The sequence below is a fragment of the Coregonus lavaretus genome (assembly GCF_964263955.1).
Source record: "Coregonus lavaretus genome assembly, contig: HAP1_SCAFFOLD_1362, whole genome shotgun sequence".
NCBI classification, from domain to species: Eukaryota; Metazoa; Chordata; class Actinopteri; order Salmoniformes; family Salmonidae; genus Coregonus; species Coregonus lavaretus.
The window spans coordinates 28883-100971 of NW_028163696.1; the positions used below are offsets into that span (position 1 = coordinate 28883).

At 45.6% G+C, this 72089-nt stretch overlaps 1 protein-coding gene and 1 pseudogene across 2 annotated transcripts; both read right to left on the reverse strand.

Moving 5' to 3' along the window:
• Positions 1 to 7315: 7315 nt before the first annotated feature.
• LOC311117858 (DENN domain-containing protein 2C-like) lies at positions 7316 to 12061 on the reverse strand (annotated as a pseudogene). The gene is made up of 2 exons: positions 12048 to 12061; positions 7316 to 9328 (listed from the first exon to the last, which is right to left on the reverse strand). The product of its transcript is annotated as a DENN domain-containing protein 2C-like (transcript).
• A 3606-nt stretch (positions 12062 to 15667) lies between these two features.
• Positions 15668 to 40773, reverse strand: LOC311117859 (sodium- and chloride-dependent GABA transporter 1-like; the record flags this gene model as incomplete). The annotated part of the gene is made up of 14 exons (XM_084192764.1): positions 15668 to 15763; positions 16855 to 17022; positions 18188 to 18288; positions 20750 to 20852; positions 21070 to 21201; positions 21553 to 21665; positions 22752 to 22876; positions 23248 to 23351; positions 23603 to 23737; positions 25291 to 25423; positions 26177 to 26286; positions 29778 to 29878; positions 38161 to 38295; positions 40542 to 40773. 14 exons carry the CDS (start codon positions 40771 to 40773, stop codon positions 15668 to 15670), a joined length of 1788 nt encoding a protein of 595 aa, XP_084048890.1.
• Positions 40774 to 72089: the final 31316 nt, after the last annotated feature.

Below are 72089 nucleotides of genomic sequence, written 5' to 3' on the forward strand. Positions count from 1 at the left end.
CAAGCTTCCAACAATAAGTTGGGTGAATTTTGGCCCATTCCTCCTGACATAGCTGGTGTAACTGAGTCAGGTTTGTAGGCCTCCTTGCTCATACACGCTTTTTCAGTTCTGCCCACAAATGTTCTATAGGATTGAGGTCAGGGCTTTATGATGGCCACTCCAATACCTTGACCTTGTTGTCCTTAAGCCATTTTGCCACAACTTTGGAAGCATGCTTGGGGTCATTGTCCATTTGGAAGACCCATTTGCGACCATGCTTTAACTTCCTGACTGATGTCTTGAGATGTTTCAATATATCCACATAATTTTCCTTCCTCATGATGCCATCTATTTTGTGAAGTGCACCAGCCCCTCCTGCAGCAAAGCACCCCCACAGCATGATGCTGCCACCCCCGTGCTTCACAGTTGGGATGGTGTTATTCGGCTTGCAAGTGTTCCCCTTTTTCCTCCAAACATAACGATGGTCATTATGGCCGAACAGTTCTATTTTTGTTTCATCAGACCAGAGGACAATTCTCCAAAAAGTACGATCTTTGTCCCCATGTGCAGTTGCAAACCGTAGTCTGGCATTTTTATGGCGGTTTTGGAGCAGTGGCTTCTTCCTTGCTGAGCGGCCTTTCAGGTTATGTCGATATAGGACTTGTTTTACTGTGGATATAGATACTTTTGTACCTGTTTCCTCCAGCATCTTCACAAGGTCCTTTGCTGTTGTTCTGGGATTTATTTGCACTTTTCGCACCAAAGTACGTTCATCTCTAGGAGACAGAACGCGTCGCCTTCCTGAGCGGTATGACGGCTGTGTGGTCCCATGATGTTTATACTTGCGTACTATTGTTTGTACAGATGAACGTGGTACCTTCAGGCGTTTGGAAATTGCTCCCAATAATGAACCAGACTTGTGGAGGTCTTGGCTGATTTCTTTTGATTTTCCAATGATGTCAAGCAAAGAGGCACTGTGTAATGTAAACTTCCAACTTCAACTGTATATCAACATGCTATTAAAGATGGTTTCAGTCTATTCACCATACTGGATGTCTCCTGTCTTCTGTTCTGCAGTATATCAACATGCTATTAATAATAATATGCAATTTAGCAGACGCTTTTATCCAAAGCGATTTACAGTCATGTGCGCACACATTTTTACGTATGGGCAGTCTCGGGGATCGAACCCACTACCCTGGCGTTACAAGCTCCATGCTCTACCAATTGAGCTACAGAGGACCACGACTATTAAAGTTGGTTTCAGTCTATTCACCATACTGAATGTCTCCTGTCTTCTGTTCAGCAGTATATCAACATGCTATTAAAGATGGTTTCAGTCTATTCACCATAGTGGATGTCTCCTGTTCTTTCCCTCTATTGCGCAGTATGTCTGGGTGTACACACAACTTTCTATCACACTGTATCGGAATCTGTTAAGAGAATTTCTATCTCTAATTCAACCTAAGCTTGAATCATTACCAGAGGTTGTAAGGCTCTGGTTATAATCATAAATGATTCAAGGTCCACAACCAGCAAGAATGATCTGTATTTTTATTCATGGAGAGCTCTCGCGCCAAAACCCATACCCTCCTGTTTTATACCTCTTGACACACAAAGGCACTTTGCTCCGCCCACCTTTAGGAGGCTTTCTTAAACAGTTTCCACCTTTCTCCTTCACCCTGGAATGTTTAGTCCCGCCCCCCTCTGTTAGTGGGTTGATAATTCTAACACAGTTTACACATTTATACTGTATTTGGGGTGAAATCCTTTAGTCATTATTCTTAAAATACAAATTAATCTAACAGAATCAGAATCACCTTTATTCGCAAAGTACATTTACACATACCCAGAATGTGCCTTAGTGAGAAGGTGCTGCCAGCAATAGACAATATCCAAACTGAATACAGACACAAGATCACATAGTAGACATCATACAGAATATACAATATCGGAACAGTAAACCTAAAACTCTGGAGTATAGGCTGATTACATTGGGAATATACCATTTACAGAGGGGATATATCTATATAAGCAGAGGGAGGGATGCTGCCGTGGTGAATAAATACTGTGCATTTACCGTGTTGTGCAGAGGTGTGCATAGTTCAAATGCAGTATAGTGCAGATTAGTATTTTGAGGTCAATGATGACAAAGTGCAGTAATCGGCCCAATGCAAAGTCACTTAATCACTCTGAGCCCGATGGCCGGTTGGTGAGGGCCACAGCATGGGGGAAGAAACTGTTCTGGTGGGGGGCAGTTTTGGTCATGATTGACCTAAACCGTCTGCCAGAGGGGAGTCTTTGAAAGATGGGGTGTCCGGGGCGAGCAGGGTTGGCGATGATCTTACCTGCACTCTTCCTTGTCCTGAAGGCGTGCAGGTCCTTGATGGATAGCAAGTGACAGACGATGACCTTCTCCGATGCGCTGCAGTTTGCGCGTGCAGCGGTCAGACACAGACCCAAACCAGACGGGATAGAAGAGGTGAGGATGATGGATGTGTAGAACCGAACCAGAATTGTCAGATATAGTTTGAGTTTCCTCAGCTGCCGCAGTATGTGAGTAGGTATACTACACACAATTTCTATTCAACTGTATGTGAGTGACTATAATACACAAAATGTTCTAGTACTGTAAAATAAACCTCCAGTTCACTAGTTGAGTCTGAGAGATTTTCCTGACAACATGACCTGACCAGGAAAATCTAAGCAAATCAATTTTTATTTACATTTACATTTACATTCTAGTAATTTAGCAGACGCTCTTATCCAGAGCGACTTACAGTAAGTGAGTGCATAAATTTTTTCATACTGGCCCCCCGTGGGAAACCTGCACAGGATCGGTACATCCGAACATCACACCTGCGGGACAGGTACAGGATGGCAACAACAACTGCCCGAGTTACACCAGGAACGCACAATCCCTCCATCAGTGCTCAGACTGTCCGCAATAAGCTGAGAGAGGCTGGACTGAGGGCTTGTAGGCCTGTTGTAAGGCAGGTCCTCACCAGACATCACCGGCAACAACGTCACCTATGGGCACAAACCTACCGTCGCTGGACCAGACAGGACTGGCATAAAGTGCTCTTCACTGATGAGTCACGGTTTTGTCTCACCAGGGGTGATGGTCGGATTCGCGTTTATCGTCGATTGAATGAGCGTTACAGCGAGGCCTGTACTCTGGAGCGGGATCGATTTGGAGGTGGAGGGTCCGTCATGGTCTGGGGCGGTGTGTCACAGCATCATCGGACTGAGCTTGTTGTCATTGCAGGCAATCTCAACGCTGTACGTTACAGGGAAGACATCCTCCTGCCTCATGTGGTACCCTTCCTGCAGGCTCATCCTGACATGACCATCCAGCATGACAATGCCACCAGCCATACTGCTCGTTCTGTGCGTGATTTCCTGCAAGACAGGAATGTCAGTGTTCTGCCATGGCCAGCGAAGAGCCAGGATCTCAATCCCATTGAGCACATCTGGGACCTGTTGGATCGGAGGGTGAGGGCTAGGGCCATTCCCCCCAGAAATGTCCGGGAACTTGCAGGTGCCTTGGTGGAAGAGTGGGGTAACATCTCACAGCAAGAACTGGCAAATCTGGTGCAGTCCATGAGGAGGAGATGCACTGCAGTACTTAATGCAGCTGGTGGCCACACCAGATACTTACTGTTACTTTTGATTTTGACCCCCCCTTTGTTCAGGGACACATTATTCAATTTCTGTTAGTCACATGTCTGTGGAACTTGTTCAGTTTATGTCTCAGTTGTTGAATCTTGTTATTTTCAAATATTTACACATGTTGAAAATAAACGCAGTTGACAGTGAGAGGACGTTTCTTTTTTTGCTGAGTTTATATATATAAACTTTACAATAGTTCAAAAGTACACAACTTCAGTCAATAGGTGTCACGGTCGTTGAAGAACGGGTCAGACCAAGGCGCAGCGTGAAATGCATACATGATTATTGAACTGAATAAACATACAAAACAACAAAAGGCAACGAAACGTGACGTTGGAAGGCTATACACTAACAAGCCCAAACTCACCGAACACAAACAAGATCCCCCAACACAGGCAGGAAAACTGGCTGCCTAAGTATGATCCCCAATCAGAGACAACGAGCGACAGCTGCCTCTGATTGGGAATCACACCCGGCCAAACATAGAAATGCAAACATAGAATGTCACCATAGAAAACACACACGATATACACACCCTGACCAAACTAACTAGAGTTCTATAGGTCAGGGTGTGACAGTACCCCCCCCCCCCCCCCAAAGGTGCGGACTCCGGCCGCACAAACCTGACTTAACAGGGGAGGGTCTGGGTGGGCTTCCAGCCTCGGTGGCGGCTCTGGCTCCGGCTGTGACGTCTCCTCCCTTACTGACTCCGCGTTGCACCCCTGGACCGGTCTGGACCTCAACGCGGAGCTTCCCCTCTCAGTCCTCCCACGATGCACCGATCCCTGTCTGGACCCTGGTGTGGGAGACTCCGAACCTAGAGAGGGGCTGATGTCTGGACCCGGAGTGGAGCCGCTGACCGGAGCTGAACTGGACACCGGTGGAACGGACTGCTCTAGCTCCGGAGTGGAGCCGCTGACCGGAGCTGGACTGGACCCCGGTGGAGCGGACTGCTCTGGCTCCGGAGTGGAGCCGCTGACCGGAGCTGGACTGGGCACCGGTGGAGTGGACTGCTCAGGCGCCGGAGTGGAGCAACCGACCGGAGCTGGATCAGGCACCGGTGGAGCGGACTGCTCCGGCTCCGGAGTGGAGCCATTGACCGGAGCTGGACTGGGCACCGGTAGAGCGGACTGCTCTTGCTCCGGAGTGGAGCGGGCACGGGCCGTGCCGGATTGGAAACACGCACCACTGGTCTGGTGCGAGGAGCAGGAACGGGCCGGGCTGGACTTGGAACACGCACCACTGGCTTGGTGCGAGGAGCAGGAACGGGCCGGGCCGGACTGGGAACACGCACCACTGGCTTGGTGCGGGGAGCAGGTACGGGCCGTACCGGACTGGCGACACGCACCACTGGCTTGGTGCGGGGAGCAGGCACGGGCCGTACTGGACTGGGAACACGCACCACTGGCTTGGTGCGAGGAGCAGGAACGGGCCGGACTGGGAACACGCACCACTGGTCTGGTGCGAGGAGCAGGAACGGGCCGGGCCGGACTGGGAACACGCACCACTGGTCTGGTGCGAGGAGCAGGAAAGGGCCGGGCCGGACTGGGGACACGCACCACTGGCTTGGTGCGAGGAGCAGTCACGGATCTGGGAACTGACGCTGGAGGTCTACGACTGTACCAGTCCTTTACTCTCCACACCCAATCCTCCTCCAGTGAGGACTCCTCCGGGAGCGCCCACGAGTTAGGGAACAGAAACTCATCGTCGTCGTCTTCCTCCAACTCCTCAGTATAAAACTCTTGTTCCCATGGTCGTAGGGACTCAACCTGGAAACCAACCGGGTGCAGTGGTCGGGGCTCTTCTCTCTCGCTCCCCGACCACCCCTTTAGCCCCCCAAGTGTTTTTTCTTGGGGCTGCCTCTCGGGCTTCCTCCTCGGCCGGCGCCTTCTGTGTTGCCGTTGCTCCTCTCTAACCCGGGCCTCCACTGTCACCTCCCAAGGACGGCGATCCATCCCAGCCTGAATCTCCTCCCATGTCCAAGATCCCTTTCTGTCCAGGATCTCCTCCCATGTCCAGGATGTCTGCTCCTGGGCCCGCTGCTTGGTCCATTTTTGGGGGGATCTTCTGTCACGGTCGTTGAAGAACGGGTCAGACCAAGGCGCAGCGTGAAATGCATACATGTTTATTGAACTGAATAAACATACAAAACAACAAAAGGCAACGAAACGTGATGTCGGAAGGCTATACACTAACAAGCCCAAACTCACCGAACACAAACAAGATCCCCCAACACAGGCAGGAAAACTGGCTGCCTAAGTATGATCCCCAATCAGAGACAACGAGCGACAGCTGCCTCTGATTGGGAATCACACCCGGCCAAACATAGAAATGCAAACATAGAATGTCACCATAGAAAACACACACATGACTGTCACACCCTGACCTATAGAACTCTAGTTAGTTTGGTCAGGGTGTGTATATCATGTGTGTGTTTTCTATGGTGACATTCTATGTTTACATTTCTATGTTTGGCCGGGTGTGATTCCCAATCAGAGGCAGCTGTCGCTCGTTGTCTCTGATTGGGGATCATACTTAGGCAGCCAGTTTTCCTGCCTGTGTTGGGGGATCTTGTTTGTGTTCTGTGTAGGCTTGTATGTGTATAGCCGGAGGACGTCACGTCACGTTGTTTATTGTTTTGTTGTATGTTTATTGAGTAATAAACATGTACGCTTTTCACGCTGCACCTTGGTCTGACCCGTCTCTCAACGTTCGTGACAATTGGATTGAGGTGTGACTAGTTTCTGGTCTGGGGAACATCAAATGTTTTTATGAAACTTTGTGAAGAGCTTTGACCTGTCATATCAAATTACTAGGGTATTCAAACAGGCTCATACAATCTCACATTAAGTTCACAATGCAAAACACTGCATAATAGTAGTTAAAAATTGTAAACAAAATATTTTGTTACAGAATGAGCTATACCGAATTGAGCTATTCAAAATCAGTTAGAAATGTGACTATAATGCATTATCTTAATGATCCAAACATTATTTGGAACATTTGTCAAGGACAACAAAATGTCAGGGACAACATACATTAACCTCAGTTTAAAAACATGTAATGTCATATTAAAAGTAACAATCATGCACACAATACAATTATTCTTACATTGTTTTGTAACAGAGTGCTGAAGGGTAACAAGAGTAGCCTACCTTATTTTTCTCCAACTAGACATTCTAGACACAAGTTCAAAACTAAACTTAGAAATAACTTTATCCATAATACTGAGAGCAAACACTCAAAACAGTTGGCTAAAACCAAACATTTTTAAAAAATGAACAGCAATAACAGAAAACGCCATGGGTTAGTTTATGATGGCATTTGCTTAAGTTAAAAGCAGGTCTGAAATGTTTCCTCCTGCCTTTCTTCTGCTATGTCAAGTCTTCATCGAAGCTTGTTTGCACATAAATGCACATTTCCAGTTTTCCTCCAATTACAATTGCACTTCACTCCAGCATGGAGTGCTTTTAGTGCAATACGAAGAGAATGGTCGTGTCTCAACCCAAGCCCTATATCTAAGACTGTGGACCTATGTGCCAAACACCATTATGTTCTGGTCGATTCAAGTACATATCTATAGCTGTGACATCATATGCACACGTGTCTTGGCCAATCCGGCATAAGATCCTGATCTTCTCCTACAGAAGCATTTTCAACATTGTCACTTCTTCAGTAGGAATTTCATCCCGAGTCCTTTGAGTCCCTTGAGGAACCCACTAGATTCAGGGTTTGAGGCCAGATATTCTGCAGCTCTAAATTCAAAAAGCCCTTTGCCCCCTCCCTTGCGCAGCTCCTTGTCGTGGATGAAGCCGGCGAACATCTGTGTGTCCATGAAGAGTTGCAGGAACAGGCGGGCCCCGCGGGAGGGGTGGGACTTGCGGAAGCTCTCCCTCTGCAGCTCCCGAGCCCGGCTGGCACTGCTCTCGCCAATGTGGAGGGAGTAGTGGCCCACCAGCTCTACAAAGAAATGCACAAAGGCCTCCGACACCAGGGAGCTCAGCCCACACTGCTGGCCTCCTGTGCAGTCTCCTTCATCTTGCCGCAGTATCTGCTCTCTCTCCTCCAGGATCTGCAGCAGTGCAGCCTGAAGCTTACTTGGCAAGATACAGTCCTCATCACCAAGCTGTTTGACAAACTTGTCTGTGCATAAATCCACAATAAGCACCTCCTCTATGGGCAGCTCCAGAAGCTCGGGCAGGCAGGGCGCCAGTGCCCCCATGAGGAAGGGAGTGGGAGAGCAGCTAATGTCCAGCATGCTAGCGGGCAGCACGGGCACAAATGTATGCTGCCAGGTGAACGGGTAGAGCAGCGCCAGCGCGGCATGGCCACAACGAGACAGCACGCTGAGTTTGTCAGCAATGAAGATGACCCTCCTCTCCAGTAGCAGAGAGGCAAACACCTGTAGGAGTCTCCCAACGCTCAGGCACTGCAGCAGGCTCTCAAAGTCCACGTGCGCCAGCCTTGAGTCTACCGGCCGATACAGCGTCAGCACCTCATTTCCTGAGCCTGCGAGGAAGCTCTTGAGTGTGATGGTGCATCCAGGGGCGGGAAAAGGAGCCTCCATGACGCTATGCATGAAGGGGGACACTAGGGCTGGACAGATCTCCCTGCACCTCTCTACCTCCTCCAAGATCTTAGCAAACAGGTTGTAGCAGCCCATCCTGCTTACAATACAGTTAACTTCTTTTCCCCTTTCCGCTTGGCAGGATCTTACGACAGTAACAAAACCACCGGCTGCCATCCTCTCCCGTCAAGACAAAAGAGAAGGTTTCACTGTGAAGGTCTCCAGAAGGCCACCAGTCCTGAGAGTCTGGGAAGCAGAACTTGGGAATGGCCTTCAGCCGGTCTTCTGCTTCACGGGAGTGACAAGAAGACTTCTCAAACTTGTTGGGAAACTGTTGCATGATCTCAGGGGAGTAGTTGTTTCCTGAGAAACTCTTTCAGAGTGACACCACCACAAAGAACTGGAAGAGCTGCTGTTGCTGGAGCTGGATCAGGTCCTTCTCCATGGAGCGGTAGCCTGGCCTCCGCTTTAGCGTGGACTGGACATAGACTGAGCGCCTGGACCCTCCTTTAGTGTTGTCCTGTGGGTCACTCTCAGTTCCACTGGTCTCCTCTCGAGCTGAACCTCCCTGGCTCTTCACTCTCTTCTTCCCTCGCTTGGTGTCAAAGATCAAATGAATCCTGTTGACATACTGAGGCAGTCTGTGTGTTTTATGGGTGGTTGTGGGATGCTTGGGTAAGGCAGGTCTAGGGGGGGGGCTTCTGTAGGGGAGGGTGGTGTCGCTGCCAGCGAGGGTTCTGTCTCTGTGTCATGGTCCAGGGTTGGGGACGCCCGATGGGGAGACACATAGTAGGAGACGGCTTGACATCCTCATATGGGTTGTCTCTGGTCAGTGGTTCAGAGATAATGTCCTCATAAATGTTGTCGTCAGAGAAGGCGTGGTATAGGCCAGAGCGCTTGGCCTCACTTCCCAGTGTGTCCTGCTGCTCTGTCAACCGCACCACATCCTCAAACTCAAATGACTTCCTGCTATTTTTGTGTCTGGAAAACCCATTGCCACGGCTGACAGGACACAGGGGTGGTGGAGATCTAGGTGGGTGGGTTATGCCGTTGCTCTTGGTGTTGGACCCAGTGTGCTGGGGTGCTGTCTGCTCCTTGATACTGAAACGTCTGTTGTGGTTTCAGTGGCAGGTGAGTCACTGGACCAACAGCACTCTGAAGCTCTGCTGAGGTATTTCTTCCCTTCTCCCAGAACAACTAATCTCCCTCCAGCCTCCGCCAGAAGCTTCTTGAGGTGTAGAAATTCCCTGGGGGCAGGCTCTCTCCATGGTCATCCACTGACAGAGGTAGGGGTTTGGTCAACTTAACTTCCAACACACCACCCAACTTCAGTTCGCCATTGGTGGTGATGATCCTTTCTACTTGGAAGATGTTTGTAGTGTCTGTTGTAAGAGTTTGCGAAGGCGCTGTAAATGGCTTGGACTCTGATATTGCAGTTGAAGTCTTACTGAAACAGGAGTGATTCTGAGGGGGATCCGACTTTCTGCTGATGCCTGTGTGTATGCCCCGTGCTTGTAGGTTTTCCCTGAAATCTAAACCCAGGCTTTTGGCTTTAGAGAGGTTAGCTTTGCCGTGAGGTTCGCCTCTCCTACTGTCACTACATACTCCGTTACCCTGGACATCCTCTGAAAGAGATCGGGATGCAACTGGTGCAAGTGCTTTGACCCTATCAGCCTTCCCACCGCTGTCTGGTTGACAGAGGCCTTCCCACTGAGAGATCTTCTGCTTGATGTTGAGGCCTGGTTTGTGGGTTAGAGGCCTCCCTTGGTCATTGGTTAGAGGCCTCCCTGGGTCCTGGGTTAGAGGCCTCCCTGGGTCGTGGGTTAGAGGCCTCCCTGGGTCCTGGGTTAGAGGCCTCCCTGGGTCGTGGGTTAGAGGCCTCCCTGGGTCGTGGGTTAGAGGCCTCCCTGGGTCCTGGGTTAGAGGCCTCCCTGGGTCCTGGGTTAGAGGCCTCCCTGGGTCCTGGGTTAGAGGCCTCCCTGAGGAGGGTGCCTGTCAGGCCACAGTAGCCTGGCCCCGTCGTTATTTGTCACATGTTCCAAACACAACAGGTGTAGACCTAACAGTGAAATGGTTACTTACAAGCCCTTAACCAACAATGCAGTTTGAAGAAAGAATACCCAAAAAAATCACACACAAAAATAAAAAATAAAATAATACGAAATAAAAGTAACAAATAATGAAAGAGCAGCAGTAAAAAAAACAATAGCGAGGCGATATACAGGGGGGTACCGGTACCGAGTCAATGTGTTAGTCGATTTAATAATAGTAATAACAGTAGGGAGGCTATATACAGGGGGTACCGGTACCGAGTCAATGTGCGGGGGCACCGGTTAGTCCAGGTAATTGAGGTAATATGTACATGTAGTTAGAGTTATTAAAGTGACTATGCATAGATAATAAACAGAGAGTAGCAGCAGCGTAAAAGGGGGGGGGGGGGGGGATAGCCATTTGATTAGATGTTCAGGAGTCTTATGGCTTGGGGGTAGAAGCTGTTTAGAAGCCTCTTGGACCTAGACTTGGCGCTCCGGTACCGCTTGCCATGCGGTAGCAGAGAGAACAGTCTATGACTAAGGTGGCTGGAGTCTTTGACAATTTTTAGGGCCTAACACCGCCTGGTATAGAGGTCCAGGATGGAAGGAAGCTTGGCCCCAGTGATGTACTGGGCCGTACGCACTACCCTCTGTAGTGCCTTGCGGACGGAGGCCGAGCAGTTGCCATACCAGGCAGTGATGCAACCAGTCAGGATGCTCCCGATGGTGCAGCTGTAGAACCTTTTGAGGATCTGAGGACCCATGCCAAATCTTTGAGGGGGAAAGGCTTTGTCGTGCCCTCTTCACGACTCTCCTGGTGTGTTTGGACCATGATAGTTTGTTGGTGATGTGGACACAATGGGGGCGTGCTCAGTCCTCTTTTTTTTCCTGTAGTCCACAATCATATCCTCTGTCTTGATAACGTTGAGGGAGAGGTTGTTATCCTGGCACCACACGGCCAGGTCTCTGACCTCCTCCCTATAGGCTGTCTCATCGTTATCGGTGATCAGGCCTACCACTGTTGTGTCGTCGGCAAACTTAATGATGGTGTTGGAGTCGTGCCTGGCCATGCAGTCATGGGTGAACAGGGAGTACAGGAGTGGACTGAGCACGCACACCTGAGGGGCCCCCGTGTTGAGGATCAGTGTGGCAGATGTGTTGTTACCTACCTTTACCACCTGGGGGCGGCCCGTCAGGAAGTCCAGGATCCAGTTGCAGAGGGAGGTGTTTAGTCCCAGGGTCCTTAGCTTAGTGATGAGCTTTGATGGCACTATGGTGTTGAACGCTGAGCTGTAGTCAATTAATATAATTCTCACATAGGTGTTCCTTTTGTCCAGGTGTGAAAGGGCAGTGTGGAGCGCAATAGAGATTGCATCATCTGTGGATCTGTTGGGGCGGTATGCTAATTATGGTGGGTCTAGGGTTTCTGGGATAATTGTGTTGATGTGAGCCATGACTAGCCTTTCAAAGCACTTCATGGCTACAGACGTGAGTGCTACGGGTCAGTAGCCATTTAGGCAGGTTACCTTAGTGTTCTTGGGCAAAGGGACTATGATAGTCTGCTTGAAACATGTTGGTATTACAGACTCAGACAGGGAGAGGTTGAAAATGTCAGTGAAGACACTTGCCAGTTGGTCAGCGCATGCTCGGAGTACACGTCCTGGTAATCCGTCTGGCCCTGCGGCCTTGTGAATGTTGACCTATTTAAAGGTCTTACTCACATCGTCTACAGAGAGCGTGATCACACAGTCGTCCAGAACAGCTGATGCTCTCATGCATGTTTCAGTGTTACTTACCTCAAAGCGAACATATAAGTAATTTAGCTAGTCTGGTAGGCTCGTGTCACTGGGCAGCTCGCGGCTGTTCTTCCCTTTGTAGTCTGTAATGGTTTGCAAGCCCTGCCACATCCGACGAGCGTCAGAGCCGGTGTAGTACGATTAGATCATGTGACAGATCATGTGACACTAAGATTGCACACAGGTGGACTTTATTTAACTAATTATGTGACTTCTGAAGGTAATTGGTTGCACCAGATCTTATGTAGGGGCTTCATAGCATAACACACCACTTTTCCGTTATTCATTTTTTTGACTTTTTTGAAACAAGTTCTTTTTTTAATTTCACTTCACCAATTTGGACTATTTTGTGTATGTCCATTACATGAAATCCAAATAAAAATCCATTTAAATTACAGGTTGTAATGCAACAAAATAGGAAAAATGCCAAGGGGATGAATAATTTTGCAAGGCACTATAGCCTATAACTAGTGCCAATACCCACTGGGCACACACTAGTTGAATCAACATTGTTTCCACATCATTTTAATGACATTACTTTGAACCAACGTGGAATGAATGTTGAATTGACGTCTGTGCCCGGTGGGTCGTTTATTCTGGTCAGGTTAGTAGAGGAGTAACTCCTGGCCCTACTCATAGATACTAACGAGTGGCTTCTCCCACTGTGTCCGTTGTTTTTTGTGTCCCAAACTGTGTCCCATGTTTTAGCAGTACTGGGAAGGAAATATCAGAGCTCTCTGCAGAATTTCGGCTGTTGTGGCTGCCTCACTAATATGCTAGTTATGTAAAAACACTAAATGGCTCTCACAATGCAACAGATAAACAGAGGAGAGATAAACAACTCTCCTCTGAGTGCATGTCTGTTCCATTTGTAGAGATTATTCAAGTTCAAGTGTATTGAACTTTTTGTGTTTTGAGAGACGGTAAACAGCTGGCATATCTGTGAAAAGGGAGGCTAGCATAAAAGAGTTGACACTAAGTTAAATATATTTTTGTGGTTTTGTTTGCTTTTATTGAACTGAAAGAAACAGAGCAATACCCAACCAAATCCCTTCTCATAGTACAGTCGTGGTCAAAGTTTTGAGAATGACACAAGTATTGGTCTTCACAAAGTTTGCTGCTTCAGTGTTTTTAGATATTTTTGTCAGATGTTACTATGACATACTGAAGTATAATTACAAGCATTCCATAAGTGTCAATGGCTTTTTTTGACAATTACATTAAGTTTATGCAAAGAGTCAATATTTGCAGTATTGACCCTTCTTTTTCAAGACCTCTGCAATCCACCCTGGCATGCTGTCAATTAACTTCTGGGCCACATCCTGACTGATGGCAGCCCATTCTTGCATAATCAATGCTTGGAGTTTGTCAGAATTTGTGGGTTTTTGTTTGTCCACCCGCCTCTTGAGGATTGACCACAAGTTCTCATTTGGATTAAGGTCTGGGGAGCTTCCTGGCCATGGACCCAAAATGTTGATGTTTTGTTCCCCGAGCCACTTAGTTATCACTTTTGCCTTATGGCAAGGTGCTCCATCATGCTGGAAAAGGCATTGTTCGTCACCAAACTGTTCTTGGATGGTTGGGAGAAGTTGCTCTCGGAGGATGTGTTGGTACCATTCTTTATTCATGGCTGTGTTCTTAGGCAAAATTGTGAGTGAGCCCACTCCCTTGGCTGAGAAGCAACCCCACACATGAATGGTCTCAGGATGCTTTACTGTTGGCATGACACAGGACTGATGGTAGCGCTCACCTTGTCTTCTCCGGACAAGCTTTTTTCCGGATGCCCCAAACAATCGGAAAGGGGATTCATCAGAGAAAATGACTTTACCCCAGTACTCAGCAGTCCAATCCCTGTACCTTTTGCAGAATATCAGTCTGTCCCTGATGTTTTTCCTGGAGAGAAGTGGCTTCCTCGCTGCCCTTCTTGACACCAGGCCATCCTCCAAAAGTCTTCGCCTCACTGTGCGTGCAGATGCACTCACACCTGCCTGCTGCCATTCCTGAGCAAGCTCTGCACTGGTGGTGCCCCGATCCCGCAGCTGAATCAACTTTAGGAGACGGTCCTGGCGCTTGCTGGACTTTCTTGGGCGCCCTGAAGCCTTCTTCACAACAATTGAACCTCTCTCCTTGAAGTTCTTGATGATCCGATAAATGGTTGATTTAGGTGCAATCTTACTAGCAGCAATATCCTTGCCTGTGAAGCCCTTTTTGTGCAAAGCAATGATGACGGCACGTGTTTCCTTGCAGGTAACCATGGTTAACAGAGGAAGAACAATGATTTCAAGCACCACCCTCCTTTTAAAGCTTCCAGTCTGTTATTATAACTCAATCAGCATGATAGAGTGATCTCCAGCCTTGTCCTCGTCAACACTCTCACCTGTGTTAACGAGATAATCACTGACATGATGTCAGCTGGTCCTTTTGTGGCAGGGCTGAAATGCAGTGGAGATGTTTTTTGGGGATTACGTTCATTTTCATGGCAAAGAGGGACTTTGCAATTAATTGCAATTCATCTGATCACTCTTCATAACATTCTGGAGTAAATGCAAATTGCCATCATCAAAACTGAGGCAGCAGACTTTATAAAAATTAGTATTTGTGTCATTCTCAAAACTTTTGACCACGACTGTACAATTTTAGCGATGAGAAAAATAGTTTTTTTAACTCATGTCTTGTACCTTTATATAGGGCTACTTCATACAGTACATTATTGAACACGTTTTGTTTCATTTCATTCACTATTACACCATTTGGACTCACAGAATAATATTTACAGTTCAACACTATTGAAAACAAACATACAATATCTTAACATAAGGGCCAGTTATAAACATTTAAGAAATGTTACTATATTGTACAAACCGTTATTTATAGTACAAACTGTTATTATAACTGTTACATCAAACGCTAAACTGGTGAATGCTCCCTCTAATGAATATGTACCGTATACTGCATCATAGAAGAAACAGCCATAAAACATTAAAATAAAAAATATATTTTTCAATGTATTCAGATACTTTATAAAATGCTTTGTATTTGTTCGTAAGCCGAAGTGGGCCACAATGACTTTGCATAGATCATTGTTTGAAGAAGTAGGTGTCACCTTATGAATTGTATACAGCAGCATACAATAGAAGAAGAAAATATTGTATTGTTCAATAATATTGTCCATTATATTATGTGACCATTCAGTTCCAGAGGATACATATGGAATGGATGCATTTTGGCCAGGGCATCTCCCATGATGCCTTTCTCTGTTTGAATATTGGGGTGTATTCATTAGAGCAAGACCGTAGCAAATAGTTGCAAAACGTTTCACAACAGAAATCGTTTACTCCTAACAGAAACAATAGTTTCTATTGGACAAATTCAGGTAGGTCACTCCCCGTTTCAGTCTGTTTGCTTCTGTTGGGTTCCGTTTGGTTAGTTTGGTTCCTAGTGAATACACCCCTGTGTTGACTAGGTGTCCGGCGCATTCAGTAATTCTGGGTGGAAGTTGTCTGTAGGCACAAATCTAGGATCGGTTTACCCTCCCAAAAATCCTCATCTTAACCATTAGCAGGGAAGCACTAAACTGACCTTAGATCAGTGCCCAGGAGTCAACTGTATTCTATTCCCAGTTAGACGGCGGCTTCGCCCACACTTCCTGTGTGTGAATTCTGGTGTGTGACGGCAGCATGTTCCCATGGTGCGCTGGTGGTCATCTTGTGCCAACGCTGTTCAGGACAGACAGGGAACCAGCAATGAGGGATACTTTCAACTACAGTTTAAAGGTGATTTCTCATAATACTTTCAACCAGACCTGGGTTCAAATAGCCTTTGAAATCTTTAAAATATGTTGAGGGTTTCTTTCAGCCCACCTGGAATTCCAGTTGGGTAGTGTTTGCCCATCTTTTGGGACTATTCTATTGGTTTATTGTGCCAGGCAAGCTCAATCATGCACAAATGCCATTTGAACCCAGGTCTCCTTTTGACTACAGCATAAAGGTGATCTTTTCCATTATAATGGGGCTGTTATTTGATATTTGACGTTTCATAGCTAGAGCAATTTATTTATTCTTCTCATGTGTGAAAGAGGTGGAGTGAGGGGGAAAATGGAGAGAGAGGAAGAGGTGTATACAGAGATGAAGGTCGTGTTTGAGAGCATCAATTCTACTCAGTAGCTGATCACCAACTAAGCAGACTGTCTGATCTACAAATCATATTTAAAAGTTATTAAGGATCCAAGGTGATTTGTAGATCAGTCAGTCTACTTAGTCGGTGATCAGAGACTGAGAGTGAGTGAGTGAGCGGACAGAGAGAGAGAGAGAGAGAGAGTGAGGGGACAGAGAGAGAGAGAGACTGAGTAAGAGGACATAGAGAGTGAGGGGCAGAGAGAGAGAGAGTGTGAGGGGACACAGAGATGGGGGGGGGGCAGAGAGAGAGGGGGGGCAGAGATGGGGGGCATAGAGAGGGGGGGCAGAGAGAGAGGGGGGCAGAGAGAGAGAGAGAGAGAGGGGGGGGACAGAGAGAGAGAGTCATAGAGGGATATAAAAATAATAATAATAATAATAATAATTGGATCAGAGTGAGAAAGAGACAGAAGGAGAGAACAACTGAGAGAGGTAGAGATGTCTAGCCAGTCCCCAATCTCTCTCTCTACCCCTTCCCCTTAGCCCCAACCCTCGATATTTGCAGATCTGTATAGTGGAAGCAATATGGTGCAAGCATCTACCTATCCAGACATTACAGACATGCTAATATCGAGGGGTTAGGGCCAAAGGGGAATGATATGGAGCAATGTGGGATCTGCTGGTTGACTGTGTACCTGTTTGATGCCGCCCTTGGAGGTGCAGAACATGTAGATGACATAGCCCGGCACCAGAACCATGGATGACAGAGACATGACCCAGCCAATCCCCTGCCCCCATGCCGGGTACACGTACTTCCCCAAGGTCAGGGGGGTCATCTCAATGGCACTGAAGGTAAACACTCCCTGCACACACAGAAACATTTACCTCACATTAAAATAGGTGATGCTCCAGGCCGACTGCATCGCAGCCAGATCTCCCAACACCGGCCGGCGAGATAGGACAAGCCGATCTGGCCGGCTGGCCAGGATAAGTTTGGCCGGCTGGCCAGATAGGCCAAGTCAGTCAAATAGGACAAGTCAACCAGATAGGACAAGTCCGACGGCTGGCCAGATAAGACAAGCCGGCCAGATAGGACAAGAGGTTATCCTATCTGGCCAGTCAGATAGGACAAATTGGCCAGGTAAGACAAATCAGCCCGGATAAGTTTGGCCGGCCAGTCAGATAGGACAAGTCAGCCAGACAGGACAAGTCAGTCCGGACAGGTAGGACATGTTCGGCCAGCCGGCCAGATAGCATAAGTTCGGCCAGCCGGCCAGATAAGAGAAGTTCGGCCCTGTTAGTGAGCATTTCTCCTTTGCCAAGATAATCCATTAACCTGACAGGTGTGGCATATCAAGAAGCTGATTAAACAGCATGATCATTACACAGGTGCACCATGTGCTGGGGACAATAAAAGGCCACTCTAAATTGTGCAGTTTTGTCACACAACACAATGCCACAGATGTCTCAAGTTTTAAGGGAGCCTGCTATTGGCATGCTGGCTAAAGGAATGTCCATCAGAGCTGTTGCCAGATAATTGAATGGTAATTTCTCTACCAATGTCGTTTCAGAGAATTTGGCAATATGTCCAACCGGCCTCACAACCGCAGACCACGTGTATGGCGTCGTGAGCAGTTTGCTGATGTCAACGTTGTGAACAGAGTGCCCCATGGTGGCGGTGTGGTGATGGTATGGGCAGGCATAAGCTACGGGCAACGAACACAATTGCATTTTGTCTATGGCAATTTGAATGCACAGAGATACTGATATCCTGAGGCCCATTGTAGGGCAATTCATCAGCCGCCATCACCTCATGTTTCAGCATGATAATGCACAGCCCCATGTCGCAAGGATCTATTCACAATTCCTGGAAGCTGGAAAAAAATAAATACATAATGCACAATATAGGAAATCGGATGCCATTTGGGACGCAACCAGTGTTTCTGAGATGCAGGGTTTGGTATGATTTCCCTGGGGATTTAAACACATTGACAACCAATGAGAAGCCTGAATGGAAATGGCAGTTACCAGGCAGATTGCCGGAGTGAAGAACTTCCAGCAGAGTTTCCACCAGCCACAGGGCCGATAGCCGATCATCTCTTCAATGTCCCCATAGAACTTATCAGCTCCTAAGAGAGAGAGAGAGAGAGAGAAAGAGAGAGGAGAGAGTGCATTGAACAAACTACACAAGGTGACGATTTATAGATTATGTCAAGACATCCCAAAAGTTATCTGTAGGCTATATCCCAAGTGGGACTGTTGATGTGATTTCGAGTTAGCTCGGTAGTTAACCTTTGTTGTCTCGGTAGTTAACCTTTGTTGTCTCCGTGTGAGACTTGGATGAGCAATAACTTTTTAAAACTAAATTACGACAAAACTGAGATCATGCTCATGGGCTCTAACTCCCTCATCAAGAAACTGGGTCAATCCACAGGGTTAGTGGAAAATAATTAAGGAAAATATATTTGATAAAGATATGTATATCATGCATTATCATGCTGAAAAATATATTTTCCTTTATTATTTTCCACTAACCCTGTGGATTGACCCAGTTTCAACATATTCAAACTTCAACTGAGTCCTCACACACACCAGACCTTGGGGACCACATCACCCCCACCCTCATCAAACTCCACTGGCTCCTAGTTCAATACAGGATCATCTTTAAATTGCTCATGCTCACCTATAAAGGCACTCAATGGACTGGCGCCCACATACCTTACTGACCTCCTGCACCCTTACACTCCCACCCGGCTCCTCTGACACTGGCCTCATCACCATCTCTCACGCCAGACTCCGCTCCGGTCCATGGGAGACCCGGCTTTTAGCAGTGCAGCTCCCCAACTCTGGAACTCCCTCCCTTTCCATGTCAGAACCTCACAATCCATACACATATTCTAGTCCCACTAAAGACACACCTCTTCACACAGGCTTACCTGGATTCTCTGTTGTCTTAGCTTTTATCCTCTGTCTAGTTCACTTCCCTGGTCAGTCTGTCATCATGTTTAGTGTTCTCCATGGTCAGTCTGTCATCATGTTTAGTGTTCTCCCTGGTCAGTCTGTCATCATGTTTAGTGTTCTCCATGGTCAGTCTGTTCTTATGTTTAGTGTTCTCTCTGGTCAGTCTGTCATCATGTTTAGTGTTCTCCCTGGTCAGTCTGTCATCGTGTTTAGTGTTCTCCATGGTCAGTCTGTTCTTATGTTTAGTGTTCTCCCTGGTCAGTCTGTCATCTGGCAAGTGTCTTCACTGACATTTTTAACATGTCCCTGACTGAGTCTGTAATACCTACATGTTTCAAGCAGACCACCATAGTCCCTGTGCCCAAGAACACTAAGGTAACCTGCCTAAATGACTACTGACCCGTAGCACTCACGTCTGTAGCCATGAAGTGCTTTGAAAGGCTGGCTCACATCAACACCATTATCCCAGAAACCCTAGACCCACTCCAATTTGCATATCTCCCCAACAGATCCACAGATGATGCAATCTCTATTGCACTCTACACTGCCCTTTCCCACCTGGACAAGAGGAACACCTACGTGAGAATGCTATTCATTGACTACAGCTCAGCGTTCAACACCATAGTGCCATCAAAGCTTATCACTAAGCTAAGGACCCTGGGACTAAACACCTCCCTCTGCAACTGGATCCTGGACTTCCTGACGGGCCGCCCCCAGGTGGTAAAGGTAGGTAACAACACATCTGCCACACTGATCCTCAACACGGGGGCCCCTCAGGTGTGCGTGCTCAGTCCCCTCCTGTACTCCCTGTTCACCCATGACTGCATGGCCAGGCACGACTCCAACACCATCATTAAGTTTGCCGACGACACAACAGTGGTAGGCCTGATCACCGACAACGATGAGACAGCCTATAGGGAGGAGGTCAGAAACCTGGCCGTGTGGTGCCAGGATAACAACCTCTCCCTCAACGTGATCAAGACAGAGGAGATGATTGTGGACTACAGGAAAAAAAAGAGGACTGAGCACGCCCCCATTCTCATCGACGGGGCTGTAGTGGAACAGGTTGAAAGCTTCAAGTTCCTTAGTGTCCACATCACCAACAAACTATCATGGTCCAAACACACCAAGAGAGTCGTGAAGAGGGCACGACAAAGCCTTTCCACCTCAAAGATTTGGCATGGGTCCTCAGATCCTCAAAAGGATCTACAGCTGCACCATCGAGAGCATCCTGACTGGTTGCATCACCGCCTGGTATGGCAACTACTCGGGCTCCGACCGTAAGGCACTACAGAGGGTAGTGTGTACGGCCCAGTACATCACTGGGGCCAAGCTTTCTGCCATCCAGGACCTCTATACCAGGCGGTGTCTGTCATCATGTTTAGTGTACTTTTATATACTTACTTATTTTAATATGTGATTGTATTACTTTCTATCCTGCTGATCTTCTTGTAAAGATACTTTGGGGGTCGTGAAAAGCACTTAAAATAAAATGTATTATTATTATTAACTGTAGCAGTACAAATGGATAGTGTTTAAACGGGATGTATGCTTGTAGAAAATAAGAAAAGTGCCTACAACGATAGATCCTATATTCTCCTAATAGTATAGAAGCTGACTGTGTCCTACCATAGAACCAGGAAATGGAGACGGTTTCAAAGAAGACAAGGAAGAGGAGGCACATCCCGCTGGCAGAGTAGTAATCAAACAGCTTGAAGACGTACAGACCACCCTGGGGAAGCATCGCAGCCATAGAGGCTTGTTAAAAGGCTAAACACACACACACACACACACACAGGCACGCCCTCATACACACACAAATATACACACAAAGACGCATAAACACATTCACTCACACAAACGCTAACCCTAAACATACAGTACATCCACACACACAATCCACACACACATTCACACACACACACACACACACACACACACTGTGTTACCTGTGTGATGTTGGAGAAGCCGATGAGGAAGGAGATGAGACAGACGCCAAGGATGAAGACCTTCTTCCTCTTCCTCAGCACCATGGGGAACTCATCCATCAGAGCTGTGATGAAGCCCTCCACAGTACAGAACTACAGGCAGAGCACACAGGTTAACACACACACACACACACACACACACGTTGGTTCACTCAGGTCTTGCACCAGAGACCTCTAACAGGCTCGCTAGCTTCTGCAGGGTCACCTGGACACTCACTTTTTGTGCATTCCGTTGAAAATTGAAATATCAGTGGGAATTCTATGCAACATCTACTCGGTAGCAACAAGCCACTTGTCACATGTCCACCTGCCGTTCTGTTTTCTCTTTGTTCTACTGTAAGGAATTGTAATGTTGGCTTGTCTGTTGTCTGTCTGGTTCCCACTAACACCTCTCTTCCCTTGGTAGTTATCTGGGAGTCACTTGACTCTAGGTGGGATCCTCACCTGGCTGTCCAGCCCCAGCATCATCAGCATGGAGAAGAACAGGATGGCCCACAGGGAGGACATGGGCAGCTGAGTCACAGCCTGGGGGTAGGCCAAGAACGCCAAGCCTGGGCCTAGAGTTAGACACCACCCCAAACACAGTGAGCTAAGTCTGGGCCTAGAGTTACACACCACCCCAAACACAGTGAGCTAAGTCTGGGCCTAGAGTTAGACACCACCCCAAACACAGTGAGCTAAGTCTGGGCCTAGAGTTACACACCACCCCAAACACAGTGAGCTAAGTCTGGGCCTAGAGTTACACACCACCCCAAACACAGTGAGCTAAGTCTGGGCCTAGAGTTAGACACCACCCCAAACACAGTGAGCTAAGTCTGGGCCTAGAGTTACACATAACAGTACATCAGTGAGCCTCAGCCCACAGTGCATACTCACACTCAAATGGACACAGTAATGCACACCATAATAATTATTGTACCATATGAAATCTCTTCTGTTGAATAAAACGCTTATGTTTTGATGTTCCTGACAAAGTGATATAACTTCAGTCCTGTATTGTATCTTACATGTATCTAAGAAACCAATACTATACTTGGCTTCCTTTTTCAATTGATTAGTTGATTAGGAGCACTATGATCACTTTTCTCTTATGTCAGAAGAAGTGCTGCTGATTTTCATTCTTCCCCTCTGATCAGGGACTTATTCAGACACTCAGGCAAAAGGTGAGTGGAGTCTGTGGCCAATCAGTGGCATTAATCAATTAATTACTTTTACTGTATCAAGAAGAAGATACCCAGTGCTAGATTGACACTAAAGGAAACGTGTCAAACTCATTCCACAGAGGGCCGAGTGTCTGCAGGTTTTCGCTCCTCCCTTGTACTTGATTGATGAATTAAGGTCACTAATTTGTAAAGACCTCCCCTCACCTGGTTGTCTAGGTCTTAATTGAAAGGAAAAACCAAAAACCCGCAGACACTCGGCCCTCTGTGGAATAAGTTTGACACCCCTGCTGTAGAGTCTGAACATCCTTTATATTTTATTTTGACATTGTCCTTTCCAGCACTGTTCCAGCAACTATGTTGGATGAGTAATTAGACCAGGGCAGTACAGCTCGGGTTGACTCTATAGTGTTAATCAGGAACAGCTGACTCTGATGCCAATAGCAGTGAATGCTGCAGTAGGGTGAGTTAACTGTACTGTACCTGAGGCAGCTAGCTCCTGGACAGGCTTCTTGGTGATGTACGACATGAAGCCCACAATGGAGAAGATGACGAAGCCCGCAAACATGCTGGTGAAGGAGTTTATACAGCACACGATGAGGGAGTCCCTGACAGGAGAGAAAAACACAACCCATGTTTGGTATTGGTAAGGAGACAGGACACCATAATGGAACACCACGGAAGACAATAACAAGAAAAGGACAGAACAAATGAAAGCGAGAGGAACGATGGAGTGTAACCCAGAAGTATAGAATCAAAGCAAATAGAATGGTTCCATCATCTAGGTTTTTAACATGTAACAGAAGTCGTTTGATGAGCCTTACCTGAAGATGTGCGTTAGCTCCCTGAGAAAATGCACAGGCTTTAGCTCAGAGGGCTAACAGTCTTGATGCACACATGACAAGAGACCCAGGTTTGAAACCAGTGGGTCACTAACAGGGGCATAAGGCATAAAGGAGAGGCTGTGGGGGTTTCTTACCTGTACACATCGTTGTTGAAGGAGTTGTAACTTCCCAAGGCAATGAGCGAACCCAGACCCAGTCCATAGGAGAAGAAGATCTGAGTGGCAGCGTCCAGCCACACCTGGGAGAGTAGTCAGACAAAAACACACACACACACTCACAAAGACATACCGAAATACACACACACACACAAAGACATACCGAAACACACACACACTCACAAAGACATACCGAAATACACACACACACACATTTTTCAAGGACAGTTTTCACATTTCAAGACATTAAACATTTCTTATTTTTCCTGTTGACATTTGAGTGTGTGCCTAGACACATGGTCTGTGAGTGTGTGACTCTTAGGGGCTACCGTACCTCAGACTTGAGGAGTTTGTTGAAGTCGGGGGTGATGTAGAAGAGGATGCCCTCCTTGGCCCCAGGGAGAGTGACCCCACGGAAAAACAGGATAAACAGCATGAAGTAAGGGTACGTGGCAGAGAAATAGACCACCTGAAGAACAGATAGGGTACAAAGAAATAGACCACCTGAAGAACAGATAGGGTACAGAGAAATAGACCACTTGAAGAACAGATAGGGTACAAAGAAATAGACCACCTGAAGAACAGATAGGGGACAAAGAAATAGACCACCTGAATAACAGATAGGGTACAGAGAAATAGACCACCTGAATAACAGATAGGGTACAGAGAAATAGACCACTTGAAGAACAGATAGGGTACAGAGAAATAGACCACCTGAATAACAGACAGGGTACAGAGAAATAGACCACCTGAATAACATAAAGGGTACAGAGAAATAGACCACCTGAATAACAGATAGGGTACAGAGAAATAGACCACCTGAATAACAGATAGGGTACAGAGAAATAGACCACCTGAATAACAGATAGGGTACAGAAAAATAGACCACCTGAAGAACAGACATGGTGCATTGGTGAGGAGTGAAAAGGTGGGTAGTTGACTAACTTAAAAAAACTAATTGAGGGTGAACTTCCAGCCTCAATGGTACATGAGCAGACTGAAACATTCACCATTAGGGACTGAAACATTTTAATTCCTGCTCACCTGCCTCACCTTCCTCTCCTGTGCTTTGCGCTTTGTCAAATAATGATTGTGTTTAATTGGTCAATTCCATCAAGGCCAGGGCCTTGGGGGAATAAATTTTCTGCTTTGTGCGGTTGACATTAAATTCCAATTACCCTCGGAGAAGAATATGTAGATGTGTTCTTTGCTCATACATTTATATTCTTAAAAAGTGAGCATTAATTTAACACCCCCCTAACTCAACAAAGTTGTTATTGCATTTGTTTGTTGCCAGGTTACAGTCATGGAAGGTAGCTGTGGCCTGCTGCATATATCAGGGTTGAACTATAGTATATGATGATGCTGAAATGGATTTAGCCATTCTATCAATTGTATTGTGGTTGATGTGTCTTCCAAATGAGGAGAATTTTTCATTAAATACCATGAGTGCCAGAGACAGAGAGAGAGATGGAAACAGAGTCACCCAGACATAAGGAGACAGAAAGAGAGACCGAGACTGTCACGGATGCCGCCGAGGCTGCTCCTCCTCCTTGCTCGGGCAGGCTTCGGCGTTCGTCGTCCCCGGAGTACTAGCTACTACCGCTTGATGTTTTCGATGTTTGTTTTGTCATGTCTAGTGGGTACACCTGTTGCGTATTCTGTATTGATTATGTCACGTATAAGTTCCCCTGTTTTATGTTTTGTCTTTGTATGTTATTGTCCGCGTGTCTTGGATGCCTTGTGTCGGTGTTATACTCATTGTGTCATTTTACGCATGTGGTGTTTTTCCCTCCAGTGTTGGAGACGTTTATTTTCGTGCGTATTTCGTGTTCTAGTAAAGTCGTCTTTACTTATCCTCTGTGTCCTGCGCCTGACTCCACCACCGCATACACATCAGCCTCTGACAGAGACAAAAGCATCAAGATGGAAAAAGAGACGGAAAGAGAGAGAGAAAGAGACATGAAAGAAAAGAGAGAAGGAAAAAATAACGAGAGTAGAAATAAGAGCAAGAGGTCTGACCTTCCCTGTCCACTCCACTCCTTTCCAGATAGAGAAGTAGACCAGGATCCAGGACAGGGCCAGAGTTCCAGCCAGGGGCCAGCGCACCTCACCAGGCTCCTCCAGACCACTGGACAGCTGGTGCATGTTCCGCCTGGACGGGACACACACACCGGTCAGTGCAGTCACACACACACTGGTCAGTGCAGTCACACACACACTGGTCAGTGCAGTCACACACACACCGGTCAGTGCAGTCACACACACACTGTTCAGTGCAGTCACACACACACCGGTCAGTGCAGTCACACACACACTGTTCAGTGCAGTCAAACACACACTGGTCAGTGCAGTCACACACACACTGGTCAGTGCAGTCACACACACACACCTGGGTCACACAGACACATGCATACATACTTTTGGACAGGTTATACACACATGAACACACACACACGCATACAGACAGACAGGCCACTCACACACAAACAAACAGTTATGCACACTCTCTGGTCACCCACACACACATTGTCAATACACACACACAAATGTAGTATACACACACACATTTTACATATTTTATCCCATGCTTTTCACACGACTCAGTGATAAATGATAGAAGTTTAACACTTGAAATGCCAGGCCTCGAGGGACCCCACTTCCAGCCAATGATGTGTCTTTTGGACGTCAACATTCTAACAGTCTAATAAATACATTTCATGTATGCTATCGGAAAAACAATCCTTTGGTTGTATTTATGAAAGTCTTTAGTATATTAATGTTTTTTTTCAAAGAACATAATAGCATTTTCATTAATTTATGATAATGTAGGCTAGATGTAAAAATGAAAAACCATTAGAAACACCACAATTAAAGTGTTAAAATAAAAATAAATGTTTTGACGTACTCCCAGAACTCAGTGACAGCACTGGTGAGGTTGGTGGTGTCTGTCAAACTGTAGTTGGAGAAACATTTCTCTGTGTTCCAGGGGTTATCACAACCCTCCCACGGCAAATCCTAGAGACAGATAGAGAGAGACAGAGATGGATGGAGAGAGAGAGAAGGAGATGGAGAGACAGAGGGTGAGAAAGAAAGGAGAGAGAGAGAGAAAGACCGACAGACAGACAGACAGACAGACAGACAGACGGATAGATAGACAGAGAGAGAAAGAGAGAGAGAGAGAGAGGGGGGGGGGGGGGGGGCGAGGGAGGGAGGGGGGGGAGGGAGGGAGGGAGGGGGGGAGGGAGGGGGGGAGGGAGGGACGGAAGGATTAGAACAACCAGGCATTAGCATTGTCCATTGCCTAAAGGAGAACATTGGAGAGCAGAGAGCTATTTAACTCATACAGTAGCGTAGTAATCAATGATGTATGGTAGTAACCTCATCCCCAGGCTCAGAGCTGGCTGTTAGAGGAGACTATTATGGTAGTAATCTAAAGCCCGGTTAGTTTTATGATGGAGTGAGCAACTTGTTTCCCCTATGTCCTGTCCTCTACTGCCTGTTAGATATTATTTGTATGTGCTGTTTGTTTGTCATAGGAACCATTCCACACAAGAAGCTCCCTCACAAGAAAATAGAGTCATTTGAATTTAATTGAAGTCAATGAGTGCAGAGTTTTCATTGTCATATAGAAACTAAAGGTCTTTCCACCTTGTATCTAATTGCTGCACTATTGCTGCAAACAATCCTTTGGTTATATTTATGAAGGTCTTAGGTAACATTAGTATATTAATGATTTTTTTTCAAAGAACATAATAGCGTTTTCATAAATTGTTGTTACTTTAGGCTACAAACCACTAAAAACACCATTCTCCCGTGGACAGACCATGTATCTGACCAAATTACGCAAGTTTGTAGTTCTGGGTTAACCGAGATTAAAGAACCCGTAATGGAGTCTCAGGTACTCTCTGTGCTTGGAACCATTTTATTTTCTTGTCTGCTCTCTCAGGTCATCATCATATATGTATTTCTACACCACTTCTGAGTGGAAAGCTCTTAGTGTCTCAGATTGTCTGCTTCATTTCAGTGATGTCTCTTTCTCTCTCTCTCTCTCTCTCTCTCTTCTCTCTCTCTCTCTCTCTCTCTCTCTCTCTCTCTCTCTCTCTCTCTCTCTCTCTCTCTCTCTCCTACTCTCTCTCTCTCTCTCTCTCTCTCTCTCTCTCTACCTCCACCTCCCTCTCTCTCTCTACCCCCTCTCCCTCTCTCTCTCGCTCTCTCTCTCTCGCTCTCTCTCTCTCTCTCTCTCTCTCTCTCTCTCTCTCTCTCTCTCTCTCTCTACCTCCACCTCCCTCTCTCTCTCTACCCCCTCTCCCTCTCTCTCTCGCTCTCTCTCTCTCGCTCTCTCTCTGTCTCTCTCTCTCTCTCCCCTCACACTCCTGACCCATCTCTTTGTGCTCCTGTCTGGTGTGAGGAGACTGGTGATGGAGAGCGTCTGTACAGATATAATAACTCTGTCTCAGGTCTTTGTGTAGAAACAAAATGAACAGCCACAGTGAACCACAGGAATCAGAACACTATTAAGTGAACTACTCAGAAACTCTATTGACTAAGTCTGACTAAGGCCTGCGTATTTCTTAGAGCATTTGTTAGTTATAGCCTATAACGTATTCAACCCACACTTATTTCTGGTCAGGTCACATAGTTATAATAATATAATAATATAATATGCCATTTAGCAGACGCTTTTATCCAAAGCGACTTACAGTCATGTGTGCATACATTTTTACGTATGGGTGGTCCCGGGGATCGAACCCACTATCTTGGCGTTACAAGCGCCATGCTCTACCAATTGAGCTACAGAGGACCACAGTAAGTTAAGCTATGAAGTCACAGCAAAGAATATACTCCTGCTTATTCCATAGCCTGGTTCCAGATTTGTTTGTGCTTTCTGCTGAGTCAGCAACAGAGCACAAATAGATCTGGAACCAGGCTATGACCATAGGAGTCAATGACCGTGGAAGTTGGCAAGACAGCACAAAGATTTGGGACAGATATTTTACTGCATTGTTGAGGAGAGTTAGCAAGCAAGAATTTCACTGTACCGTGTGCACGTGACCAATAAATGTTGATTTGATTTGACTGGGCTACTGCTTTCTAGTGTGGTGATGTCACCTACCGCTCTGAAGGAGTTGAAGAGGTAGCAGAGGGCCCAGGCGATGATGATAATGTAGTGTGATTAGTGTGGTGATGTCACATACCGCTCTGAAGGAGTTGAAGAGATAGCAGAGGGCCCATGCGATGATGATAATGTAGTGTGATTAGTGTGGTGATGTCACCTACCGCTCTGAAGGAGTTGAAGAGATAGCAGAGGGCCCATGCGATGATGATAATGTAGTGTGATTAGTGTGGTGATGTCACCTACCGCTCTGAAGGAGTTGAAGAGATAGCAGAGGGCCCATGCGATGATGATAATGTAGTGTGATTAGTGTGGTGATGTCACCTACTGCTCTGAAGGAGTTGAAGGGATAGCAGAGGGCCCATGCGATGATGATAATGTAGTGTGATTAGTGTGGTGATGTCACCTACCGCTCTGAAGGAGTTGAAGTGATAGCAGAGGGCCCAGGCGATGATGATAATGTAGTGTGATTAGTGTGGTGATGTCACCTACCGCTCTGAAGGAGTTGAAGAGATAGCAGAGGGCCCATGCGATGATGATAATGTAGTGTGATTAGTGTGGTGATGTCACCTACCGCTCTGAAGGAGTTGAAGAGATAGCAGAGGGCCCATGCGATGATGATAATGTAGTGTGATTAGTGTGGTGATGTCACCTACTGCTCTGAAGGAGTTGAAGAGATAGTAGAGGGCCCAGGCGATGATGATAATGTAGTGTGATTAGTGTGGTGATGTCACCTACCGCTCTGAAGGAGTTGAAGAGATAGTAGAGGGCCCAGGCGATGATGATAATGTAGTGTGATTAGTGTGGTGATGTCACCTACCGCTCTGAAGGAGTTGAAGAGATAGCAGAGGGCCCATGCGATGATGATAATGTAGTGTGATTAGTGTGGTGATGTCACCTACCGCTCTGAAGGAGTTGAAGAGATAGCAGAGGGCCCATGCGATGATGATAATGTAGTGTGATTAGTGTGGTGATGTCACCTACTGCTCTGAAGGAGTTGAAGAGATAGCAGAGGGCCCATGCGATGATGATAATGTTGTGTGATTAGTGTGGTGATGTCAGCTACCGCTCTGAAGGAGTTGAAGAGATAGTAGAGGGCCCAGGCGATGATGATAATGTAGTGTGATTAGTGTGGTGATGTCACCTACCGCTCTGAAGGAGTTGAAGAGATAGCAGAGGGCCCATGCGATGATGATAATGTAGTGTGATTAGTGTGGTGATGTCACCTACCGCTCTGAAGGAGTTGAAGAGATAGCAGAGGGCCCATGCGATGATGATAATGTAGTGTGATTAGTGTGGTGATGTCACCTACTGCTCTGAAGGAGTTGAAGAGATAGCAGAGGCCCATGCGATGATGATAATGCAGTGTGATTAGTGTGGTGATGTCACCTACCGCTCTGAAGGAGTTGAAGAGATAGTAGAGGGCCCAGGCGATGATGATAATGTAGTAGATGTTGAGCCAGAAGGAGAGCACCACTGAGGCCAGACCAACCCCTATAGGGGGAGAGAGAGAAAGAGGTCAGTATTAACAAACAAATAGTTAACTAACTATGAACTGCTATAGTTAACTATTATTTGTCTTTGGGATATGTGTATATCTATTCTGTTATAATTTTTTATGAACTACAATGAGCTTGACTCCTTAATGATTTTGAATGTGTTGCATTTGTATGTACAGTTGAAGTCGGACGTTTACATACACTTAGGTTGGAGTCATTAAAACTTGTTTTTCGACCACTCCACAAATTTCTTGCTAACAAACTATAGTTTTGGCAAGTCGGTTAGGACATCTACTTTGTGCATGACACAAGTAATTTTTCCAACAATTGTTTACAGACAGATTAATTCACTGTATCACAATTCCAGTGGGTCAGAAGTTTACATACGCTAAGTTGACTGTGCCTTTAAACAGCTTGGAAAATTCCAGAAAATTATGTCATGGTTTTAGAAGCTTCTGATAGGCTAATTGACATCATTTGAGTCAATTGGAGGTGTACCTGTGGATGTATTTCAAGGCCTACCTTCAAACTCAGTGCCTCTTTGCTTGACATCATGGGGAAATCAAAAGAAATCAGCCAAGACCTCAGAAAACATTTTTTAGACCTCCACAAGTCTGGCTCATCCTTGGGAGCAATTTCCAAACGCCTGAAGGTACCACGTTCATCTGTACAAACAATAGTACGAAAGTATAACCACCATTGGACCACACAGCCATCATACCGCTCAGGAAGGAGACGCGTTCTGTCTCCTAGAGATGAACATACTTTGGTGCGAAAAGTGCAAATCAATCCCAGAACAACAGCAAAGGACCTTGTGAAGATGCTGGAGGAAACAGGTACAAAAGTATCTATATCCACAGTAAAACAAGTCCTATATCGACAAAACCTGAAAGGCCGCTCAGCAAGGAAGAAGCCACTGCTCCAAAACTGCCATAAAAAAGCCAGACTACGGTTTGCAACTGCACATGGGGACAAAGATCGTACTTTTTGGAGAAATGTCCTCTGGTCTGATGAAACAAAAATAGAACTGTTTGGCCATAATGACCATTGTTATGTTTGGAGGAAAAAGGGGGCACTTGCAAGCCGAAGAACACCATCCCAACCGTGAAGCACGGGGTGGCAGCATCATGATGTGGGGGTGCTTTGCTGCAGGAGGGACTGGTGCACTTCACAAAATAGATGGCATCATAAGAAAGGAAAATGATATGGATATATTGAAGCAACATCTCAAGACATCAGTCAGGAAGTTAAAGCTTGGTCGCAAATGAGTCTTCCAAATGGACAATGACCCCAAGCATGCTTCCAAAGTTGTGGCAAAATGGCTTAAGGACAACAAAGTCAAGGTATTGGAGTGGCCATCACAAAGCCCTGGCTACCCGAAACGTTTGACCCAAGTTAAACAATTTAAAGGCAATGCTACCAAATACTAATTGAGTGTATGTAAACTTCTGACCCACTGGGAATGTGATGAAAGAAATAAAAGCTGAAATAAATCATTCTCTCTACTATTATTCTGACATTTCACATTCTTAAAATAAAGTGGTGATCCTAACTGCCCTAAAACAGGGAATTTTTACTAGGATTAAATGTCAGGAATTGTGAAAAACTGAGTTTAAATGTATTTGGCTAAGGTGTATGTAAACTTCCGACTTCAACTTTATATGCATTCTTTAATTGTCTAATTAATGTAATCAAACCATCAACCACAATCAATCACTTACCTAGACTATCCGTCAATATGTGGGTGGATTTTCAACATACAGTGGGGAGAACAAGTATTTGATACACTGCCGATTTTGCAGGTTTTCCTACTTACAAAGCATGTAGAGGTCTGTAATTTTTATCATAGGTATACTTCAACTGTGAGAGACGGAATCCAAAACAAAAATCCAGAAAATCACATTGTATGATTTTTAAGTAATTAATTTGCATTTTATTGCATGACATAAGTATTTGATCACCTACCAACCAGTAAGAATTCCGGCTCTCACAGGCCTGTTAGTTTTTCTTTAAGAAGCCCTCCTGTTCTCCACTCATTACCTGTATTAACTGCACCTGTTTGAACTCATTACCTGTATAAAAGACACCTGTCCACACACTCAATCAAACAGACTCCAACCTCTCCACAATGGCCAAGACCAGAGAGCTGTGTAAGGACATCAGGGATAAAATTGTAGACCTGCACAAGGCTGGGATGGGCTACAGGACAATAGGCAAGCAGCTTGGTGAGAAGGCAACAACTGTTGGCGCAATTATTAGAAAATGGAAGAAGTTCAAGATGACGGTCAATCACCCTCGGTCTGGGGCTCCATGCAAGATCTCACCTCGTGGGGCATCAATGATCATGAGGAAGGTGAGGGATCAGCCCAGAACTACACGGCAGGACCTGGTCAATGACCTGAAGAGAGCTGGGACCACAGTTTGAAAGAAAACTATTAGTAACACACTACGCCATCATGGATTAAAATCCTGCAGCGCACGCAAGGTCCCCCTGCTCAAGCCAGCGCATGTCCAGGCCCGTCTGAAGTTTGCCAATGACCATCTGTATGATCCAGAGGATGAATGGGAGAAGGTCATGTGGTCTGATGAGACAAAAATATAGCTTTTTGGTCTGAACTCCACTCGCCGTGTTTGGAGGAAGAAGAAGGATGAGTACAACCCCAAGAACACCATCCCAACCGTGAAGCATGGAGGTGGAAACATCATTCTTTGGGGATGCTTTTCTGCAAAGGGGACAGGACGACTGCACCGTATTGAGGGGAGGATGGATGGGGCCATGTATCGCGAGATCTTGGCCAACAACCTCCTTCCCTCAGTAAGAGCATTGAAGATGGGTCATGGCTGGGTCTTCCAGCATGACAACGACCCGAAACACACAGCCAGGGCAACTAAGGAGTGGCTCCGTAAGAAGCATCTCAAGGTCCTGGAGTGGCCTAGCCAGTCTCCAGACCTGAACCCAATAGAAAATCTTTGGAGGAGCTGAAATCAATCAATTTTTTCAATCAATTTTATTTTATATAGCCCTTCTTACATCAGCTAATATCTCGAAGTGCTGTACAGAAACCCAGCCTAAAACCCCAAACAGCTAGTAATGCAGGTGTAGAAGCACGGTGGCTAGGAAAAACTCCCTAGAAAGGCCAAAACCTAGGAAGAAACCTAGAGAGGAACCAGGCTATGAGGGGTGGCCAGTCCTCTTCTGGCTGTGCCGGGTGGAGATTATAACAGAACCATGCCAAGATGTTCAAAAATGTTCATAAGTGACAAGCATGGTCAAATAATAATCAGGAATAAATCTCAGTTGGCTTTTCATAGCCGATCATTAAGAGTTGAAAACAGCAGGTCTGGGACAGGTAGGGGTTCCATAACCGCAGGCAGAACAGTTGAAACTGGAATAGCAGCAAGGCCAGGCGGACTGGGGACAGCAAGGAGTCACCACGGCCGGTAGTCCCGACGTATGGTCCTAGGGCTCAGGTCTCTCAGTTGGCTTTTCATAGCCGATCATTAAGAGTTGAAAACAGCAGGTCTGGGACAGGTAGGGGTTTCGTAACCGCAGGCAGAACAGTTGAAACTGGAATAGCAGCAAGGCCAGGCGGACTGGGGACAGCAAGGTGTCAGCATGCCCGGTAGTCCTGACGTATGGTCCTAGGGCTCAGGTTCTCAGAGAGAAAGAGAGAACGAGAGAATTAGAGAGAGCATACTTAAATTCACACAGGACACTGGATAAGACAGGAGAAGTACTCCAGGTATAACCAACTAACCCCAGCCCCCCGACACATAAACTACTGCAGCATAAATACTGGAGGCTGAGACAGGAGCGGTCCGGAGACACTGTGGCCCCATCCGAAGAAACCCCCGGACAGGGCCAAACAGGAAGGATATAACCCCACCCACTCTGCCAAAGCACAGCCCCCGCACCACCAGAGGGAAATCCTCAACCACCAACTTACAATCCTGAGACAAGGCCGAGTATAGCCCACAGAAGTCTCCACCACAGCACAAACCAAGGGGGGGCGCCAACCCAGACAGGAAGATCACGTCAGTAACTCAACCCACTCAAGTGACGCACCCCTCCTAGGGACGGCATGAAAGAGCACCAGCAAGCCAGTGACTCAGCCCCTGTAACAGGGTTAGAGGCAGAGAACCCCAGTGGAGAGAGGGGAACCGGCCTGGCAGAGACAGCAAGGGCTGTTCGTTGCTCCAGAGCCTTTCCGTTCACCTTCACACTCCTGGGCCAGACTACACTCAATCATATGACCTACTGAAGAGATAAGTCTTCAGTAAAGACTTAAAGGTTGAGACCGAGTCTGCGTCTCTCACATGGGTAGGCAGACTGTTCCATAAAAATGGAGATCTATAGGAGAAAGCCCTGCCTCCCGCTGTTTGCTTAGAAATTCTAGGGACAATTAGGAGGCCTGCGTCTTGTGACCGTAGCGTACGTATTGGTATGTACGGCAGGACCAACTCGGAAAGATAGGTAGGAGCAAGCCCATGTAGCGCTTTATAGGTTAACAGTAAAACCTTGAAATCAGCCCTTGCCTTAACAGGAAGCCAGTGTAGGGAAGCTAGCACTGGAGTAATATGATCAAATTTCTTGGTTCTAGTCAGGATTCTAGCAGCCGTATTTAGCACTAACTGAAGTTTATTTAGTGCTTTATCCGGGTAGCCGGAAAGTAGAGCATTGCAGTAGTCTAACCTAGAAGTAACAAATGCATGGATTAATTTTTCTGCATCATTTTTGGACAGAACATTTCTGATTTTTGCAATGTTACGTAGATGGAAAAAAGCTGTCCTTGAAACAGTCTTGATATGTTCGTCAAAAGAGAGATCAGGGTCAAGAGTAACGCCGAGGTCCTTCACAGTTTTATTTGAGACGACTTTACAACCATCAAGATGAATTGTCAGATTTAACAGAAGATCTCTTTGTTTCTTGGGACCTAGAACAAGCATCTCTGTTTTGTCCGAGTTTAAAAGTAGAAAGTTTTCAGCCATCCATTTCCTTATGTCTGAAACACAGGCTTCTAGCGAGGGCAATTTTGGGGCTTCACCATGTTTCATTGAAATGTACAGCTGTGTGTCATCCGCATAGCAGTGAAAGTTAACATTATGTTTTCGAATAACATCCCCAAGAGGTAAAATATATAGTGAAAACAATAGTGGTCCTAAAACGGAACCTTGAGGAACACCGAAATGTAGAGTTGATTTGTCGGAGGACAGACCATTCACAGAGACAAACTGATATCTTTCCGACAGGTAAGATCTAAACCAGGCCAGAACTTGTCCGTGTAGACCAATTTGGGTTTCCAGTCTCTCCAAAAGAATGTGGTGATCGATGGTGTCAAAGGCAGCACTAAGGTCTAGTAGCACGAGGACAGATGCAGAGCCTCGGTCTGACGCCATTAAAAGGTCATTTACCACCTTCACAAGTGCAGTCTCAGTGCTATGATGGGGTCTAAAACCAGACTGAAGCATTTCGTATACATTGTTTGTCTTCAGAAAGGCAGTGAGTTGCTGCGCAACAGCTTTTTCTAAAATTTTTGAGAGGAATGGAAGATTCGATATAGGCCGATAGTTTTTTATATTTTCCGGTTCAAGGTTTGGCTTTTTCAAGAGAGGCTTTATCACTGCCACTTTTAGTGAGTTTGGTACACATCCGGTGGATAGAGAGCTGTTTATTATGTTCAACATAGGAGGGCCAAGCACAGGAAGCAGCTCCTTCAGCAGTTTAGTAGGAATAGGATCCAGTATGCAGCTTGAAGGTTTAGAGGCCATGATTATTTTCATCATTGTGTCAAGAGATATAGTACTAAAACACTTAAGTGTCTCTCCCGATCCCAGGCCCTCGCAGAGCTGTGCAGATCCAGGACAGCTAAGCCCTGGAGGAATACGCAGATTCAAAGAGGAGTCCGTAATTTGCTTTCTAATGGTCATGATCTTTTCCTCAAAGAAGTTCATGAATTTATTACTGCTGAAGTGAAAGCCATCCTCTCTTGGGGAATGCTGCTTTTTAGTTAGCTTTGCAACAGTATCAAAAAGAAATTTTGGATTGTTCTTATTTTCCTCGATTAAGTTGGAAAAGTAGGATGATCGAGCAGCAGTGAGGGCTCTTCGGTACTGCACGGTACTGTCTTTCCAAGCTAGTCGGAAGACTTCCAGTTTGGTGTGGCGCCATTTCCGTTCCAATTTCCTGGAAGCTTGCTTCAAAGCTCGGGTATTTTCTGTATACCAGGGAGCTAGTTTCTTATGACAAATGTTTTTCGTTTTTAGGGGTGCAACTGCATCTAGGGTATTGCGCAAGGTTAAATTGAGTTCCTCAGTTAAGTGGTTAACTGATTTTTGTCCTCTGACGTCCTTGGGTAGGCAGAAGGAGTCTGGAAGGGCATCAAGGAATTTTTGTGTTGTCTGAGAATTTATAGCACGACTTTTGATGCTCCTTGGTTGGGGTCTGAGCAGATTATTTGTTGCGATTGCAAACGTAATAAAATGGTGGTCCGATAGTCCAGGATTTTGTGGAAAAACATTAAGATCTACAACATTTATTCCATGGGACAAAACTAGGTCCAGAGTATGACTGTGGCAGTGAGTAGGTCCAGAGACATGTTGGACAAAACCCACTGAGTCGATGATGGCTCCGAAAGACTTTTGGAGTGGGTCTGTGGACTTCTCCATGTGAATATTAAAATCACCAAAAATTAGAATATGATCTGCTATGACTACAAGGTCTGATAGGAATTCAGGAAACTCAGAGAGGAACGCTGTATATGGCCCAGGAGGCCTGTAAACAGTAGCTATAAAAAGTGATTGAGTAGGCTGCATAGATTTCATGACTAGAAGCTCAAAAGACGAAAACGCCATTTTTTTTTTTGTAAATTGAAATTTGCTATCGTAAATGTTAGCAACACCTCCGCCTTTGCGGGATGCACGGGGAATATGGTCACTAGTGTAACCAGGAGGTGAGGCCTCATTTAACACAGCAAATTCATCAGGCTTAAGCCATGTTTCAGTCAGGCCAATCACATCAAGATTATGATCAGTGATTAGTTCATTGACTATGACTGCCTTTGAAGTGAGGGATCTAACATTAAGTAACCCTATTTTGAGATGTGAGGTATCACGATCTCTTTCAATAATGGCAGGAATGGAGGAGGTCTTTATCCTAATAAGATTGCTAAGGTGAACACCGCCATGTTTAGTTTTGCCCAACCTAGGTCGAGGCACAGACACAGTCTCAATGGGTATGGCTGAGCTGACTACACTGACTGTGCTATTGGCAGACTCCACTAAGCTGGCAGGTTGGCTAACAGCCTGCTGCCTGGCCTGCACCCTATTTCACTGTGGGGCTAGAGGAGTTAGAGCCCTATCTATGTTGGTAGATAAGATGAGAGCACCCCTCCAGCTAGGATGGAGTCCGTCCCTCATCAGCAGGTCAGGCTTGGTCCTGTTTGTGGGTGAGTCCCAGAAAGAGGGCCAATTATCTACAAATTCTATCTTTTGGGAGGGGCAGAAAACAGTTTTCAACCAGCGATTGAGTGCTGAGACTCTGCTGTAGAGCTCGTCACTCCCCCTAACTGGGAGGGGGCCAGAGACAATTACTCGATGCCGACACATCTTTCTAGCTGATTTACACGCTGAAGCTATGTTGCACTTGGTGACCTCTGACTGTTTCATCCTAACATCGTTGGTGCCGACGTGGATAACAATATCTCTATACTCTCTACACTCGCCAGTTTTAGCTTTAGCCAGCACCATCTTTAGATTAGCCTTAACGTCGGTAGCCCTGCCCCCTGGTAAACAGTGTATGATCGCTGGGTGATTCGTTTTAAGTCTAATACTGCGGGTAATGGAGTCGCCAATGACTAGGGTTTTCAATTTGTCAGAGCTAATGGTGAAAGTCCGTATTGCCCAGCGATAGCCCCGAAACCTGAAGGATCTGGAGAAGGTCTGTATGGAGGAGTGGGCCAAAATCCCTGCTGCAGTGTGTGCAAACCTGGTCAAGACCTACAGGAAACATATGATCTCTGTAATTGCAAACAAAGGTTTCTGTACCAAATATTAAGTTCTCCTTTTCTGATGTATCAAATACTTATGTCATGCAATAAAATGCAAATTAATTACTTAAAAATCATACAATGTGATTTTCTGGATTTTTTTTTTAGATTCCATCTCTCACAGTTGAAGTGTACCTATGATAAAAATTGCAGACCTCTACATGCTTTGTAAGTAGGAAAACCTGCAAAATCGGCAGTGTATCAAATACTTGTTCTGCCCACTGTATCTCACCTTTCATCATAGGCATTAGTTTGGTCCACACCCCCAACCCCCCAACCGAGGTGAATTGGCCCAGTGAAGTCTCCAACAGGAACAGAGGTATGCCAGCAAACACCAGGGTGAGGAAGTACGGGATCAGGAAAGCCCCTGTCACATGACCAGGGCACAGTGTGACACAACAGAAAGTGTGTTTCACATTTACACCAAATATATCCTCTTTCATTTGTGTTTACACTTTTACTTACAGACTGCATCCCCATTCTCCATCATTCTCTCAAAGTGTGCAATCACTATCATGGATTTTAAAAGCATTAAAGGATTGGTGGAAGCACTGTCTGGAGCCACAGGAGGCTGCTGAGGGGAGGACGGCTCATAATAATGGCCAGGAAGGATGATGCATTTGAATCCGTTCTCCTCCAGCTATTACCACGAGCCCGTCCTCCCCAATTAAGGTGCCACCAACCTCCTGTTCTGGAGACAGTTTTTACCACAGGAGGTTGGTGGCACCTTAATTGGGGAGGACGGGCTCGTGGTAATGGCTGGAGCGGAATTAATGGAATGGTATCAAATACATCAAACACATGGTTTCCATGTGTTTGATGCCATTCCATTTGCTCCGTTCCGGCCTTTTTTATTAGCCGTCCTCCCCTTAGCAGCCTCCTGTGGTTTTTACCATGGGGCGTGTGCAAGTGCACACTTTGAGAGAAGGTTGGAGGATTGAGACTCAGATGTGGTTAAGACATTAAATGGCCAGTATTCAATCAGTTTTAGATAGTGTATTTATGGATAGGTGATTTCAGAAGTGTGTGATTTGTACAGCAGCTTCATCACATGTGATTAACAAACTAGCAGTCCCATCCCACTGAGGACAGAAGTCAATTCAGCGTCTATTCCACGTTGGCTCAACGTTATTTCATTGAAATGATGTGGAAACAACGCTGATTCAATCAGTGTCTGCCCAGTGGGATGACATGACCCGTTCAGTTTTGATGGTAAACTTGGCTGACAAATCATCCAGTGCACACAACCAAACTCACAATTTCTATATCAAGTGTCAACTCCCTGCACAGGGACACGCTGCTGTGCAAAACAAGCATACTCCTGCAAGGGCTATATGGATATCCATATTGAATTGAATTCAAAACACTTAATTGATCTCCAAAGGAGAAGTTGGATGTAGGACACAGACAGTAACATATGCATATGCTTACATATAGACCTGAGCCCTGATGGATGGTGGAACTAGTCAAATATATGACGTCTACAGAAACCAATAGAATGAACTATGCATGAAAACAAGGGGACTGTGCAATACAACACATTATCAACATATTACATCAGTGTTTCTCAAACTCGGTCCTCTGGACCCCAAGAAAGGTGGTATTCGTTACACTTTAAGGATATTTTACCTTGAAAAACACTGTCACATTTTTTAGTTTCTGTGAACACTAACACTGTTGATGTTATGTATCTAGTCCTCATGAAAAATATATTTGTAATTATTTGCTCACTTACACAGAAAGTGACCTCAATAGTCCATAAATATGATGCAGCTTACTAGCACAGTGTACATTGTGATGAAATATAGATGTTTGCTAATGTCAATTTCATTATTAACAATATGCTAATCAATAATAAATCAAGGTTGGTCATTAAATAATCATCATGGTACATTCCATGCAGTTGTTTTAATTACATGTTTAGATTTTCTCTCACTCAGGTTGCATAAAACAAAATAAGATGGATAGCCAAGTGTATTAATTGAAAGCTTCCTTTTTTGCAATGTCTGTTCATTTTCTATGTCATATTACACATCCTACAAGTTCCATGTACAGTAATGTAAAAACTGTCTATGGAACATTATATCTAATTCAGTAAGGCCTGTGACCTTAACAGCAGAGCAGAGCTTGGGACCAGGCCTACAAAACCAGGTCAGTGCCATACAGCACTGCTATCTCCTTATGTTGGAAAATGTGAAGCTAGGCAGCCATCTTGGTGCAGTTTTGGCATTCAACTGAACTGGTTAGTTCATCAAGTCCACATGAATTAATGAGCCCTTATTATAATATCAGGGGTTCTCAACCACTGGGACTCTAGAAAAATCCAGGGCCCCATAATTCACATTAAAGCAAATGTGGACTCTGGACACCCACAATATTAAATAGCATGTTTCTTAAAAACAATTTTTGGGCACAATGTGTTAGTTCATCAAACAGTGCTCAATATGTTGTGCTTTATACTGATGATATTTTGAAATTTGTAGTTTCAAGGGGTGCCAGACATTTCAAGGGGTGCTTCTTCAGGCACCCTTGAAATCTCACTATTTCAAAGCCTGTAACAATGATTTTTCCCAGACGCCAAAATGGCCTACCTCCCCTCACTGTTTATTTTACCTCCTCCATTCTTGCCGCACAGGTAAGGGAACCGCCAGACATTCCCCAGGCCGATGGCATAGCCCACGCATGACAACAGGAAGTCAAACTTGCCCTTCCAAGAGCCCCTGTCAGGGAGTACTTCCTCCTTCTCCTCGCCATCTGTGGGCGTCTCCATGACCTCGAATGGGACTGCCTGTTTGACCTCTGTCGGGGAGTTGAGGTCCACGGTGCTCTTACCAGTCTTCCCCATAGGGTGGGACCACGGTTCACTGGACCACGGTTCACTCAAGTCGAACCGCCGGTCCTCATAATCTGATAGGGTCCACTACGTACGGTCCACCACGTATGGTCAAATGATGTATGGTCAAATTGAGCCTCAGTTAGTACGTTTGGTCCTTTTGGTCCTTTTGGTCCTTTGCCAGTGTACTTCGCAGGGAGATGGAGACACTGGACATGAAGTGGAGCTGTGAAGCAACAGAGTTTAATCTCATTGACTGGCGAATTTATGGTAGATGTATGACACAGAAACAGATAAGTAGTTAGCTAGCCTATAGATAGATAGATAGATAGATAGATAGATAGATAGATAGATAGATAGATAGATAGATAGATAGATAGATAGATAGATAGATAGATAGATAGATAGATAGATAACTGTGAGTTGTAGTGCATTCATGCTAACTCTGAACCCTCAATGACGACATACACTAATGTGTATTCGTATGGGGGCATAATCAATTCAAAGATATTGAGTTTGGCCATTAGTGCCCCCTCGTATGTCTATGTGTAATGCACTATGTATGTAAGGTTTGTGACATACTGTAAGTCTGTCTACAAAGATGCAGAAATACGTAAAAAATATATATTTTCTTAATGGATTCAATTGCTTACTACATCACATATGTGCAGATATGCGCACCACATGATTGCTCTCTCTCGCTCACTCTGCTGTGTGTACATCTTGCTATCTGTCACTCAAATGGCGAAGGGTTGAAGCTCATTGGCTAGAACTCGAATTGCTAGGAGGCTGGCACACGTGGGGAATATGTAGGGAAAATGCCGCGGCACAGCTTCCAGAAAAACAGTCATTTTCAAACTAGGGATTTTGTAAAACAGTAATTCTTCTCATAGATTATGCATGTATGAACTCCACATTGACACATCCAGCCCAAAGCGGGAGGTTTAAAAAATACTTAGTAGTCGCCAAAGTTCCGGAGCATGTCTTTAAACTTCAGTAGGCTATAAGATATGTTTGTCTGGCTCAAATGTTCTACGGTACTTCTTGGAAATCCACTTTGGTTTGGTAAATGTGCATATTTTCATGGCAATATCCTTTGAAAATGGCCTAAAGTGTTTTTAAAAGAAATGTCCTTGATTTTTCATCTTATTTATACTTTACTTTCTTTCTCTATTCAAATGTAAAACTGTATGCTTTTTAGCGCATGGGCAATTTAGGCCTATCTGATCCTAGATTATCCTAGATTTTCCTAATGGATTCAATAAAGTCATCATCATGAGCAACCTCTCACAATGCCTCTATACAGATGGACTGATGATTGTAGTGGACATATGAGAGCTTCACTTAAACTTCAATAGGCTGATAGTTATGTTTGTCTGGCTCAAATGTAAATGTATTCAATTGCAAACTTTTGTCCTACGGTACTTCTTGGAAATGTTCTTTGGTTTGGTAAATGTGCATGTTTATTTTCATGGCAATATCCTTGGAAAATGGCCTAAAGTATTTGTTTGTTATATTTTTCTTTGCTTTATCATCTTTATGCCCTTCTTCATACTTTACTTTCTCTATTCAAATGTAAAACTCTTTGCTTTTCAGCGCATGGCCAATTTAGGCCTATCTGGGAGTTTTTAGCTCATGGGCAATTTGTCCTGTTGACAAAATGTTTTTTTCCAATTACCATTTCAAAGATACATCTTTTGTGTCACCTTGCTACTAATAATTTAGAACAGAAGTACGGCTGCTATTGGCACAATGGCACAATTATTCATCTGCGATTAAGCTAGTCTTTTGTATGAGTTGGATACACCAAACAAAATCACAGAAGAGAAAATAATGGTTCTCCACATTGTAAAAGAAACAGGGTAAAGAGAGGAGAAATTATGAAAATGCCATTTGTTTGGACCGTATGATCTCATTGGTTTGAAAAGCAAAACAAGATAGTCTTGTCATTTGTCATTTCAGTGCCACATTACCAAAGTGACCTTCGGATACTGCCTGAAAACTCTATATGAGCATAAATTGTATTTTTCTTATAGCCAGAGACAACTTTGGGGTATCAAAAGTGAAGTTTTGATATAGTTTCTTGTACAGTATCCATTGTTTTATCTTATTCTACACTCTTAGAAAAAAAGGTGCTCTCTATAACCTAAAAGGGTTCTTCGGCTGTCCCCATAGGATAACCCTTTGAAGACTCCTTTTTGGTTCCAGGTAAAACCCTTTTTGGTTCCGAATAGAAATGTTTTGGGTTCCATGTAGAACCCTTTCCACAGAGGGTTCTACATGGAACCCAAAATGGTTCTACCTGGAACCAAAAAGGGTTTTACCTGGAACCAAAAAGGGTTCTCCTATGGGGACAGCCAAAGAAAACCCTTTAGGAACCATTTTTTCTAAGAGTGTATAGTACTCATCCTGGTATACAGTATATACTTTACTTTATATACTTTACTAGGCATTCTGTATCTGACAGCATTCAACCTTTATCTTAACTAGTCATTTTAGTATTGCTGAAACAGCAGCTACTCTTCCTGGGGTTAACTTAGAGCTCTGTGAGGAGGGGGAAGATGATATAGGAAGATCTGCGGCATACCTGTGTCTGAAGTCGTAATGTCCCTTGTCATGTGATCAGGGTCCCTTCCTTATACCTTTACACCTGTAGCACGAGGCAAAAGTAGTAAAACCATCCAATGGAGAAAGGATCCAGCTATCCCCTCTATGAAAAGCTTTCATCCGCTGCCCCACCCAAGGGAACTGTCACAATGTCAATGCTGCTGGAAAAAAAAGTTTTAAAAATGTCTACCCCCTCTTTCTTTCTTCTCACCTTTAACTTTTTTCTCTGCAGCTGTTGGTGTCCCTTCCTTTGGCTGCTATTGAGTGGCAGATAATAAAGTTCGACCTGTTGTCTGATCGTATTATTATTCTGCCCGGTGAGGCCCCAGGGCCATGAGGGAGAAGTCAATCGCCTGATTCCGGTAGGGTGTCGTGCATTGTGTGTTGCAGTGTGGGTGGGGATGGAGTGTGTGTGTGTGTGTCTCAATGTGTATGTGTTTGGGGGGGTGCGCAGTGTTTGTGTGTGTGTGTCACAGTGCGAATGAGTGTGTGGTGGTCTCACAGTGTCTATCGCAGAGTGTGGGTATATGTGTGTTTCCCAGAGTGTGCGGATACGTATCTTTGAATATGTGTGTGTTTGTGTTTGAGGGTCAGTCAGCTTTTGCCAGTGCCGTTACCATGGGATTTCCCAATAGAGGAGGGCCTAATCCGAGCAGTGAAAGGCATTTGGAAGTTTGGAAAATGAAACAACCACTGCTCACTGCTTACTGGCTCTAGGCCTGGAATATGAAGAGCACAGAACATAATGTGAAATCATACGACTCTGAGGGTGATCCCTATAATATCTCCTTTCTCCTGAACTGTACACTTGTTCACTACTTCCCACATATCTTCCCACAAAGCATTGCATTGGTGGAGGCATGGGCCCGAGGGTTTTTCCACCCCAATTTCCATTCAAATCAGTGAAGGGAAGTGAGCAAGTGCACACTTTGGGAGGAAGGAGAGATAATTAGGACATAACCTGAGTGGCAGAATATTTTACTGCAACCTTATATTTACATTCTAATCTCTGACCGTAATTCTACGTTGACAATCACACCACAGTTATTTCTGCAAATATCACAGAATAAAACACTTTCAAATCTAACCCAAACCACAAATATATTCAAATGATACTGTGTGACCAACTCTGAAGAAAGCTGCATCTAGAGAATAAGTACCTTTAGAAAAAAAGCAGTCATCCACTTTTGTTCCTTTGCAGACTATGGCTGGCTGCAGTATAGTGTGTATGACTGTGTGTGGAGTTGTCTGCCATCTCAATGCTGGATCTGGGCCTGCGTCTCCAGGCAAATCCAGCTTCTGCTGAGATCCGCACTGCTGCCAAATGTCACCCTCCCACTGGGCACACGTCATTCCATTGAAATTGCAACGTGGAATAGACGTTGAATTGACGTCTGTGCCCAGTGGGCTATTTCCTAAATAGTGCACTACTTTTGGCCAGGGTAGGGTGCCATTTGGGATGTACACGTAGACCCACTCTGCTGCCAAATGGGTGATTCTAGCCACACTCTAAAAAGAAAAAGGTTCCTGGAGTATCCTTTAGGGGTTCTTCAAATTGAAACTGTGGGGGAACCTCTATAAGTTCTTTGAAGAACCCTTTAAAATGGTTCTTCAAAGAACCCCTTTTAATGGATCCTCGAATAACCTTTTGAATAACCTTTTTGGGCACAATTTTGAACTCCCCCCTCCCCTATTATTAATAATAATATGCATAACAATAACAACAATAACACAATATTTCAGTTGTCAGTGTTTATTATGATTTTAGTGGCAAAGCAGAATAAAAAAATAAAAAAATGAGGTAAACTCCAATGGGTATATCCTCTGGCGTGTTGATGTTAATGTGTTGATGTTCTCCGTATCCATAGCCAGAATGATTTTGCAGTGCATGGTGATCGAACAGGTTTCCTGTTATATTCATCAGAGATGTAAGGAGGGTGAAGTGTGTGAATCCCAAAAATTGTATTTATACAGATGATTTAAAAAAACATGCACATGGCAGTATTCATACCTTGGTTTTTGTGGTAAATGTGAATGAAAAAAAACTGTTCACTTTTGATAATGTTTTTTATACAAATACCTTGTCCATAATGTAGAGGCCTCTAGGATTTTCATTGAAGAGGTAAGGGAGGCTGCTGTGACTGAGACCTATAAGGTTTTAGAGAAACCAAAATTAACTGTAGATAATACATGTGATCTGCACAACATACCAATACCAATTGTACATACCTTTGTGTGCCTCCTGGTCAGTATACCTGCAGACACAGACACACACAAAAGTGATCAGTTCAGTGATCAGTTCAGTTCTGCACCCAATGTAGCTATACCCTTTAACACATTCTTACCTCTTTGTGAATTGATATCCATTGAATTGTGTCCATTTTCTGTTTTAGAAATAATTTTAAAAGGGAGAAAGTGTCAAACAATACTGCCATTTGTACAAATATGAAAATATAGATGGTATCATCATAAAACAATATCAATTTAGATCATACAAGGGAGAAACCTTACCTTAGATTGAGGAGATCTTACAATTTTTCAGTTAAGTGCCTGCACCTGCTGTCATCTCAAATTCTAATCCAAATGTTTCAGTTGGGCAGTTAGGTTCCTGCAAGAACCCCCACCAACTAAGGAGGTTCCTCGTTGAACCCCACCTCCTTTGGGGTTCTTGGAAGAACCATTTGGGGGCATTTTTCAGAGCCAAGAACCCTAAGGTTCTTCAAGGAACTTTTATGATTTTAGAAGAACCCTTGTTCGACCCAACATTTTTTTTAGAGCGCAGCGCTGGAGGCCCAGATCCTACTTCCTCTATCACTCTCACTCACTGGGGGAATCCAAAGATTTTGATTATAGAGAAAAACAGAGAGAGGGAAAGAGAGCGAGAGAAGTGGAAGAGGGAAAGACGGACAGACAGACAGAGACAAGAGAATAAAGGATAAGAGAGAGAGAGAGACAGAGAGAGAGAGAGAGAGAGAGAGAGAGAGAGAGAGAGAGAGAGACTGTCCTTCCTTGCCCACTTCACACTCTTCCAGGAGGAAATGGAGAGAGAGGGTGGAGGAGAGAGACTGACTAAGCAGCACTCTCTCTGCAGTGTGAGCTGAGTGTGTAGTCCAGACACACAGTGTGTTGTTCAGCAAGGCTTGTCCAGAACTCTCTCCCTCCATCTGAAAGTGTTCATATAGACTGGTAGCAGTTTTTTACAGTTATATGTAGGGCCAGGATTTCTTCCTGACCAAGTAACATGGTGAACCTCATGGAAAACTCAATGGTGATATAGTGGGATATGGTGCAGCTTTGCAAGACTGTTGACGATACTGATGGTTTGATTACCAAGTTGCCATTAGATCATAAGAATTAGAAATAGTAAAACAATTTCTTCATCTATCATCTATCCATCCCAAGGAATTAAATTACTTTCACATAAGGGCCTCAGAGACGCCACTATCTCTCCTGAACCATCTTCACTCCAATATCTTGTCCTCCATATCCAATTATACAAGACAATTAGAGCTAATTGAACATTAATACACGCCAAAACAAAGCGTTTGCATTGACGACCAGCTCTGCAACCCTTGTTGATCCACAGGCTTTTATTAAAAAAGGAGAGATTCAAATCATAATGGAAGCCTAATAATGCCCACAGTGAGTCTGCATCCCAAATGGCACCCTATTCCCTATATAGTGCACTGCTGTTGACCAGGGCCCTTCAAAAGTAGTGGACTATATAGGGAATATGGTGCTATTTGATATGCAGCTCCTGTCGATAGCGGATCTGGAGTTGGGACTCTCTGGGTGATAGCTGGCAGAATTAGTGTTGTCAGAGCTGGTTTTCATCAATCTGCTTCTGGTGGCCCATGTGATCAATGGAGGCTAATTATCCTGCTAGAGTTAGCAAGGCCAGCGAGTCGCTCTGAGAATAATGAATGAGAGAAAGAGATGGGGGAGGGGGGGGGGACAGAAAGAGAGAGCGAGGGGGAGAGTTAGTTGAAGAAACACTTAACACCCTAACATCCAATTAAACAGCATGGTGCTTGGTGATTGGTTGTATGTGTCTTTGAATGGTCCGTGCTCTCCGGAATCCTTGGGACGTCCCTACCCCAAGTTGACATTTAAAATGGTTAAGGTAAGGTTTAAGATTAGGGTTAGGTAAGGGTTTTGGCTATGGTTAGGGTTAGGGTAAGGGTAGGGGTTAAGGTTAAGGACATCCCAAGGATCCCTAATAGCACTGGCTGTCTTTGAATGAGAGAGAAAGACAGAGGAAAGAGAGGGAGAGAGTTAAACAAAATCATTACTTCAATGCTAAAGTAAACTTTGCCCGAACTCCAGACAACCGCATGACGCTTGGTGTTTGGTTGTACAAGTCTTCTTGTTCTCCTGACTGACATCTGTCATCTGAGTACAAAGCGGTGTTTACTGAGAGTTTATCCTAGTACCGTACTTTGTTTTGCTCGTCAATATTTCAGAGGTTCTCTTCTTATCAAGGAGTGATTGTGAAAGCCTGCGTCATACATATGGTTGGGTCTTTGAGGACAGGACAGTAAACAAATACAAACTGTAAACGATCGTAAACAAAAACTAGTCAGATGTGAACAATGATGTCTGTGAACAAAACAAATTTTGGCCCTGAAGTGAAATCCCCAACAAAAAACACGTCTAAAGACTTTTTGTAAAAAGCAATTGTAAACACAGTGAAGCTTTTGGAACAGCTTATTTTCCCATTGCCTCTGACTTCGGCTTCAGAGCAGAAACATTTAACGGTTAAGGAGTTGATTCACAACATTATCTAGGTACAAGACATAGGAGATATTGTCTCTCCCAATAGATTTATAGACCTCATATATTGATATGTAGATCTCTCGATTTTGTGTTATAGCTAGATTCTTATTGTGTTGTTGTTGTTATAGATTATATATGTATTGTTATCATCCGTATTTTACTATCTTCCCATTAGTGTCCAACTGACTTAGTCAAGGTGCTGTGACCTTGCACTGAACGGGGCCAGTCAGAAATAGGCCTGGGTTGTGTTAGTCACCAAATTGAAGAAAACTGAGTGAAACAGGGAGTGGCTACCTTGACTTGTCCAAAGAAATGCTCATTTTTGTTTTTCGTTGCAAAAAGTTTTGAAGCGTTTAGCCTAATGAACAGGATGTATGTGTCAGCTTATTAAACAGCACAACCAAACTCAAGGAACTAACTAGTAATAATGACTTGGATATGACGTGCAAAGTAAATGCAGTTATGCAACCGAGTGCAATACAGTGCAATACAGAGCAATACAATGCAATACAGTGCAATACAGAGCAATACACTGCAATACAGAGCAATACAGAGCAATACAGAGCAATACAGTGCAATACAGAGCAATGCAGAGCAATACAGTGCTATACAGTGCAATTCAGAGCAATACAGTGCAATACAGTGCAATACAGAGCAATACAGTGCAATAACTGGGGTCCTTTTTTCCTCTTGTAATTTCAGCCGTAATAGCGTTTATATTTTTACATAACGACCTCGCAACGAGACAATCACTATGGCAACGCGTTAACAGGCTTATTTCTCAAACACAAATAACTCTCCACATTAACATTTCAACAATAAAACTCTTATAAATACAGCTCTCCAGTTCTGTCTGTGACTTTGGAAAACAGAAAGTGTGTGAAAAGCGATGTCTTTGCAGCATCCTTGTGCCCTTGCGTTAATTCAGGTCACGTACTGCCCTGGCCAAGAATCAATGCCGTCCACACACACACACGGGCTGATTGGCATGCATAGATAAAAGGATAATATTGAGGAGGTTTCATCCAGTAATGCAGGGGACACTGGGCCTAGCAGAAGGGACACCTCAAGTACAGAGGGGAGAGAGGGAGAGGAAGGTGGAGAGAGGGAGCGGGAGAGGGAGGTAGAAAGAAAGGTAGTTCTAATTTTAAAATAACCTTTTAATAGAGAGAGAGAGAGAGAGAGAGAGAGAGAGAGAGAGAGAGAGAGAGAGAGAGAGAAAGTGAGAGAGAGAGAGAGAGAGAGAGAGAGAGAGAAAGTGAGAGAGAAAGTGAGAGAGAGAGAGAGAGAGAGAGAGAGAGAGAGAGAAAGTGAGAGAGAGAGAGAGAGAGAGAGAGAGAGAGAGAGAGAAAGTGAGGCCGTGAGCAGGCAAACAGGCCCAACACCCACTCTTACACTAGCCCAAGCCATTGGCATGTACCAGCTGCTCAGCAGGCTCTGCTCAGAATTACTGGCCTGATGCCAAACCACACAACCAACAACATTAGACACTTTATGGAACACAAAGCCTTCACTATTTCATCCTGGAATATCCAAGGCCTGAGGTCATCTGCCTTTGGCCTAAAGAGCAGAAATCGGAAATACAGACATAGTCATCCTACAAGAAACGTGGTATAGAGGAGACGGACCCACTGGTTGCCCTACAGGGTACAGAGAGCTGGTAGTCCCATCCACCAAACTACCAGGTGTGAAACAGGGAAGGGACTCAGGGGGTATGCTAATTTGGTAACAAAACAGGAACATTTTACATTTGGTTAGAAATTCAAAAGGAAATGATCTCAACAGAGAAAAATGTCCTCCTGTGTGCTACCTATATCCCCCCACTAGAATCCCCATACTTTAATGAAGGCAGCTTCTCCATCCTGGAGGGGGAAATCAATCATTTCCAGACCCAGGGATATGTACTTGACCTCTCAGCTTCCCTATTGTAACACCCTGGCTCTGGGACTCTATATGTTGAGCCAGGGTGTGTTCTTTCTATGTGGTGTATTTCTATGTTGGGAGTTCTAGTTTGTTTATTTCTATGTTGGCCTGAGTGACTCCCAATCAGAGGCAACGAGTGTCAGCTGGGGCTGGTTGTCTCTGATTGGGAGCCATATTTAAACTGTCTGTTTTTCCCTTTGTGTTTGTGGGTTCTTGTTCCGTGTTGGTCTATGTTACCTAGGACGTTACGAGTCGTTTGTTGTTTTTGTTTACTGTCCGTGTTTATCGCTAATGATAAATAAACATGTTCGTTCATCACGCTGCGCCTTGGTCCTCCTCTCTTAACGACGATCGTGACACCTATCAAATCTAAAAATCTCTAACAGAAAACCGAAGAAAAGTAACAACAGTGATAAATGGTTTGATGAAGAATGCAAAAACCTAAGAAAGAAATTGAGAAACCTATCCAACCAAAAACATAGAGACCCAGAAAACCTGAGCCTACGCCTTCACTATGGTGAATCACTAAAACAATACAGAAATACACTACGGAAAAAGAAGGAACAGCATGTCAGAAATCAGCTCAATGTAATTGAAGAATCCATAGACTCTAACCACTTCTGGGAAAATTGGAAAACACTAAACAAACAACAACACGAAGAACTATCTATCCAAAGCGGAGATGTATGGGTAAACCACTTCTCCAATCTTTTTGGCCCTATAACAGAGAACAAACAGCAAAAAAATATACATGATCAAATGCAAATCTTAGAATCAACTATTAAAGACTACCAGAACCCACTGGATTATCCAATTACATTGAATGAACTACAGGACAAAATACAAACCCTCCAACCCAAAAAGGCCTGTGGTGTTGATGGTATCCTCAATGAAATTATAAAATATACAGACCACAAATTCCAATTAGCTATACTTAAACTCTTTAACATCATCCTTAGCTCTGGCATCTTCCCCAATATTTGGAACCAAGGACTGATCACCCCAATCCACAAAAGTGGAGACAGATTTGACCCCAATAACTACCGTGGGATATGCGTCAACAGAAACCTTGGGAAAATCCTCTGCATTATCATTAACAGCAGACTAGTTCATTTCCTCAGTGAAAACAATGTACTGAGCAAATGTCAAATTGGCTTTTTACCAAATTACCGTACGACAGCCCACGTATTCACCCTGCACACCCTAATTGACAAACAAATAAACCAAAACAACGGCAAAGTCATCTCATGCTTTGTTGATTTCAAAAAAGCTTTTGACTCAATTTGGCATGAGGGTCTGCTATACAAATTGATGGAAAGTGGGGTTGGGGGGAAAACATACGACATTATAAAATCCATGTACACAAACAACAAGTGTGCGGTTAAAATTGGCAAAAAATACACACATTTCTTTCCACAGGGCCGTGGGGTGAGACAGGGATGCAGTTTAAGCCCCACCCTCTTCAACATATACATCAACGAATTGGCGAGGGCACTAGAACAGTCTACAGCACCCGGCCTCACCCTACTAGAATCTGAAGTCAAATGTCTACTGTTTGCTGATGATCTGGTGCTTCTGTCACCAACCAAGGAGGGCCTACAGCAGCACCTAGATCTTCTGCACAGATTCTGTCAGATCTGGGCCCTGACAGTAAATCTCAGTAAGACACAAATAATGGTGTTCCAAAAAAGTTCCAGTTGCCAGGACCACAAATACAAATTCCATCTAGACACCGTTGCCCTAGAGCACACAAGTAACATCACAAGTAACTTCCACAAAGCTGTGAACGATCTGAGAGACAAGGCAAGAAGGGCCTTCTATGCCATCAAAAGGAACATAAAATTTGATATACCAATTAGGATCTGGCAAAAAATACTTGAATCAGTTGTAGAACCCATTGCCCTGTATGGTTGTGAGGTCTGGGGTCCACTCACCAACCAAGAATTCACAAAATGGGACAAACACCAAATTGAGACTCTGCATACAGAATTCTGCAAAAATATCCTCTGTGTACAATGAAAAACACCAAATAATGCATGCAGAGCAGAATTAGGCCAATACCCGCTAATTATCAAAATCCAGAAAAGAGCAGTTAAATTCTATAACCACTTAAAAGGAAGCAATTCCCAAACCTTCCATAACAAAGCCATCACCTACAGTGAGGGAAAAAAGTATTTGATCCCCTGCTGATTTTGTAAGTTTGCCCACTGACAAAGAAATCATCAGTCTATAATTTTAATGGTAGGTTTATTTGAACAGTGAGAAACAGAATAACAACAAAAAATCCAGAAAAACGCATGTCAAAAATGTTATAAATTGATTTGCATTTTAATGAGGGAAATAAGTATTTGACCCCCTCTCAATCAGAAAGATTTCTGGCTCCCAGGTGTCTTTTATACAGGTAATGAGCTGAGATTAGGAGCACACTCTTAAAGGGAGTGCTCCTAATCTCAGCTTGTTACCTGTATAAAAGACACCTGTCCACAGAAGCAATCAATCAGATTCCAAACTCTCCACCATGGCCAAGACCAAAGAGCTCTCCAAGGATGTCAGGGACAAGATTGTAGACCTACACAAGGCTGGAATTGGCTACAAGACCATCGCCAAGCAGCTTGGTGAGAAGGTGACAGCAGTTGGTGCGATTATTCGCAAATGGAAGAAACACAAAAATAACTGTCAATCTCCCTCGGCCTGGGGCTCCATGCAAGATCTCACCACGTGGAGTTGCAATGATCACGAGAACGGTGAGGAATCAGCCCAGAACTACACGGGAGGATCTTGTCAATGATCTCAAGGCAGCTGAGACCATAGTCACCAAGAAAACAATTGGTAACACACTACGCCGTGAAGGACTGAAATCCTGCAGCGCCCGCAAGGTCCCCCTGCTCAAAAAAGCACATATACAGGCCCGTCTGAATTTTTCCAATTAACATCTGAATGATTCAGAGGAGAACTGGGTGAAAGTGTTGTGGTCAGATGAAACCAAAATGGAGCTCTTTGGCATCAACTCAACTCGCCGTGTTTGGAGGAGGAGGAATGCTGCCTATGACCCCAAGAACACCATCCCCACCGTCAAACATGGAGGTGGAAACATTACGCTTTGGGGGTGTTTTTCTGCTAAGGGGACAGGACAACTTCACCGCATCAAAGGGACGATGGACGGGGCCATGTACCTTCAAATCTTGGGTGAGAACCTTGGGCATGACCCAAAACACACGGCCAAGGCAACAAAGGAGTGGCTCAAGAAGAAGCACATTAAGGTACTGGAGTGGCCTAGCCAGTCTCCAGACCTTAATCCCATAGAAAATCTATGGAGGGAGCTGAAGGTTCAAGTTGCCAAACGTCAGCCTCGAAACCTTAATGACTTGGAGAAGATCTGCAAAGAGGAGTGGAACAATATCCCTCCTGAGATGTGTGCAAACCTGGTGGCCAACTACAAGAAACGTCTGATCTCTGTGATTGCCAACAAGGGTTTTGCCACCAAGTACTAAGTCATGTTTTGCAGAGGGGTCAAATACTTATTTCCCTCATTAAAATGCAAATCAATTTATAACATTTTTTTAAAAAACCTACCATTAAAATTATAGACTGATCATGTCTTTGTCAGTGGGTAAACGTACAAAATCAGCAGGGGATCAAATACTTTTTTCCCTCACTGTACAGAGAGATGAACTTGGAGAAGAGTCCCCTAAGCAAGCTGGTCCTGGGGCTCTGTTCACAAACACAAACAGACCCCACAGAGCCCCAGGACAACAACAACAACACAATTAGACCCAACCAAATCATGAGAAAACTAAAAGAGAATTACTTGACACATTGGAAAGAACAAACAAAAAAACAGAGCAAACTAGAACGCTATTTGGCCCTAAACAGAGAGTACACAGTGGCAGAATACCTGACCACCATGACTGACCCAAACTTAAGGAAAGCTTTGACTATGTAAGACTCTGTGAGCATAGCCTTGCTATTGAGAAAGGCCGCCGTAGGCAGACATGGCTCTCAAGAGAAGACAGGCTATGTGCACACTACCCACAAAATGAGGTGGAAACTGAGCTGCACTTCCTAACCTCCTGCCAAATGTATGGCCATATTAGAGACACATATTTCCCTCAGATTACAGCGATCCACAAAGAATTCGAAAACAAACCCAATTTTGATAAACTCCCTTATCTACTGGGTGAAAAACCACAGTGTGTCACGATCGTCGAAATGAGTGGACCAAGGCGCAGCGTGATATGCGTACATCTTTTTAATAGTGTACTGGCAACACGATACAAAATACAAAACAACCAAACGAAACGTGAAGTCCTCGGTTAACATATACAAACCAACACGGAACAAGATCCCACAAAACACAAGTGCACAACAGGCTGCCTAAGTATGGTTCCCAATCAGAGACAACAAGCAACAGCTGGTTCTCGTTGCCTCTGATTGAGAACCACCCCGGCCAACCTAGAAAACACATGAACTAGAAACTGAACATAGAACACAAAACATAGACCCTACACACCCTGGCTCAACATATAAGAGTCCCCAGAGCCAGGGCGTGACAGTACCCCCCCCAAAGGCGCGGACTGCGACCGCGCCAACATAAACCCAACAGGGGAGGGGCCGGGTGGGCATTCCGCCTCGGAGGCGGATCCGGCTCCGGGCGTGACCACCACCCTCTAACAACCCCCCCGTAGCGCCCCTGGTCTGGTCTGGCCCCGCTGGCTGGAGCTGGACTGGACATCGGTGGAGCGGATTGCTTAGGCTCCGGTGTGGAGCAGCTGACCGGTACCTGACCAGGCACTGGTGAAACAGGCACGGGCTGTGCCGGACTGACGACGCGCACCACAGGCTTGGTGCGGGGAGCAGGAACGGGCCGGACCGGGCTGGCAACGCGCACCACAGGCTTGGTGCGGGGAGCAGGAACGGGCCGGACCGGGCTGACGTCGCGCACCACTGGCTTGGTGCGGGGAGCAGGAACGGGCCGGACCGGGCTGACGTCGCGCACCATTGGCTTGGTGCGGGGAGCAGGAACGGGCCGGGCCGGGCTGGCGACGCGCACCAAAGGCTTGGTGCGGGGAGCAGGAACAGGCCGGGCCGGGCTGGCGACGCGCACCATTGTCTTGGTGCGAGGGGCAGGAACAGGCCGGGCCGGGCTGGCGACGCGCACCACAGGCTCGGTGCGGGGAGCAGGAACGGGCTGGACCGGGCTGTGGAGACGGACTGGAGGTCTGGAGCGAAGAGCTGACACAACCCGTCCTGGCTGAATGCCTATTTTTACACACTCTGTGTGAGGCATCAGCACAGGACGTACAGGGCTGTGTACTCATACTGGCACTACAGCACGTGACACTGGCGCAGGATATCCGGGACCGAGGAGGGGTACTGGAGGCCACGAGCGTTGAGCCGGCACACTCCGTCCTGGCTGCATGCCCACCTTAGCACGACACGTGCGTGGTGCTCGCACAGGACGTACCGGACTGTGCCGGACCACTCGCGGCACAGTACGCAGCTCCGCATACCTCGGAACCTGCCCAGTCTCACGCTGCCTAGCCTGAGTACGGGGAGTTGGCTCTGCTCTACCTCTAGGCTCCGCCAACCTCCCTTCCAGCCCCCCAAACCCGGTGGCCTCCTCTCCTAATCCCCAAACTCGCCCCGTAGCTGCCTCCAGCAGCCCCGTCGTCCATGCCGTGTGCCCCCCCCAAAATATGTCTTGGGGTTGCCTCTTGCGTGTCCGACGTCGGCCCGGTTGGCGCCGCTGCTCCTCTCTATGGCGCGCCTCCACCGTCTCCTCCCACGGACGGCGATCCATTCCGGCCTGGATTTCCTCCCAAGTCCAGGACCCCTGCCCGTCCAAGATCTCCTCCCACGTCCAGGCTGTCTGCTCCTGGACACGCTGCTTGGTCCTTTGATGGTGGGATCTTCTGTCACGATCGTCGAAATGAGTGGACCAAGGCGCAGCGTGATATGCGTACATCTTTTTAATAGTGTACTGGCAACACAATACAAAATACAAAACAACCAAACGAAACGTGAAGTCCTCAGTTAACATACACAAACCAACATGGAACAAGATCCCACAAAACACAAGTGCACAACAGGCTGCCTAAGTATGGTTCCCAATCAGAGACAACAAGCAACAGCTGATTCTCGTTGCCTCTGATTGAGAACCACCTCGGCCAACCTAGAAAACACATGAACTAGAAACTGAACATAGAACACAAAACATAGACCCTACACACCCTGGCTCAACATATAAGAGTCCCCAGAGCCAGGGCGTGACACAGTGTGCCATCACAGCTCCAATATTTGTGACCTGTTGCCACAAGAAAAGGGCAACCAGTGAAGAACAAACACCATTGTAAATACAACCCATATTTATGTTTATTTATTTACCCATTTGTACTTTAACTATTTGCACATTGTTACAACACTGTATATATACATAATATGACATTTGAATGTCTTTATTCTTTTGGAACTTCTGAGTGTAATGTTTACTGTTAATATTTATTGTTTATTTCACTTTTGTTTACTATCTACTTCACTTGCTTTGGCAATGTTAACATATGTTTCCCATGCCAATAAAGCCCTTAAATTGAATTGAATTGAGAGATAGAGAGAGAGAGATAGAGATAGTGAGAGAGAGAGAAAGAGAGAGAGAGAGAGAGCGAGAGCGAGAGAGAGAGAGAGAGGGAGAGAGAGAGAGAGAGAAAGTGAGAGAGAGAGAGAGAGAGAGAGAGAGAGAGAGAGAGAGAGAGAGAGAGAGAGAGAGAGAGAGAGAGAGATAGAGAGAGAGAGAGAGAGAAAGCTCACGGTGTAACATAACATAATGTATCCCTCCCACAGGACCCATCCACAGACCTCTCACTCACTCTCCACCTCTCAAAACGCTGAGTCATGTACAATCACTCCAGGTAACGTATTTCTATGCCTCGGAATATGCGTTGTTGTGTGCGTCAATGAAAAAGGTCCCCCCGTTTAACAGCCCCATCATCAGACATAATGGTTCCATATGGGAAGTATGGCTGTGAATATGTCCGTTGTTGACACTTGATCTGTGAGGAAAGGTTGTACTTCTGTGAGGAAAGTTTGTACTTCACTTTCTGTTCCGCAGTACTTTCATCAAAGCCTTTTCACACTCACTCTCTTTTTGATATTTTTCTTTGTCTACTATAAACTTTGCCATTTATTTTTTCACAGTCGCTCTTGTCGAACGACGTGAGGTTACTCAGAAATGTCCGGCAGCATATTCACGCTCCTTTTATTCCCTCCGCTTTCTGTGATGTGATTTCTTGCTGAGAGCAGCTAACAGTTTCCGTCTCCATTAAGCTTTGATGAAGATGTATAGGCGCCAAGCGCTATCAGCTAACTGAAGGACCACGGAGTGAAGTGTGTGTGTGTGTGTGTACATGGAGTATCGGCCGACTGAAGGATCACAGAGTGATGTACGTACGTCCTCTGACAAGATGATAGGACACTTTCAGACTCCGCTGAACACCGAATGAGAGTCCACACTGTGTGGTGTTGTGAAGAAAAACACACACCAGCACTAACGGTGACCCTCACAGAGGCCATGTTCTCCCTAGTGTAAAACTATAAGGGGCCTGAAATGTAGACAAGCCTGTTTATTGTTGTGGCCCGCAAGCAAATGTGTTTTCCTGGTTTTTACATTGAGGATGAAATCTGGCATGTGTGGTACTAACTTAAGTTATGCAGAGTTTATGCAGAGGTTACGCAGAGGTCTGGCAGTTGGTTGTCTGCCACAATGATACCGAGCCAGCTAACATCATTACTACTGTTGTCAGTGGCCTACAATTTCTAAATTCTTTATCACTAGACCCAATGACCCCAGCTGTAAGAGCATGTCATAGTGGTAATGTGTTGTTCACATCTTATATACAGTATGCAATGATCTATAATGGCTAATCATACTGAAATGGGGTGATCTGCATGCATACGTTAAATGTGGCGGACAAGGAAGAAAACTGGCCACATTTATCCTATGCGTGCAGATCACCCCATTATAGTTTGAATTAGCCATTATAGATTGTTTCATAGGACAGTATATAAGTTGTGAACAACACATTACCACTATGACAAGTTTGGCTTTAATCTATTAATGATGGGGGTTTTGACTCAGCACTTTTACATGGCTGCAGAGCATTTAAAAGCCTACCGATCTGCTAGGCTGGAAAATGGCCTAGAGAGAGAGAGAGAGAGAGAGAGAGAGAGAGTGCGTGTAGGTGTGTACTTCTCTCTGTGTGTGTGTGTGTGTGTGTGTTGTACTGTAGTGACTATAGACAGTGATGCTATCTATTTATGCTCAGCAGTGTCCCTGCGTAGCCTTATTAGAGCAGTGTTGGTCCCAGGAGTCTGGTCAGGATGTCATTGTCAATAATGACCTGTTATGTGAATTTCTATCTCTAATTCAACCTAAGCTTGAATCATTACCAGAGGTTGTAAGGCTCTGGTTTTAATCATAAATGATTCAAGGTCCATAACCACGAAGAAGGATTTTTTGTATTTTTATTCATGGAGAGCTCTGGCGCCAAAAACACAAACATACGGTTTTATACCTCCTGAACTTGACTCCTCCCACCTTTAGGTGGCTTTTCTAAACAGTTTCCGCCTTCCCCTTCACCCTTGAATGTTTAGTACCGCCCCCTCTGTTAGTGGGTTGACACTACATGATAATTCTAACATTTATACTGTATTTGGGGTGAAATCCTTTAGTCATTATTCTTAAAATCCAAATGAATCTAACATGACCTAACCAGCTCCAAATGATTATCCAGCCCCCTGTAGATAATGAGGTACAGAGAGCATTATAATATGGCCAGATCATGTATCTGTTGAGTGTACAATGCCGTTATATGCTTTTCAGTCTTTCAGTTGATTCTAATGACTGCATTTTCAGCGATTTTCTGTCATTCTACTTGGGAAATATCCCTTACATAAAACTATAGGATGATGGAGTATGAGGCTTGAACTGTTACACAATGTAATAGTCAAATCTATTTCTCATTTACAAATGAAAGTGTATGTGTGTGTGTGTGTGTTTGCATATACAGTGGGGAAAAAAAGTATTTAGTCAGCCACCAATTGTGCAAGTTCTCCCACTTAAAAAGATGAGAGAGGCCTGTAATTTTCATCATAGGTACACATCAACTATGACAGACAAATTGTGAAAAGAAATTCCAGAAAATCACATTGTAGGATTTTTTATGAATTTATTTGCAAATTATGGTGGAAAATAAGTATTTGGTCACCTACAAACAAGCAAGATTTCTGGCTCTCACAGACCTGTAACTTCTTCTTTAAGAGGCTCCTCTGTCCTCCACTCGTTACCTGTATTAATGGCACCTGTTTGAACTTGTTATCAGCATAAAAGACACCTGTCCACAACCTCAAACAGTCACACTCCAAACTCCACTATGGCCAAGACCAAAGAGCTGTCAAAGGACACCAGAAACAAAATTGTAGACCTGCACCAGGCTGGGAAGACTGATTCTGCAACAGGTAAGCAGCTTGGTTTGAAGAAATCAACTGTGGGAGCAATTATTAGGAAATGGAAGACATATAAGACCACTGATAATCTCCCTCGATCTGGGGCTCCACGCAAGATCTCACCCCGTGGGGTCAAAATGATCACAAGAACGGTGAGCAAAAATCCCAGAACCACACGGGGGGACCTAGTGAATGACCTGCAGAGAGCTGGGACCAAAGTAACAAAGCCTACCATCAGTAACACACTACGCCGCCAGGGACTAAAATCCTGCAGTGCCAGACGTGTCCCCCTGCTTAAGCCAGTACATGTCCAGGCCCGTCTGAAGTTTGCTAGAGTGCATTTGGATGATCCAGAAGAGGATTGGGAGAATATCATATGGTCAGATGAAACCAAAATAGAACTTTTTGGTAAAAACTCAACTCGTCGTGTTTGGAGGACAAAGAATGCTGAGTTGCATCCAAAGAACACCATACCTACTGTGAAGCATGGGGGTGGAAACATCATGCTTTGGGGCTGTTTTTCTGCAAAGGGACCAGGACGACTAATCCGTGTAAAGGAAAGAATGAATGGGGCCATGTATCGTGAGATTTTGAGTTAAAACCTCCTTCCATCAGCAAGGGCATTGAAGATGAAACGTGGCTGGGTCTTTCAGCATGACAATGATCCCAAACACACTGCCCGGGCAATGATGGAGTGGCTTCGTAAGAAGCATTTCAAGGTCCTGGAGTGGCCTAGCCAGTCTCCAGATCTCAACCCCATAGAAAATCTTTGGAGGGAGTTGAAAGTCTGTGTTGCCCAGCGACAGCCCCAAAACATCACTGCTCTAGAGGAGATCTGCATGGAGGAATGGGCCAAAATACCAGCAACAGTGTGTGAAAACCTTGTGAAGACTTACAGAAAACATTTGACCTGTGTCATTGCCAACAAAGGGTATATAACAAAGTATTGAGAAACTTTTGTTATTGACCAAATACTTATTTTCCACCATAATTTGCATATAAATTCATTAAAAATCCTACAATGTGATTTTCTGGATTTTTTTCCCTCATTTTGTCTGTCATAGTTGACGTGTACCTATGATGAAAATTACAGGCCTCTCTCATCTTTTTAAGTGGGAGAACTTGCTCAATTGGTGGCTGACTAAATACTTTTTTTCCCCACTGTATAGTGTGTGTGTGTGTGTGTGTGTTGGGGTGTTAGTGTGAGTGGTGTGGGAGTCCAGTGTGTGTGCATACAGGCAATGCAAAAAAGGGTAAATGCAGGTAGCCTGGGTAGCCAGTGCATCAAAGTAGCCTGGGTAGCAAGCGGTACCAGGGCACCAAGTCTGGAACCAACAGGACCCTGAACAGCTTCTACCCCCAAGCCATAAGATCCCCCGACCTCAACCCAATTGAGATGGTTTGGGATGAGTCGGACCGCAGAGTGAAGGAAAAGCATTCCAGGTGAAGCTGGTTGAGAGAATGCCAAGAGTGTGCAAAGCTGTCATCAAGGCAAAGGGTGGCTATTTGAAGAATCTCAAATATAAAATATATTTTTATTTAACAGTTTTTTGTTTACTACATGAACTAACACGTGGAATATACAGTGGGGGAAAAAAGTATTTAGTCAGCCACCAATTGTGCAAGTTCTCCCACTTAAAAAGATGAGAGAGGCCTGTAATTTTCATCATAGGTACACGTTGTCACGATCGTTGAATGGAGTAGACCAAGGCGCAGCGTGATGAACGAACATACTTTATTTAATGAGAGTAAACACTCGAACAAAACAACAAACGATACGTGCAGTCCTACGATACAAACCAAAAGGAACAAACCAACTGGAAACAAGATCCCACAACTATTGTGGGAAAACAGCCTGTATAAATATGGCTCCCAATCAGAGACAACCAGCAACAGCTGACACTCGTTGGCTCTGATTGGGAACCACTCTGGCCAACACAGAAATACAATACATAGAATATCGACATAGAAACACAACACATAGAATATACACACCCTGGCTCAACATATAGAGTCCCAGAGCCAGGGTGTGACAGTACCCCCCCTAAAGGCGCGGACTGCGACCGCGCCTCAACATAGACCAAACAGGGGAGGGCTGGGTGGGCATTCCTCCTCGGAGGCGGTTCCGGCTCCGGGCTCGCCCACCACCCTCCAATACTCCCCCCGTAGCGCCACTGGTCCGGTCTGGCCCCGCTGGCTGGAGCTGGACTGGACATCGTAGGAGCGGATTGCTTAAGCTCCGGTGTGGAGCAGCTGACCGGTACCTGACCAGGCACCGGTGACCCAGGCACGGGTTGTGCCGGACTGACGACGCGCACCCCTGGCTTGGTGCGTGGAGCAGGAACGGGCCGGACCGGGCTGACGATGCGCACCCCTGGCTTGGTGCGTGGAGCAGCAACGGGCCGGACCGGGCTGATGATGCGCACCCCTGGCTTGGTGCGTGGAGCAGGAACGGGCCGGACCGGGCTGACGATGCGCACCCCTGGCTTGGTGCGTGGAGCAGGAACGGGCCGGACCGGGCTGACGACTCGCACCCCTGGCTTGGTGCGTGGAGCAGGAACGGGCCGGACCGGGCTGACGATGCGCACCCCTGGCTTGGTGCGTGGAGCAGGAACGGGCCGGACCGGGCTGACGACTCGCACCCCTGGCCTGGTGCGCGGAGCAGGAACGGGCCGGACCGGGCTGACGATGCGCACCCCTGGCTTGGTGCGTGGAGCAGGAACGGGCCGGACCGGGCTGGCGACGCACACCGTAGGCTTGGTGCGAAGGGCAGGAACAAGCCGGGCCGGGCTGGCGACGCGCACCCCTGGCTTGGTGCGAGGAGCAGGAACAGGCCGGACCGGGCTGGCGACGCACACCGTAGGCTTGGTGCGAAGGGCAGGAACAGGCCGGGCCGGGCTGGCGACACACACCGTAGGCTTGGTGCGAGGAGCAGGAACAGGCCGGGCCGGGCTGACGATGCGCACCGTAGAATTGGTGCGAGTGGCAGGAACAGGCCGGGCCGGGCTGACGACTCGCACCGTAGGCTTGGTGCGAGGGGCAGGAACAGGCCGGGCCGGGCTGGCGACGCACACCGTAGGCTTGGTGCGAGTGGCAGGAACAGGCCGGGCCGGGCTGGCGACGCACACCGTAGGCTTGGTGCGAGGAGCAGGAACAGGCCGGGCCGGGCTGACGACTCGCACCGTAGGCTTGGTGCGAGGGGCAGGAACAGGCCGGGCCGGGCTGGCGACGCACACCGTAGGCTTGGTGCGAGTGGCAGGAACAGGCCGGGCCGGGCTGGCGACGCACACCGTAGGCTTGGTGCGAGGAGCAGGAACAGGCCGGGCCGGGCTGACGACTCGCACCGTAGGCTTGGTGCGAGGGGCAGGAACAGGCCGGGCCGGGCTGGCGACGCGCACCGTAGGCTTGGTGCGAGGGGCAGGAACAGGCTGGACCGGGCTGTGGAGACGGATAGGAGGCCTGGAGTGAAGAGCTGCCACAACCCGTCCTGGCTGAATGCCTACCTTCACACACTCTGTGTGAGGCATCAGCACAGGACGTACAGGGCTGTGTACCCGTACTGGCATAACAGCACGTGACACTGGCGCAGGATATCCAGGACCGAGGAGAGGCACTGAAGGCCACGAGCGCTGAGCCGGCACACTCCGTCCTGGCTGCATGCCCACCTTCGCACGACACGTGCGGGGTGCTCGCACAGGACGTACCGGACTATGCCGGACCACTCGTGGCACAGTACGCAGCTCCGCATACCGCGGAACCTGCCCAGTCTCATGCTGCCATGCCTGAGTATGGGGAGTTGGCTCTGCTCTCCATCCAGGCTCCGCCAACCTGCCTTCTGGCCCCCCAAACCCGGTGGCCTCCTCTCCAAATCTCCCAATTCGCTCTGTGGCAGCCTCCTGCTGCCCAGTCGTCCATGCCGTGTGCCCCCCCGTAAAAATTTTCTGGGGTTGCCTCTCGTCCGTCCGACAACGACACTGCTGACGCCGTTGCTCCTCTCTCGCCAGGGCCTTAATCTTAGCCCATGGCCCTTTGCCCCCGAGCATGTCCTCCCAGGACCACACTTTGCCCACCTGGGCCATCGCCAACCTCTCCAGCTCCTTTCCTGGCGCTTCCTCCCATGTCCAGGCTGCCTGCTCCTGGACACGCTGCTTGGTCCTGGTATGGTGGGATCTTCTGTCACGATCGTTGAATGGAGTAGACCAAGGCGCAGCGTGATGAACGAACATACTTTATTTAATGAGAGTAAACACTCGAACAAAACAACAAACGATACGTGCAGTCCTACGATACAAACCAAAAGGAACAAACCAACTGGAAACAAGATCCCACAACTATTGTGGGAAAACAGCCTGTATAAATATGGCTCCCAATCAGAGACAACCAGCAACAGCTGACACTCGTTGCCTCTGATTGGGAACCACTCTGGCCAACACAGAAATACAATACATAGAATATCGACATAGAAACACAACACATAGAATATACACACCCTGGCTCAACATATAGAGTCCCAGAGCCAGGGTGTGACACACGTCAACTATGACAGACATAATGAGAAATTTTTTTCCAGAAAATCACATTGTAGGATTTTTAATGAATTTATTTGCAAATTATGCTGGAAAATAAGTATTTGGTCAATAACAAAAGTTTCTCAATACTTTGTTATATACAGTGAGGGAAAAAAGTATTTGATCCCCTGCTGATTTTGTACGTTTGCCCAATGACAAAGACATGATCAGTCTATAATTTTAATGGTAGGTTTATTTGAACAGTGAGAGACAGAATAACAACAAAAAAATTCAGAAAAACGCATGTCAAAAATGTTATAAATTGATTTGCATTTTAATGAGGGAAATAAGTATTTGACCCCTCTGCAAAACATGACTTAGTACTTGGTGGCAAAACCCTTGTTGGCAATCACAGAGGTCAGACGTTTCTTGTAGTTGGCCACCAGGTTTGCACACATCTCAGGAAGGATTTTGTTCCACTCCTCTTTGCAGATCTTCTCCAAGTCATTAAGGTTTCGAGGCTGACGTTTGGCAACTCGAACCTTCAGCTCCCTCCACAGATTTTCTATGGGATTAAGGTCTGGAGACTGGCTAGGCCACTCCAGGACCTTAATGTGCTTCTTTTTGAACCACTCCTTTGTTGCCTTGGCCGTGTGTTTTGGCTCATTGTCATGCTGGAATACCCATCCACAACCCATTTTCAATGCCCTGGCTGAGGGAAGGAGGTTCTCACCCAAGATTTGATGGTACATGACCCCGTCCATCGTCCCTTTGATGCGGTGAAGTTGTCCTGTCCCCTTAGCAGAAAAACACCCCCAAAGCATAATGTTTCCACCTCCATGTTTGACGTGGGAATGGTGTTCGTGGGGTCATAGGCATCATTCCTCCTCCTCCAAACACGGCGAGTTGAGCTGATGCCAAAGAGCTTGATTTTGGTCTCATCTGACCACAACACTTTCACCCAGTTCTCCTCTGAATCATTCAGATGTTCATTGGCAAACTTCAGACGGCCCTGTATATGTGCTTTCTTGAGCAGGGGGACCTTGCGGGCGCTGCAGGATTTCAGTCCTTCATGGGGAAGTGTGTTACCAATTGTTTTCTTGGTGACTATGGTCCCAGCTGCCTTGAGATCATTGACAAGATCCTCCTGTGTAGTTCTGGGCTGATTCCTCACCGGTCTCATGATCATTGCAACTCCACGAGGTGAGATCTTGCATGGAGCCCCAGGCAGAGGGAGATTGACAGTTCTTTTGTGTTGCTTCCATTTGCGAATAATCACACCAACTGTTGTCACCTTCTCACCAAGCTGCTTGGCGATGGTCTTGTAGCCCATTCCAGCCTTGTGTAGGTCTACAATCTTGTCCCTGACATCCTTGAAGAGCTCTTTGGTCTTGGCCATGGTGGAGAGTTTGGAACCTGATTGATTGGTTACTTCTGTGGACAGGTGTCTTTTATACAGGTAACAAGCTGAGATTAGGAGCACTCCCTTTAAGAGTGTGCTCCTAATCTCAGCTCGTTACCTGTATAAAAGACACCTGGGAGCCAGAAATCTTTCTGATTGAGAAGGGGTCAAATACTTATTCCCTCATTAAAATGCTAATCAATTTATAACATTTTTGACATGCGTTTTTCTGGATTATTTTGTTGTTATTCTGTCTCTCACTGTTCAAATAAACCTACCAATAAAATTATAGACTGATCATTTCTTTGTCAGTGGGCAAACGTACCAAATCAGCAGGGGATCAAATACTTTTTTCCCTCACTGTACCCTTTGTTGGCACAGGTCAAACGTTTTCTGTAAGTCTTCACAAGGTTTTCACACACTGTTGGTGGTATTTTGGCCCAATCCTCCATGCAGATCTCCTCTAGAGCAGTGATGTTTTGGGGCTGTCGCTGGGCAACACAGACTTTCAACTCCCTCCAAAGATTTTCTATGGGGTTGAGATCTGGAGACTGGCTAGGCCTCTCCAGGACCTTGAAATGCTTCTTACGAACCCACTCCTTCATTGCCCGGGCGGTGTGTTTGGGATCATTGTCATGCTGAAAGACCCAGCCACGTTTCATCTTCAATGCCCTTGCTGATGGAAGGAGGTTTTCACTCAAAATCTCACGATACATGGCCCCATTCATTCTTTCCTTTACACGGATCAGTCGTCCTGGTCCCTTTGCAGAAAAACAGCCCCAAAGCATGATGTTTCCACCCCCATGCTTCACAGTAGGTATGGTGTTCTTTGGATGCAACTCAGCATTCTTTGTCCTCCAAACACGACGAGTTGAGTTTTTACCAAAAAGTTATATTTTGGTTTCATCTGACCATATGACATTCTCCCAATCCTCTTCTGGATCATCCAAATGCACTCTAGCAAACTTCAGACGGGCCTGGACATGTACTGGCTTAAGCAGGGGGACACGTCTGGCACTGCAGGATTTGAGTCCCTGGCGGCGTAGTGTGTTACTGATGGTAGGCTTTGTTACTTTGGTCCCAGCTCTCTGCAGGTCATTCACTAGGTCCCCTCGTGTGGTTCAGGGATTTTTGCTCACTGTTCTTGTGATAATTTTGACCCCACGGGGTGAGATCTTGCGTGGAGCCCCAGATCGAGGGAGATTATCAGTGGTCTTGTATGTCTTCCATTTCCTAATAATTGCTCCCACAGTTGATTTCTTCAAACCAAGCTGCTTACCTATTGCAGATTCAGTCTTCCCAGCCTGGTGCAGGTCTACAATTGTGTTTCTGGTGTCCTTTGACAGCTCTTTGGTCTTGGCCATAGTGGAGTTTGGAGTGTGACTGTTTGAGGTGTCTTTTATACTGATAACAAGTTCAAACAGGTGCCATTAATACAGGTAACGAGTGGAGGACAGAGGAGCCTCTTAAAGAAGAAGTTACAGGTCTGTGAGAGCCAGAAATCTTGCTTGTTTGTAGGTGACCAAATACTTATTTTCCACCATAATTTGCAAATAAATTCATAAAAAATCCTACAATGTGATTTTCTGGATTTTTTTTTCTCAATTTGTCTGTCATAGTTGACGTGTACCTATGATGAAAATTACAGGCCTCTCTCATCTTTTTAAGTGGGAGAACTTGCACAATTGGTGGCTGACTAAATACTTTTTTTCCCCACTGTATGTGTTATTTCATAGTTTTGATGTCTTCACTACTATTCTACAATGTAGAAAATAGTAAAAATAAAGAAAAACCCTGGAATGAGTAGGTGTGTCCAAACTTTTCACTGGTACTGTAGATGGTGTCATATGTGCATCTGTTGGGGCGGTATGAGAATTGGAGTGGATCCAGGGTGTCTGGGATGATGGTGTTGATGTGAGCCATGACCAGCCTTTCAAAGCATTTAATGGCTATAAATGTGAGTTCTACGGGACGATAGTCATTTAGACAGGTTACATTGGCGTTCTTGGGTACGGGGACTATGGCGGTCTGGGATAGGTTGAAAATGTAATTGAAGACACTTGCCAGCTGGTCAGCGCATGCTCTGAGTACGCATCCTGGTATTCCATCTGGCCCCGCGGCCTTGTTAATGTTAACCTGTTTAAAGGTCTTACTCACATCAGCTACGGAAAGCGGGATCCCACAGTTGTCTGGAACAGCTGGTGCTCTCATGGATGGTTCAGTGTTGCATGCCGTGAAGCATGCATAGAAGGCATTTAGCTCACCTGGTAGGCTTGCATCGCTGGGAAGCTCATGGCTGGGTTTCCCTTTGTAATCTGTGATAGTTTGCAAGCCCTGCCACATCCGTTGAGCGTCAGAGCCGGCAAAGTAGGATTCGATCTTAGTCCTGTATTGACGCTTTGCCTGTTTGATGACTTATCGGAGGTCGTAGCGAGATTTCTTATAAGAGTCCGGATTAGTGTCCCGCTCCTTGAAAGCGGCAGCTCTAGCCTTTAGCTCATTGCGGATGTTGCCTGTAATCCATGGCTTCTGGTTGAGATATGTACGGTAACTGTGGGGACGACGTCGTCGATGCACTTATTAATGATGCCGGTGACTGATGTGGTAAACTCCTCAATGTTATCGGATGAATCCCTGAACATACTCCAGTCTGTGCTAGCGAAACAGTCCTGTAGCTTAGCATTCACTTCATCTGACAACTTATTGTTTGAGTTTTTGCTTGCAAGCAGGAGGATAGAGTTATGGTCTGATTTCCCAAAGGGAAGGTGAGGGAGGGCCTTGTATGTGTTTCTGTGTGTGGAGTAAAGGTGATTTAGAGTTTTGTTGCCTCTAGTTGCAGAGGTGACATGCTGGTAGAAATGAGGTAAAACGGATTTCTGATTCCCTGCATTAAAATCACCGGCCATGAGAAACGTCGCCTCTGAATGAGCATGTTCTTGTTTGCGTATGGCCCTATGCAGATTGTTGAGTGCAGTCTTAGTGCCAGCATCGTTTTGTGGTGGCAAATAGACAGCTACAAAAAATATAGACGAAAACTCTCTTAGTAAATAGTATGGTCTGCAGCTTATAATGAGGTAATCTAACTCAGGCATGTAAAAACTTGAGACTTCCTTAACATTAGAAAATGTGCCCCAGCTGTTCTTAACAAAGAGACACACCCCTCCTCCCTTCGTCTTACCCGAGTCTGCCGTCTAGTCTTAACGATGAATTGGAAAAACCAGCGAGATTGTGAGAGAAAAATTACGTATTTACCTGATTTGTTTAATATTAATAGTTAACAATGATATGCTTAACAATAGTAAGACATTTCTATTCTACCAATGCTGTGCTTCTGAGAAAGGATGGTTCCTCTCTTTCAAGTTCACTCCCCGCAGCTGGTCTGGGCATATCGTCAAGGACATGGTGCGACAACCTGTTATTGTTTCCAACCATCTGGGCTTCTGTTCAACTTGGTCACAAGCACAAGAGAAAGAGCCTCTGAGAGTGACTACAGTGTCTCAGTCTGTCCTGTTCTTTTCATATATTTCAAAGGCACAGCTGTGTGGAGATATGAGGTGAACAGAGGCTGGCTTGAACAGAGAGGAGTAACAGAACCAACGTCGTCACTTGTTTGTGCGCTATGACCCGATACACATAGCCACAAGAAGAAAACAAGGTAGCTTATGATGCCCTGATCTGCCGGGAAGGGGTGGAACCAGCCATGACTAAACATTTTTAGGTCCACTATATAAGACCTCAGCATTTCCTGTATTGTTGGGCTCTCGGCGATCACCTACGGGGTGGTAGTTGACCAGCTCCATTATTGCAATAATTAATCGATATCAAATAAAGATGGTTCGTTTGAAGAAATGACAAAGTCTCTCCTTATTGGTTATAATTTCCACAACAACTCTGAGAAACATAGGACATAACAGTTTTTCAGGTCCCGTTGATAGGATAGTCTGGAACGGAGCTCATCCAGTACAACAGTATCACACTGTCCAAAACACAATTTGCACTTACAGTGGGGGAAAAAAGTATTTAGTCAGCCACCAATTGTGCAAGTTCTCCCACTTAAAAAGATGAGAGAGGCCTGTAATTTTCATCATAGGTACACGTCAACTATGACAGACAAAATGATCAAAAAATCCAGAAAATCACATTGTAGGATTTTTTATGAATTTATTTGCAAATTATGGTGGAAAATAAGTATTTGGTCAATAACAAAAGTTTCTCAATACTTTGTTATATACCCTTTGTTGGCAATGACACAGGTCAAACGTTTTCTGTAAGTCTTCACAAGGTTTTCACACACTGTTGCTGGTATTTTGGCCCAATCCTCCATGCAGATCTCCTCTAGAGCAGTGATGTTTTGGGGCTGTCGCTGGGCAACACGGACTTTCAACTCCCTCCAAAGATTTTCTATGGGGTTGAGATCTGGAGACTGGCTAGGCCACTCCAGGACCTTGAATTGCTTCTTACGAAGCCACTCCTTCGTTGACCGGGCGGTGTGTTTGGGATCATTGTCATGCTGAAAGACCCAGCCACGTTTCATCTTCAATGCCCTTGCTGATGGAAGGAGGTTTTCACTCAAAATCTCACGATACATGGCCCCATTCATTCTTTCCTTTACACGGATCAGTCGTCCTGGTCCCTTTGCAGAAAAACAGCCCCAAAGCATGATGTTTCCACCCCCATGCTTCACAGTAGGTATGGTGTTCTTTGGATGCAACTCAGCATTCTTTGTCCTCCAAACACGAGAGTTGAGTTTTTACCAAAAGGTTCTATTTTGGTTTCATCTGACCATATGACATTCTCCCAATCCTCTTCTGGATCATCCAAATGCACTCTAGCAAACTTCAGACGGGCCTGGACATGTACTGGCTTAAGCAGGGGGACACGTCTGGCACTGCAGGATTTGAGTCCCTGGCGGCGTAGTGTGTTACTGATGGTAGGCTTTGTTACTTTGGTCCCAGCTCTCTGCAGGTCATTCACTAGGTCCCCCCGTGTGGTTCTGGGATTTTTGCTCACCGTTCTTGTGATAATTTTGACCCCACGGGTGAGATCTTGCGTGGAGCCCCAGATCGAGGGAGATTATCAGTGGTCTTGTATGTCTTCCATTTCCTAATAATTGCTCCCACAGTTGATTTCTTCAAACCAAGCTGCTTACCTATTGCAGATTCAGTCTTCCCAGCCTGGTGCAGGTCTACAATTTTGTTTCTGGTGTCCTTTGACAGCTCTTTGGTCTTGGCCATAGTGGAGTTTGGAGTGTGACTGTTTGAGGTTGTGGACAGGTGTCTTTTATACTGATAACAAGTTCAAACAGGTGCCATTAATACAGGTAACGAGTGGAGGACAGAGGAGCCTCTTAAAGAAGAAGTTACAGGTCTGTGAGAGCCAGAAATCTTGCTTGTTTGTAGGTGACCAAATACTTATTTTCCACCATAATTTGCAAATAAATTCATTAAAAATCCTACAATGTGATTGTCTGGAAAAAAAATATTTGTCATAGTTGACGTGTACCTATGATGAAAATTACAGGCCTCTCTCATCTTTTTAAGTGGGAGAACTTGCACAATTGGTGGCTGACTAAATACTTTTTTTCCCCACTTTAATATGTATCTCTTTCAGTGAAGTCACAGCTATCAGAGAGCAATGTATTTTGGACTGCAGCCTCCTCACTGTTAGCTTGGGTACATGTGGGAACAAGCATCCTCATTGGTGATTTGCAGACAGCAGTATGGCACAATGTTAAGGATTCAGAACTGACTTAAAGCTTGAATGTTGTTGGTGCAGGTGTAACGGAGTTAGTTAGCTTCATGCAATTTAGTTAGGGTAATGTTTAGTACGCTAGCCTCTGTAGTGCGAATTGCGTTGTTGACGCTAGATCAATTCCCAGGTTGGTTGTACCAGAACAGTCTATATTCCACAGGTTCCAATGTAGACACCAAAGTGATGTGGTGGCCTTATGAGAAGATACTATATTTAGCTTATGTTTTACTCCCAGTGCGCTGAAAGAATTGGGGATAGAATGACCAGTCAATGTGGATGAGCAGATACTGTAATTAGTTGGATTGACCTACTGGCCTCTTGTTCTCAGGGTTCCCTGATGCCCCTAGCGGCTCTTAACGGGAGCCAACCCACCCATCGATACCCAAAATTTAAAAATGAATTTAAATAACTCCCCCACTGTCACGACTTCTGCCGAGGCTGCCCCCCCTCCTGGTTCGGGCAGGCTTCGGCGTTCATCTTCACCGGAGTACTATCTACTGCCGATCCCATTCTCATCACTCCATTTGTCATGTCTTGTCAATCACACACACCTGGTGCTCATTCCCCTAATTAGTAATTGTATAAGTGTTCCCTCTGTTCCCCTTGTCTTTGTGAGTGATTGTTTGTTGTGGTGTGTGTAGCTCGGTTGAGCTACTATTTCACTGTGTTTATTCCAAGGTGGATGTTTTCCCTTGTAATAGTTTCTTTTGACGCTTGGGGCGTTTGATTTATGTAACGGAATAAACTCTGGACTTCGGTATTTTACCTCCTTCATTCAGACCTCATCACATAATCACTCACCTGATCTGATATGGAGTCAGCAGGACAAGACCGCATGCCTGGAGTTGTGGCAAGGGTCCAGG